General features: G+C 43.7%; 2 protein-coding genes across 2 annotated transcripts; both read left to right on the top strand.

Moving 5' to 3' along the window:
* Window positions 1-18,619: 18,619 nt before the first annotated feature.
* Window positions 18,620-21,712, top strand: LOC308174195 (phospholipid scramblase 1; the record flags this gene model as incomplete). Its single annotated transcript, XM_080549277.1, has 6 exons — window positions 18,620-18,688; window positions 18,797-18,839; window positions 18,964-19,184; window positions 19,516-19,677; window positions 21,325-21,486; window positions 21,683-21,712. 6 exons carry the CDS (start codon window positions 18,620-18,622, stop codon window positions 21,710-21,712), a joined length of 687 nt encoding a protein of 228 aa, XP_080405403.1.
* Window positions 21,713-45,456: 23,744 nt separating this feature from the next.
* plod2 (procollagen-lysine, 2-oxoglutarate 5-dioxygenase 2) lies at window positions 45,457-66,407 on the top strand (the record flags this gene model as incomplete). Its single annotated transcript, XM_080548920.1, has 20 exons — window positions 45,457-45,520; window positions 46,373-46,464; window positions 46,756-46,892; window positions 49,799-49,962; window positions 52,508-52,620; window positions 52,809-52,872; window positions 53,362-53,459; window positions 56,129-56,230; window positions 57,869-57,994; window positions 58,185-58,306; window positions 59,068-59,172; window positions 60,129-60,254; window positions 60,704-60,845; window positions 61,743-61,805; window positions 63,166-63,279; window positions 63,525-63,590; window positions 63,784-63,888; window positions 64,337-64,483; window positions 66,016-66,141; window positions 66,252-66,407. The coding sequence occupies 20 exons, from the start codon at window positions 45,457-45,459 to the stop codon at window positions 66,405-66,407; spliced, it is 2,232 nt and encodes a 743-aa protein (XP_080405046.1).
* Window positions 66,408-72,089: the final 5,682 nt, after the last annotated feature.

The following is a 72,089-nucleotide window of genomic DNA, read 5'->3' as shown; positions in this document are numbered from 1 at the left end:
AAGAAGGAGCTGAGAGCAGCCAAAGAGGAATACAGGAGGAAATTGGAGGGCGGGCTAGAGGCCCACAGCTCCAAGGAGGTGTGGAAGGGCTTCAAGAAGATCACGGGCCACAAGCAGCCACATACTGTGGTGGAGGGGACCCGAGAGCAGGCGGATGACCTGAACTGCTTCTTTAACAGGTTTGACCAACCATCCCCCTGTCACCCCCCACAGCCCCCGACCCTGTCACAGCCCCTGACCCTGTCACCCCCCCCATCCCCCTGTCACCCCCCACAGCCCCCGACCCTCTCCTCCCCTCTCCAATGTACCGCACCCCTGGCAACAGTAGCCCCCACTCCCCCTGACACCCCAGCAGCACCCCAGCAGCAACTGCCTCCCCTTACCAACACCAGGAGCCAGGGAGCATGCTTCACACCTGGAGACACCGGTACTCACAGCTTTATAACATCTGAGCAGGTGAGAAGGCAGCTCTCCAGGGTGAATGTGAACAAGTCCAGAGGTCCAGACAACATCAACCCCAGGGTTCTGAAGGTGTGTGCTGGAGAGCTGGCGGACACATTCCAACATCTCTTCAGTCTATCTCTAAGACTGAGGAGGGTGCCACAGCTCTGGAAGACCTCTTGCATCGTCCCAGTGCCAAAGAAGGGACGGCCCAGCACCCCAAACGACTACAGACCTGTCGCCCTGACACCACAGGTCATGAAGATCCTGGAGAGGCTAGTGCTGCAACACCTTAAGCCCCAGGTGAAGGACTTCCTGGACCCCCGGCAGTTTGCATACCAGGAGAGCATGGGGGTGGAGGATGCCATCATTTACATGCTGCACAGGGCCTACACACACCTGGAGAGGCCACAGAGCATGGTGAGGACCATGTTCTTCGACTTCTCCAGTGCATTTAACACTATCAAGCCATCACTGCTGGCTGACAAACTAGCAGTGATGTGTGTGGAGGACTCCCTGACGGCTTGGATCCACAACTACCTCACAGACAGGCGTCAGTATGTGAGACTGCAGGGCTGTCAGTCTGAGGTGGTGGTGTGCAACACCGGTGCCCCCCAGGGAACTGTTCTGTCACCCTTTCTCTTCACCCTCTATACCTCCGACTTCCAGTTTAGCTCCGACCAGTGCCACCTGCAGAAGTTTTCGGATGACTCCTCTATCGTCGGTTACATCACAGACGACAGGGATGAGGAGTACAGGGCCCTGGTGGAGAGCTTCGTGCAGTGGTGCGACACCAACTTCCTTTTGCTTAACACCAGCAAAACAAAGGAGTTGGTGGTGGATTTTAGGAGGAAGAGAAGGACCCCAGCCCCCATCACCATCAAGGGGGTGGAAGTCGAGAGGGTGGACTCCTACAGGTACCTGGGAGTACAAATTAATAACAAACTGGACTGGACTGACAACACCGAGGCTCTTCTCAGGAAAGGGCAGAGCAGACTGTTTTTCCTGAGAAGGCTGAGGTCTTTCGGTGTCTGCAACAAGCTGCTGCAAATGTTTTATCAGTCGGTGGTTGCCAGCGTTCTGTTCTTCGCCGTGGCCTGCTGGGGTGGAAACATCTGTGCCAGGGATGCTGCGAAGCTAAACAAACTGGTGAAGAAGGCCAGCTCTGTGGTGGGGACCGGGCTGGACAGCCTAGAGGTGGTGGCAGAACAGAGGATGGGGAAAAAACTGGCGGCCATGCTGGCCAATCCCTCCCACCCGATGTACTGCGAGCTGGCAGGGATGAGGAGCAAGTTCAGCCACAGATTTGTTCTCCCCCGTCAAAGTACAAAAAGATTTGGACAGTCCTTTGTTCCAGCTGCACTCCGACTCTACAACCAGGCCCTGCAGGGTGGGGGAGACCTGGAGCTGGAACTTTTGGAACTTTTTACTTATTGAGCCTCCACTGTTTTATGTATTTTATTGAATGTTTTTCTGTTTTCTGTATTGAATGTTTTCTGCCCTAACTGAGCTGTTTGACAACAAAATTTCCCCATTGGGGACAATAAAGGTTTTCAATCAATCAATTCAATCAAATGGAAAAGGGCCAAAGAAGCAGGCCGAAGCGGGCTGGCCCGGGCTGGCCCTGTAATGGAAAAGCGCCATAAGGCAAAACATTTTTCTCTTTCTCCTCCTTTTTTTGGCCTTTTCCATGCACATGAATGCCACTATTGCAAGTGCTCGCTTCTTGCTAGGCGCCATTGTTTATGTGGATCTCTGCTGCCTGCTGCCATGGGAGCCGGACGCACGCTGATGCGTTTAGTGATGACGCTGATGACGCTCCCTCCTAGCCGGTTCAAGTTTGTGGCTCGTCTCACAGTGTGCTGCATCAAATTGATGGTCGTACCCAATAATATTATTAGTTCCATGTCGCACAGTGTGGCTTGCAATAAACGTATACAGTCGCAAAAAGGAGGTGTGTAGGAGGCTCAAGACAGAGTCAAGCCTCTTCTCAAGAATCCAACTATTGACCCGTCTGCTGTCCATAACTACAGACGGGTATCCCTTCTCTCCTTCCTATCTAAAACCATTGAACATGCTGGTACATATCAAACCGACTGTCTCACTATCTCCTTCAGAACGACCTCCTTGACCCTCACCACCGGCTTTAAGGCTGGGCACTCTACTGAGACTGCTCTCCTTCCTGTCATGGAGGCCCTCCATTCTGCTCAAGCTTCCGCCCTCCCCTCTGCTCTTATTCTTCTGGACCTGTCTGCTGCATTCGACACAGTATACCACCAGATCCTTCTCTCCACCCTCTCTGAACTAGGCATCTCCGGCTCTGCACTCTCCTGGTTTGCATCTTACCTGGCTAGGGATGGGAACTGATAAGATATTACTGATACCAATTATATTATCGGTTAGATTTGGTATCGATTCCTGAGAAACTTTCTGTGTGGAAAACAAGTAGGCCTACAGGTTTTCAGCGTCAACGCAGCTGTTTTATTATCTTGAGTCTATGAACACAGTGTATCATATCTAAACATAGCAATGGAACATGAATAAAATAATCAAAACAAATAAAACAATGGAAAATAAATGAGGGGTGCGTTCATAAATACGCTCTGGAAATCTGCTCTGTTTCAGACTGTTCTGGTTTTAAAGTCATAGAGCACTCTGAAGTCAGTTAATTTACGAACGGTCAGTTAAAAGTCTTAAAAAACTAACTGTAAACATGGTGGACACCAACGTTAACATTACCATCATTTCTCTGGTGGTTAACAATGTGACTTTATGGTGTTAACATTAACGTTAGCTAGCTTTCAGTTGCTAACTTAAGTGATGTTCACTAATGTTCATCTTTTAAAATTAATTCAAATGAACGTTAATTCATCCCACAATTAATTCCGTATAAACATGATTATTACCTCTTTTGTTGCACGCAGATGCATGTTGAATAATACTCTCGAGAGTACCAATCAAGCTGCAACCATCCGCTTGTTAAGTCGTGACGTGTTTCCGGGTCCCAACGTTGGCTGAGGCGCTGTCTGTTACATATAGGCATATGTTAGTAGCCTGTGTTACAGGGACACCTAGGGGTGACCTGGTAATGTTACATGTACGACCCGGTTGTTGTATGTGGGGGTGAGCGGAAGGAACCGCAGTTGAATAAAAGACATACTGAAACATGGAGTCAGAAGCGGGATCTAAGTAAAAATAAAAATAAAATAAAGACGCTTAAAGAAATAAAACGCCGTGGCAAGCAACAGCATCCCCGCGCCCGATGGTATGCGCATGGCTGGTGATCTGGCGAAAAACTGGGAAGTCTTCCGTGCAGAGTTTGAGGACTTTTTGCTCGCTACCGGACTGAGCGAGAAGTCGAAGCTGATCAAGGCAGCCACGCTGAGACGGCTGATGGGAAGTGAGTGCCGTCATGTGTACACACATAGCCTCACGTTGACGGAGGATGAACAGAAGGACCCAAAAGCGATTATGGACGCTTTGGGGGTTTACTTCAAACCGGCGAGAAACGTCATTTATGAGAGGTACATGTTTGGAAGCTGCAAACAAGAGGCTGATGAGCCAATAGACAGTTTCCTGACAAGGCTTAAGGAGAGAGCATCGTCATGCGAATACCGTGCGCTGAAGGACGAGCTGGTTCGTGACAGGCTCGTGCTGGGTGTTGCGAGTGAGGGCACCAGGAGGCGTCTGCTACGCGAACGTGAGTTGACGTTACACACAGCGACTGAAATCTGCCGGCTCGCTGAGCTAACCGAGAGACAAATGAGAGTGATGGCCCCGCTAGCACAGACGGACAATGTGAATGCCGCGGACAGGCAGAGTGAGAGGCGCGCACATCAAAGGAAAACAGCGCCAGCGGAGAGAGAGCCACAGTGGAGCTGCAAATACTGTGGAGGCAGCCACAAACGGGGCAGGGAGCAGTGCCCAGCCTACGGTAAGACATGCCGGATATGTGGCATAGCAAATCACTTTGCCAAGGTATGCCAGGCTGGCAGCAAGGCTGACAAAATAAAAAAAGTGAATGTGCTTGAAAATGATGAGCAAAGAGAAGATGACTCAGATACTGATGATAGACTGTTTCTAGTAACTGAATGTGTCAATACTGCAAAGGCCCAGCAGGGGCGCAAGTGGTTCGTGAATCTACGCCTGAATGAGAAAAGGCAACAGTGTCAGCTGGATACAGGCTCCACCTGCAATGTCATGGGCCGCAAGATTAAAGAGAAGCTGTCACCCAGAGCGGCGCTAGGCCCGAGCGCAGCCAAGTTAAAGTTATACTCTGGGGAAATCATGCCATCACTGGGGAAATTCCACACTGAATGTGTCATCCGGGGAGAAAAGCACAACCTCACATTTGAAATAGTCGACACAGAGCAAAAGCCTCTTCTCGGGGGGGGCACATGCGAACGTCTGGGCCTCGTATCCTTCACCGTTCCAGATGAACTCCACACAGTTGATGCAAGCCAATCTGTGCCCCTCACCAAAGATCAGCTGCTGAGAGACTATCATGACGTCTTCAATGACCCAATCGAGTCAGTCCCGGGCGAGATACACTTCGAGCTGGATCCTGATGTGACGCCGGTGCAGTGCGCGCCGAGGAATGTTCCAGTGGTTCCAGACAGACATGTCAAGGTCGGCAACATTGAGCCGGTGACTGAGCCGACAGCATGGATAAGTAACATGGTGACTGTCGCAAAGCCAGAGAAAATAAGAATCTGTATCGATCCAAAGCCTCTCAACCGAGCGCTGCTGAGGTCTCACTACCATATGCCTACGCTGGAAGATGTGTTGTACAAGTTGCCCAAGGCTCGCCTCTTCACGTTGGCAGACGCTCGTGATGCCTTTTTACAGTGCAAGCTTGACGACGCGAGCAACCGTCTGACGACCTTCTGGACACCGTGGGGTCGGATGAGATGGCTCAAGCTCCCTTTCGGAGTCTCAGTAGCGCCTGAGATCTACCAGCGCAAGCAACACGAGCTGCTATCGGGCCTGGCCGGCATCGAACCGATCGCGGATGACATCCTGGTGGTCGGGTGTGGCGATACGGATGCCGAGGCCGAACTGGACCATGACAGAAACTTGAGTGCTCTCATGGAACGATGCAGAGCAGTGGGACTCAGGCTGAGTAAACGCAAGCTACAGTTCAAACTCAAAGCCGTACACTTCCACGGCCACATTCTGTCCTCGGAGGGACTGAAAATCGACCCAGAGAAGACACGGGCCGTGCTGGAAATGCCGACACCCACCGACGTGAAAGCAGTGCAGCGCTTTATTGGGTTCGTGACGTACCTTGCAAAGTTTCTGCCAAAGCTCTTGGAGGTCTGTGAGCCGCTCCGCAGGCTCTTGGATAAGGACGTCATGTGGCACTGGTTGCCCAAACACGAAGATGCAGTGCGCGGAGTGAAGCGTATGGTCACCTGCACGCCCGTCCTCAAGTACTATGATATCACAAAGCCTGTCACGGTCCAGAGCGACGCCAGCATGACCGGGCTGGGGGGCTGTTTGTTACAAGGGGGACAGCCGGTGGCTTTTGCATCGAGGGCACTAACGCCGACAGAGCAAAACTACGCTCAGATTGAGAAGGAGTGTTTGAGCATAGTCTTTGCCTGCCAGAGATTCCACCAGTACCTGTATGGCAGGGAGGCTATCACTGCAGAAACAGACCACAAGCCGCTTATCACAATATTCAAGAAGCCCCTCCTGAGCGCACCGAAACGTCTACAAGGCATGTTGCTGCAGCTGCAAAGCTACAATCTGGATGTTGTGTACAAGCCGGGCCCCGAGATGTATGTCAGCGACACTCTGAGCAGGGCCACGCCCCCGTGCCGTGGGTCTGACACCCCGTATGTGCAGCATGCTGTGTGCGCCGTGAACAGCACCCAGTCCGGGTATTCACAGCTGGACCAGGCGCAGCACCTGGACGTTACGGCTTTCAGATTCCACCAGATTGTGCAGCACACAGAGACGGATGATGTGCTTCAGGAGCTGGCATCTGTGATCCTCAGTGGCTGGCCAGACTTTAAAGAGGACACTCCGCTGGCAGTGCGGGAATACTGGCCCTTCAGAGACGAGCTGAATGTTCAAGACGGAGCGTTGTACAGGGGACAGTGCATCGTCATACCAAAAGCCATGAGATCTGAGCTGCTCAAACGCATACACGCTAGCCACATTGGTGGGGAGGCGTGTTACAGACGGGCCAGGGATACGCTCTTCTGGCCGAACATGAGAGCGGAGATAAAGGACTTTGTGGCGAACTGCTCCGCATGCAATGAGTACGCACGGGTCCAGCAGAAGGAACCGATGATGTCGCATGACATACCGGTGCGCCCGTGGCAGGCAGTGAGTATGGACGTCTACTCATATGCGGGCAAGGACTTTCTCATCATTGTGGACCAGTATTCGGATTTCTGGGAAATCGACCAGCTGCCAGATCTGTCTGCTGACACGCTCATCACGCGATGCAGAGCTCAGTTTGCACGTTATGGGCAGCCAGAGAGGGTGGTCTCGGACAACGGCCCACATTTTGCATGCGAACGGTTCAGGAAGTTTGCAGCGAGCTGGGGGTTTGCCCATGTCACATCCTCACCCCGACATCCTCGATCCAACGGCAAGGCTGAGTCGGCCGTTAAGATTGTCAAGTCACTCTGCAAGCGGGCGAAATTGGATGGCACGGATGCGTGGATGGCCATCCTTCACTGGCGCAACACACCCACAGAGGGGTTGGACAGCAGCCCGGCCCAGTGCTTAATGGCACGCAGGCTCAAAACTTCACTGCCCGTCGCAGACAGCCTGCTTCTACCACGTGTGGTGGACGGAGTGGCAGAGAAGCTGCGGTGGAAACGGCGGGTCGCCAAGTCATTCTATGACACGTCTGCCAGAGACCTTCCAGAGCTGGATGTTGGAGATCACATTAGGATGAGGCCTCTGCCAGGTGATCGCACAGGGCGGTGGCGACGAGGCCAGTGCCTCCAGAGAGTCGCTCCCCGCTCGTTCGTGGTGGATGTGGACGGCACACTGTACAGACGCAACCGAGTGGATCTGCGTGTTACAGAGCGCTCAGCTCAAGCGCAACAGACAGACATTCTACGGCCTGAGCGGAGCAGTCCTGACCAGACCCAGGTCGCTGGGGAGACTGCCTCAGCCGAGACACGGATTGTCTCAAGTCGGGGGGAGACAGGCGGCGAGGTACATCCTCGTACACCAAGGGCACCGGCGACGCCGGGGGGTCCTGCCACAGCAGGCCAGGGTGTCTACTCACGGAGTGGTCGCCTGTCACGGCCGCCACAACGACTGGACTTATGACTTTGAAGAAGAAAAAAAAAAAAGGGAAATAATGCAATGTTGTAATGCTATTGTTAATGTTTGGGATTGTTATTGTCAATGGAATTGCAGACGGAGATGCAAGCATGTAATTTGCAAACAGCTAAAGGAAAGGAGATGTTACATATAGGCATATGTTAGTAGCCTGTGTTACAGGGACACCTAGGGGTGACCTGGTAATGTTACATGTACGACCCGGTTGTTGTATGTGGGGGTGAGCGGAAGGAACCGCAGTTGAATAAAAAACACTGTCTTCGAAATGGAGAAATAATAATAATAATTAATTATATTTATATAGCGCTTTTCCGAGGCTCAAATACCCTGACAATATGGAGAAAACGGGAAAGTGCTGCGTCCCTTGTTGAATGAATAGATCCGAGTCTAAAAAACGATTAAACTGTCATTCTACCGCTGTAGTTCAGAGGTACTCTGGTGCGGAGAATATCTGGTTTAGACCCGGAAATAGTTAAACGTCACTTTTGACGTCAGACTTAACAAGCGGATAACATTGCAACAACTTGCTCATTTTTGCAACATTTTAAAATTGGAATGTTAAGTTGCTCGGACAAACAGTCTTTTCATTCAGATTGTACATACGTTGAAAATATAATATTGTACATACTTTCAGCAATGTAATATTTTCTTAATTCATGAAAAATATTATTCAATATTGCGCTTTTATTTTGAAGTCGCAAAAATGTATTGTCAGAACGTGCTGGTTGTTGTTCAGAGAAAACGTCTACACTTCGACCAGTGAAAACCTGACATGGAAACGGAGAGCGCCATGCTTAATTTACATAATAATAACCACAGGAGCAAAAAAAAAAGTGTTCTTGAACATTAAGCAAGAATGATTTACGCTATGGGCAGACATTATCAAATGTACTGCAATTACTTTGTTGCAGTAGCTATAGAGTGCAACACACAACTTTGACTAGCTTTGTAATAATGTTTTGATAAGCCGATAGCTTATAAATATATACAGTCATGGCCAAATATATTGGCACCCCTGCACTTCTGTCAGATAATGCACCACTTCTCCCAGAATATTGTTGCAATTACAAATGCTTTGGTATTCACATGTTTATTTATTTTGTTTGCATTGGAACAACACAACAAAGCTGAGAAAAAAGGCCAAATGTGCTTCCTGTAACCATGAATGAGTTTCTTACACCTCTCTACTGGAATTTTGGACCACTCTTATTTGGCCAGCTGCTCCAGGTCTCTCACATTTGAAGGGTGCCTTCTCCCAGCTGCTGTTTTGGGATCACGCCTCGGGTATGGGATTTAGATCTGGGGCCTCATTCATAAAAAAGTACTTGAACGTCATCTTTGACTTTCACGTAAGCACATTTTTCGAAACGGACGTAAGCATTATTTATAAAACGGGCTGCGATGGTTTAAAGTTGCGTACGTGCTTCCTTCTATAAATACCAAACATACTTGGAATTGAACACAGGTGAATGAGGTTTGTATTAACGCCCTGTGATAGAGGCTCAATTATAGCGGCTGAATGAAGCCAAGTGCTATAATATAATACAGAGTATAATATAATACCGAGATTGCAGCCACCACCCTTAGACCAGACTTGGTACTCTGGTCCCCTTCACTGAAGTCTGTTTACATCATAGAGCTCACAGTCCCGTGGGAGAATTCAGCTGAAGAGGCCTATGAGCGCAAGAAACTGCGCTACACAGAACTGGCAGCAGACGCTCAACAACGAGGATGGAAGGCAAAAGTCTATCCGGTTGAAGTGGGATGCAGAGGTTTCGTGGCTTCTTCCACCGTTAGGCTGCTGAAAGACCTTGGCATCCATGGACAGGCTCTGCGACAGACAATTAGATCACTCTCTGAAGCGGCCGAAAGAAGCAGCCAGTGGATATGGATCAAGCGGAAGGACCCTTGCTGGGCTCAAAGAACAGCAACATGACCCGCTCACTAATCCCCCCCCTACCCCCACTCCCACTTGAGAACCCAGGTCAGAACCCTCCAGGAGGAGGGTGAACAAGGTATGCGGTCTGCTCTAGGCCTGACTCAGGGAAGAGGACACCCCTGCCTTGCATAGTCCCGTGGGCTGCGCCATTTAAACAAACAGGCAATTCTCATGATTGGGCATGGGACACAAGCTCAGGCTTGATCACCCTGTAGCTGGCCGCCTTAGATGAGGGTGTCTAGTGTTGAAAAGGCCGAAACACCCCATGATTCAAAGGTACTCTACTGATGATGTGTCCCGAAATTTAACATCCTTCCCATGTCTGAGATACAGCTCCCATGCCACTCTCAACATCAAGGCAAACCTCATGTGCGTACCATCCATTGGCACAATGGACAGTATAACATCACGTCCCGTGTTTCATAATTCTGAGTATCTGGACTCGTCCAGTGACTGCTGTGAAAGGACAGCTGACAACATAGGAAAGTCTGTGAGACGGCTTGGAGAGACAGCTGACTGGAGGGAATAGACCCCACTGGGGCTGTCATGGGCTAGCTACCCATGGCGGCAGTCTCCGACGCTGTTTCAGTTTGTTGAAGACACCCGCCAAATGCTACAGAAAGTAAACAAAGAAACATACCCCTAGAGCCTGCGAGAGCGGGGGCGCAAGATGGCTCAACGATTGACAACACGGCTACAGACCCAGGAACGGACACGACTACGAGCACGAACACGGCACACGAGACAACCGCAGCAGCAGCAGGACACTCACTTCAGGTGTGCACCTGTGGTTGGGAGAAAATGACATCAGCCAGGGGGTTGAAGATCCACCAAGGAAAGAAAGGGTGCTTGAGAAAGCAGAGACAAGGGCCTCGCATTGACCAGTACTTCTTACGAAGCAACCAGTCAAATCAGTCGATTGAAGCACAGCGACGGGACAAAAACCAAAGTTCGCAGAGCATCAGCACCCCTGTCACTGAGGAGGATAATACAAGCACAGAAATGCCGGTGGAGGAACCTACCAAACCACAGAGACCTCCCAAGGAGGAAAAGATCAAAGGGCACAGACCGAGTGTGAAGTGGCCCAAAGCTGTTGAAAAGAGAGAGTGGGAAACAGTCAACAACGACCTGATAAAAATCCTGGAGCAACAAGTGGGCACAGCAGAGAAAAAGCTTGACCGGATCGGCGATATCATCTACCACTACGGAGAAGAGCGCTTTGGAGTGAACATTAGGAGAAGTGACAAAACAACACCAGCGCCAGCCAAATCCAGGAGGCAGCAAGAGATCGAAAGACTGGTCAGAGAGAGAAGGCAGCTGAGAAAGCAGTGGAAGAAGGCCTCTGATGCAGAGAGAGAAGGTCTCATGCTACTCCAGGGGGACATCAAATGCCGGTTGGCAACCTTGCGAAGAGCGGAGAACTTGAGGAAACTTCGCAAGAGGAAGGAACACACAAGAACTCGGTTCTATAAAAACCCCTTCAAGTTCGTCAAAGATCTCTTCGTTAAGGAAAAAAGCGGAATCCTGAAAACTCCAAAGCAGGAACTTGAAGAACATCTGGAAAAGGTCCACCAGGACACGAAAAGGCACGAACAGCTAGTCATCCCACATGACATCCCACCTATTCAACCTCCTGATGTCAACCTGGAGACTGGCCCTCCAAAATGGAAGGAAGTAGAGAATACAGTACGGCGCGCAAGATCAGCATCAGCCCCTGGGCCGAATGGTGTACCGTATAAGCTCTACAAGAACGCACCAGATGTTCTATGCTTTATTTGGAGGCTCATGAGGATAGTGTGGCAGAAGGGAATAATACCTAAGGCGTGGCGAAGGGCGGGAGGTGTGCTAATTCCCAAGGAGAAGGATGCGACAGACATCAGTCAATTCCGGCCAATCTGCCTTCTCAACGTTGAAGGGAAAATCTTTTTCAGCGTAATAGCACAGAGGCTGTCCACCTACCTGGTGAAGAACAAGTACGTAGATACATCCGTACAGAAGGCCGGCATTCCTGGGTTCTCTGGTTGCTTGGAGCATACCAGTATGATCTGGCACCAGATCCAAGCAGCAAAGAAGGACAAAAGAGACCTCCATGTCATCTTCCTTGACCTGGCCAATGCCTTTGGCTCAGTTCCCCATAACCTCCTCTGGGAATCCTTCGACTTTTTCCACGTTCCATCATCCATCACTACCCTAGTAAAAGCCTACTTCGAAGACCTGCAACTGTGCTTCACAACAGCCGACTTCACAACATCATGGCAGCGCATAGAAGTAGGCATCATGGCAGGCTGTACAATCTCACCCCTGGCCTTCACAATGGCCATGGAGGTCATCATCAGGGCCTCAAGATGGGTGGTCGGGGGTGAGCGAACTAAGAACGGGATCCGCCTTCCACCTATCCGAGCATACATGGATGACATGACCACTCTGACCACTACTGCAGCATGCACCAGGCGGCTACTTGGAAAACTGCAGGAGAACATCAAGTGGGCCCGGATGAAAATCAAGCCGAGCAAGTCACGAAGCATCTCTATAGTCAAGGGAGAGCTTAAAAACGTGAAGTTCTGTATTGGGGACGACCCAATACCAACAGTGGTAGAGCAACCTGTAAAAAGCCTAGGTAGATGGTACAACGCAAGCCTCAGGGACAAAGACCAAGTGCAGCAGCTAAGGCAGGACATCACCAACAGTCTGGAAAACATCAACAAGACCCTACTGCCAGGGAAGCTCAAGCTCTGGTGCCTGCAATTTGGACTTCTCCCTCGGGTAATGTGGCCACTCACTATCTATGAGGTCCCAATAACAACTGTGGAGAAGATGGAGCGAACCATTACTTCATATGTGAAGAAATGGCTCGGTGTCCCACGCTGTCTGACCAACATCGGCCTCTATGGAAAAGGGGTCCTTGAACTACCCATCACGAGCCTCACCGAAGAGTACAAGTGCTCTAAAGTAAGACTCCAGATGACGTTGAAGGATTCCAGAGACCAGACCATCAGCAATGCTGTACCACCCCTTATAACTGGACGGAAATGGACACCATCTGACGCGGTGCAGCATGCTACGTCAGCCCTGAGGCACAATGACATCGTGGGGCATGTCCAGCTGGGAAGAGGAGGCTTTGGCCTTGCAGCAAGTAAACCAACTTGGCGTAAGGCCTCAACATCAGAGAGGAGGAAAATGGTGGTCGAGGAGGTGCGCCGTCAGGAGGAGGCTGAAAGAAGCGCGAAGGCCGTCTCTCTTGCAAAGCAGGGACAATGGATGAGGTGGGAAGGTCTGGAAAGGAGAAAGCTCAGCTGGAGGGAGCTCTGGGGAATGGAGGCAAGCAACATCAGCTTCATCATCAGAGCTACCTATGATGTGCTCCCATCTCCAAAGAACCTTCACCAGTGGTATGGTGAGGACCCAACCTGTGCCCTCTGCCCAACTCCAGTGACTCTCAAACACATCTTGTCCGGTTGTAAGACCAGCCTCACACAAGGCCGCTACACCTGGAGGCACAACCAGGTCCTCAAGAGCCTGGCAGCAGCTCTTGAGAGCAAGAGGAATACCACCAACTCCTTGCCCTTGAAAGCAACCAATTCCATCACGGCACCAACATTCATCCGAGAGGGACAGAAAAAGTCCAACCATCCTCCAACCAAACCAGAAGCTGGACAGCTAGCCATGGCCCGGGATTGGAAGATGCTAGTCGATATTGGCCAGCAACTAATCTTTCCCCCCGAGATTGCAGCCACCACCCTTAGACCAGACTTGGTACTCTGGTCCCCTTCACTGAAGTCTGTTTACATCATAGAGCTCACAGTCCCGTGGGAGAATTCAGCTGAAGAGGCCTATGAGCGCAAGAAACGGCGCTACACAGAACTGGCAGCAGACGCTCAACAACGAGGATGGAAGGCAAAAGTCTATCCGGTTGAAGTGGGATGCAGAGGTTTCGTGGCTTCTTCCACCGTTAGGCTGCTGAAAGACCTTGGCATCCATGGACAGGCTCTGCGACAGACAATTAGATCACTCTCTGAAGCGGCCGAAAGAAGCAGCCAGTGGATATGGATCAAGCGGAAGGACCCTTGCTGGGCTCAAAGAACAGCAACATGACCCGCTCACTAATCCCCCCCCTACCCCCACTCCCACTTGAGAACCCAGGTCAGAACCCTCCAGGAGGAGGGTGAACAAGGTATGCGGTCTGCTCTAGGCCTGACTCAGGGAAGAGGACACCCCTGCCTTGCATAGTCCCGTGGGCTGCGCCATTTAAACAAACAGGCAATTCTCGTGATTGGGCATGGGACACAAGCTCAGGCTTGATCACCCTGTAGCTGGCCGCCTTAGATGAGGGTGTCTAGTGTTGAAAAGGCCGAAACACCCCATGATTCAAAGGTACTCTACTGATGATGTGTCCCGAAATTTAACATCCTTCCCATGTCTGAGATACAGCTCCCATGCCACTCTCAACATCAAGGCAAACCTCATGTGCGTACCATCCATTGGCACAATGGACAGTATAACATCACGTCCCGTGTTTCATAATTCAGACAGACAATACTGACAATATTATATACTGTCTGTATTATATTATATTATAGCACTTGACTTCATTCAGCCGCTATTTGAGCCGCTATCACAGGGCGTTAATACTATATTATAGGGTAGGCGTGCGTCTGGAAGCGGGAGAGGGCAGTAATACCACGTTCATTGATAAAATGACATATAACACGTGCTTAGATCAAATTTTGATCTTACCCGTGTCGTACGTAGAAAACCACGTCAACGTAGTGATTTCTAAAATGTCAACGTGAGTCGATTTGAACGTGGAAACGATCGTAGCTCGACGCCGAGTATTCAACTTGCTTACGTACATTACCTACTGGTTATGCGGAGTTATTACAGGCATGTGAGCCGCACTGGAAAAACGTTGCCTACTGTAATTCATGCGAAGTTTAAGTGGCTCGTAATAAAATTAACGATGTTGTTACCAGCCGAGAAAATGGGTTAAATTCAAGATTTAAAGGGAACTAATGTTTATGATTGTATTTCAGTCTTTCTTTATATCCCTCCGGAGCTGTCTATCTCTCTTCAACATGCCTATGCCTTGCCCGGCCACGCGCTAAATGATACTTTAGGGTTAGGGTTAGGATGATACTGTTCCAACAACATAAATAAACATGTGAATACCAAAGCATTTGTAATTGCAACAATTTTTTGGGAGAAATCAACATCAACAATCTGGCCCCCTCCTACCTTGCCGACCTCGTCCACCTCCCCTTGCCTCAGGTTTGACGACCAAACCACCCTCAAGACCACCAGGACGGGGTGATCATGGGCCTTTTCAGCCGCAGCCCCGTCCCTCTGGAACGCCCTCCCCAACGACAGGCCAACACCCTCCCAACATTTAAACAGGCCCTCAAAACCCACCTCTTCAAGCTCGCCTTCACCAGTTAACCCTCTCCCCCTCCCCTCCCCATGTGTCCCCAGCACTACCTTAATTAGGCCCCTATACTTTCTTTTATTTATTTTTGGTTTCTTTTATTATTACTACTCGATCTTTTCAGTTTGTAAAGCGTCTTTGAGTAATTCTAATGAGACCTGTCTGTTGTTGAATTGCATGTTTTCTGAAATACACAGCCCACAAAAAGACTGACGGAATTGCTTAATTTCACAGTTTCTGTGTTACAGTCATCAGAGACCCACATGAATAGCACTGAAAAGTGAGTTTTCCATAATATGGGAACTTGATTCCTTCTTCTAGCATTATGACTGCCAATGGCCCCTGGCCCTAGCATAGATAACTTTTTGTTTTGATGACTGTTACACTTAGACAAATTTAGCGTCTGTTACAGTTTTTTACACAGAGAGTCACAGTGTTCAATACTGAAGTCACAGAGTCACAACTCTTCATACAGTCAGCGAAGCAGAAGTCCATGTGGACCAGACTGTGACTCTTACTCTGTCATTTTTACATGGCTGCTTTCACACAAAATGCATCAATGACCACGTTCTCCAAAACCCATAACACTTCTCTCATTCAAACTCCCCCAACTGCAAAACACTATGTATTTGCAACACATTATTCAAGATGCTGTTATGTTGCACTTCAGTTACCCTTCAGTTCCAGCACCTCAGCAAAGTCTGATAAGGGATGAGCGGTGGTATTTTCACTATTTGCAGTAATCCTATTGACATTTCTAGAAAATATTAGCAGAATATATACAATGAAATGAAATAGACTAGATGCATTTTTAAATTTAATTTAATTTAACCTTTATTTTACCAGGCGAGACAATTAAGAACAAAATTCTTATTTACAATGCCGGCCTGCCTCATAAGGGGAAAGGGGAGGAGGGCTGAAAGATAAAACATGTTAAAAACAAAGCACTTAAAAGTTAAAACCACAATTAAATCGACAAATTAAATGAGATGCCACAAAACAACAATAAGCATTAAACACATGCATGTAACACAAACAATACAACAAAAGCACACACATTGCCTGGGAATACATTAGATGTGACCAGATGCAGACCAGAGGGTGGACCAAAACCCTCAGGAGTGAGACATTTTTGGTGTGATTGCTATTGTATTGTAGCCCTGGAATTTCTGTTTTTCTTTTTTGTTTGAACTTTGCATTTTCCACTTTATTTTCCACTTTACATTTTACAAGTAAATGTAGTGTACTTTGAAGTAAATGTACCGTAACTTACTTTCTGCAAAGATACTGAAACACTAAAGGATAGAAGCAAATTGCGGCATTTCTGATTCATTCTTGTTGCCTAATACTTGTACAGTCAACTATTCCGTCTATGATTACTATCAATCAAACCATTTTTATAATGAAATATTCATTATTGTGAAAATCACAATGACTTTTATAAGTCAGAATGTTATGAATGACTGTGTATGCTTTCCTTGTTGCCAGTGTGTGGTTGAACGAGCTTCTTTTGAGACATGAATGAAGTCATTGGCCATCATGCATGTTAGTAATGCAGACTGTATGAAGAGTTGTGACTCTGTGACTTCAATATTGAACACTGAGACTTAGCGACCATAAACAACTGAGTAAAACATTGTTGTTACACAGTACTTTTCATACTGTACATTCTTAGAAAAAGGGGGTTCTATTGCTGTCTAAAGGTTTTCTATGGCACCAACAAGGTTTCTTCAAAGGGTTTTCCTAGGGAGGGCTGAATAACCTTTTTTGTTTTGAGTTCACTTAAACTTAACAGTTTTCTTTATGGAACACTGAAAGTGTGATTTATCTTTCAATAAATGTACATGTGTTAAATAGTTGTTGACAGTCTATGTACTTACCAATTCATTCTTTAATTAGTTCTCAAATGTACAGTAGGCCTACAGGCCAAAAGTTTGGACACACCTTCTCATTCAATGCGTTTCCTTTATTTTCATGACTATTTGGTACATTGTAGATTCTCACTGAAGGCATCAAAACTATGAATGAACACATAGGAATTATGTATTTAACAATAAAGTGTGAAATAACTCTAAATATGTCTTATATTTTAGATTCCTCAAAGTAGCCACCCTTTGCTTTTTTGTTGTTAATAAAATATATTATAATAATATTTAATATAATATGTGTTAATAATAATATGTTATTATATATATATATATATTTAATATTATTATTATATATTTTATTAACAACAAAAAAGCAAAGGGTGGCTACTTTGAGGAATCTAAAATATAAGACATATTTAGAGTTATTTCACACTTTTTTGTTAAGTACATCATTCCACATGTGTTCATTCATAGTTTTGATGCCTTCAGTGAGAATCTACAATGTAAATAGTCATGAAAATAAAGGAAACACATTGAATGAGAAGGTGTGTCCAAACGTTTGGCCTGTACTGTATATTGTAGCTTTTTCTGAAGAGATTGATATAACCGCCAGGGAAGACAAAAAACATGATGATACTATAATATCATAATATTATAATACTATAATGTCAGCTAAGAAAGGCAATGGAAGTTTAGGCGTGACGGGCATGCGCAGTAAAGTCCAGAAAGCGCAACACAAACTACTTCCTGGTATTCATAGGCTCGCTTTACCACTGGCTGATACGGGTGGGAAAGACGATGACGTCTTCCAATGAGATTACAGAGTTAATACAGGGCGATTGAAGAAGTGGTCCGTTATATTTGGATATAACTGGATATTGGTAAGTTTAAAGGGGAATTCATTCACTGTTTGCTGGTAACATAATGTAAATATGCTTTTTTTAAAAGTAATTTCACTATTCTGTTATATCGATATAGTGTGTGATAGAGAAAACGATGAATTAGGACCCTACTCCTTCTTAGCGCACATGCGTAGCTTTACAATGAATATAAACATGACATTTTAAATTTGAAGTGATTCTCTCTAAATCGTGATGTGATAGCAATCACAAGAGTACCCTAGAATCTCATTTGATTAACATCAAACGAGAAAGACGAATCGTGAAGCCTTGAGATGTTAAAATCACGGGCAAACGTGTGCCAATGGACTATAGTGGCTTAAGAGGATTGCCTTTTGTTGTTTGCTTGCCGACATCAGACCCTTTCAATGCCAATACTTACCATGACTTGACTGGAAACTATATAGGCTATATTATTGGCCTAGATATTGCATAGCCGTGTTTACTATATTTTGCATGGCTTGTTTTTCCTTAGAATTTGATAAATTGCTAAATAGACAAAATAGGCACTTCAATTAACCACAGACCCCCGACTATTGATTGTAAAATCAGTAGTAGCAGAGCTTGCTTGCTACATGAAACCCTGACATCGTATCACATTCATGCGCGCCTGACTTGATGTCTCCATCTCCACCAGAAGATGGCGCCAGATCTCAGACGTATTTATCTTGGGTCAGCTCCATGTAACGACGTTATGATAATTAATCAACAGGTTATAACACTTGATTCGATCACAGGGGAAATGAATATGTATGAAGTGCCCAACCCTGGCGTCCCAGGTTGCCCACCTGGATTGGAATATCTTACACAGGTGAGCTATTCAACTGTACTACATGATTGATAATAATTACTGGGGAAAAAAGGTAGACATACTTATATTTGATGTATCTTTCTCTTCTCTTCCCAATTATGCAATAAGGTTGATCAGCTACTCATTAAACAGAAAGTTGAGCTTATTGAAGGTATGTAAAATGTGTTTATGAGCCACCATTGGATTATAATTAATTATTACTCTATTGTGTGTCAATTCACACCGTGCGTGTGTGTGAGTGTGCTTTTTTCTGTGTGTATTGTGCATCTTTGTAGCCCTGGCTGGCTTTGAGAGCAACAACAAGTATGATGTCCGGAACGCGATGGGCCAGAATGTGTTCTATGCCGTAGAGGAGAACGACTGTATGAGTCGACAGTGCTGCGGTCCGCTGCGTTCCTTTACTATCCGTGTCGTCGACAACTTTGGACAGGAAGTCATCACCGTCACCAGACCCCTCAAATGCATGTCCTGCTTCTTCCCCTGCTGTCTACAAGAGGTGACCTGACCTCTGACCTCTGTGACCTGATCCTTGTTATTACTGCAATATAGCTCCTTCTGTTACTCCTTCCATGACTTACTGTCTCTCTGTCTATATATACAGTTAATGTGGTACAAACACTTGATGTGACTTGATTCATATACAGTAGATGATCTGCGAGATGAGAGCAACATAATGAATGTTTGTTTTTTCTCACCCCTTCTTTGTTTAATACCCTTTACATCTTTCCTCTCTACTTCTCCACTGTTCAAACACCAACCTCACCCTCGTTGGACCCCCGGCCACCATGAACTAATCCCCTCTGTTTTCCCATAATCCCCCCACGCAGCTGGAGGTTCAAGCCCCCCCAGGGAACACAGTGGGCTATGTCATCCAGCAGTGGCACCCCTTCTCCCCCAAGTTCATCATCCAGAACGAACACAGGGAACCCGTCCTCAGAATCAAAGGGCCATTCTGTGGCTGGAGTTGCCTACCAGATGTTGACTTTGACGTAGGTTTATCCAAACACACGGCATAATGAAATTTGTGGAGACAAAATATGACACGAATATGTTCCGAGCCCCTGGACGTTTTTATAAGGGTTCTACTCAGAATGCGGAAATGTGTTTGTAATCAGAGCATGGCGGGTGAATGAAGCCATCCTGGAGGGCATGCGTTTGTCTGGTACAGTGTGGCCATTGTTACACGATTCATCTGTTTTTATTAGACTGAGCCATGAAGGGCAATTTGGGTAGGATCTAGAACTTTCCCCTCATTGGAGGGAAGCCAGCTGAAGCATAATATTGCCTTGGAAATTCCTCCGAAATTGCTTTCAATTAATGACAGAACAAGCACAAACATTTGCAGGAAAAGTTATCTTGCTTTGGGCAAGATTCAGTCCCCCATCGGCCACAACACAACATGGTTTGAGGAATGGTGAGGTTTCCAGTTGAGCAGCGGAGGCTGCGGGAGCGGGTGTAGGTGTTTAAGGTCACGTTGTAGGTGTAGGTGTTTAAGGTGTTTATGGTCATGTTCTCACATGAAAGTCCCAATCATGACGAGGAGCAAGTGGATGAGATTGTTGCATGAATTATTTCTCTGATTTGCGTTCTCACAGCCCTTAATGTAAACAAAGTAACATACGCAATCGAAGCAACAGACGTGGTAGTTGATTGGTCAGGAAAAAAAAATGTGCCCGCTCTTATCCAGATCAACACGCTTCAACATGCTTTTGTTTTCCTATGGACTGCCTCGAGCAGCGTTCTCACCAAAAGTGAAGCGAAGCAAAGCGTCATTTCTAACCAGAGCGAAACCACCCTTTTCAAGTGGAGCATCCGTCGGTTGTTTGCTCCGGGAGTGACTTCGAATGCGCATTCGGGTGTGTTCTCACTAGAACATCAGGGTGTGTTCTCACTAGAACATCAGGGTGTGTTCTCACTAGAACATTTGCTTCACTTGGAATCAGAGTTTAGGATAAGATTCGCTTTGCTCTGCGTTGTTTGAAGCTGTGAGAACAGGCATTCGAAGTCGCTCCCGGGGCAAACGACCAACACATGCTCCGGCGCTTGAAAAGGGTGGTTTCGCTCTGGTTAGAAACGACGCATCGAGACTGTCCATAGGAAAACAACAGCGCATGCGTGTTGATCTGGATAAGAGCGGGACGAACGTGCAATTTTCAATTTTTCTGACCAATCAACTACCACGTCTGTTGCTTTGATTGCGTATGTTACTTCGTTTACATGAAGGGCTGTGAGAACACAAATCAGAGAAATAATTTATGCAACAATGTTGCAACCTCATCCACTTGCTCCGGGTCTCGATTCAGACTTTTATGTGAGAACATGACCTAAGGGTGTAGAGAGTTATGCCAGAGCTAGGCCATGGAAGGACTGAGTAGATTGTTGTAGGAGTAGTAGTTTGAAGGTGATGCGGCATGTGATGAGGAGCCAGGAAACTTAAGTGATGCAGAGTGGGGGTGATGTGCTCCCAGGATTTAGTGTGCATTTGAGTACCCTTGCTGCACAGTTCTGGACATACTGCAGTCTCTCACAGGCTCTTGACACTCCGATCCCCCAATGTATTTACAATAAAACAATTGAACAATAGAAAAGGTAATTTACTGGGTTCCACCTTTCATGTACTGCACTATTGTCTACAGATTTGGACCATGGATGAAGTGAACAAAATTGGGAAGATCAGTAAGCAATGGACGGGGCTTCTCCGGGAGGCGTTCACAGATGCAGACAACTTTGGAATCCAGTTCCCCATGGACCTGGATGTGAAGATGAAGGCTGTGATGATTGGAGCCTGCTTCCTCATTGTAAGTTTGGGATTCACCAGTACTGGAGATAGCCTCATTGCCATTATGACCTTAATGAATGGGTAACTTTAGTTAAGAGTACTGAGGATGCACAACATACACTATAACTGCTCGCAAAAGCATTCTTAGTAAGTCAGCAAATTACTCTCTTAGAAAACGTGATGATCATTGAATGTTTCCCTCTTTTCATTTTCAGGATTTCATGTTCTTTGAGACTAACAACTAGGAGCTGTGGAGAGATCTACAGCAAGTGTATGAAAACCCTAGGAGAAAGGCAACCCAGTCCAGGTGGGCATGGCCAAGTTCTCAGACTTACAGTACTACAGTAGTATTTGTGACATGTCTTGATGTGGTTTAAGTACCAATAAGTACCTAAAGCTGAGGATTTGGTAGAACAAGGGATACAGGTGAATGTTACAGTTGAAGTTAGAAGTTTACATACACTTAGGTTGAAGGAATTAAAACACATTTTTAACCACTCCACAGATTTCATGTTAACAAACTATAGTTTTGGCAAGTCGGTTAGGACAGGATTCCAGAAAATTCCAGAAAATGATGTCATGGCTTTAGAAGCTTCTGATAGGCTAATTGACATCATTTGAGTCAACTGGAGGTGTACCTGTGGATGTATTTTAAGGCCTACCATCAAACTCTGTGCCTCTTTGCTTGACATCATGAGAAAATCAAAAGAAATCAGCCAAGACCTCACTTGACCTCCACAGGTCTCGTTCACAAACATACTTTGGTGTGAAAAGTACGAATCAATCATAGAACAACAGCAAAGGACATTGTGGCGATGCTGGAGGAAACAGGTACAAAAGTGTCTATATCCACAGTAAAATGAGTCCTATATCGACATATCGCTCAGCAAGGAAGAAGCCACTGCTCCAAAACCGCCATAAAAAAGCCAGACTACGGTTTGCAACTGTGCATGGGGACGAATCTTACTTTTTGAAGAAATGTCCTCTGGTCTGATGAAACAAAAATGTTACTGTTTGGCCATAATTACCATTATTATGTTTGGAGGAAAAAGGGGGAGGCTTGCAAGCCATCCCAACCATGAAGCACAGGGGTGACCGCATCATGTTGTGGGGGTGCTTTGCTACATGAGGGACTGGTCCACTTCACAAAATAGATGGCATCATGACGAAGGAAAATGATGTGGATATAGCAACATCTCAAGACATCAGCCGGGAAGTTACAATGACCCCAAGCATACTTCCAAAGTTGTGGTAAAATGGCTTAAGAACAACAAAGTCAAGCTATTGGAGTGGCCATCACAAAACCCTGAAGTCAATCCTATAAGAAATGTGTGGGCAGAACTGAAAAAGCATGTGCGAGCAAGCTGGCCTACAAACCTGACTGAGTTACTCCAGTTCTGTCAGGAGGAATGGGCCAAACCTGACTGAGTTACTCCAGTTCTGTCAGGAGGAATGGGCCAAACCTGACTGAGTTACTCCAGTTCTGTCAGGAGGAATGGGCCAAACCTGACTGAGTTACTCCAGTTCTGTCAGGAGGAATGGGACAAAATTCTTACAAAAAAAACTTATTGTGGGACGCTTGTGGAAGGCTACCGAAACGTTTGACCCAAGTTAAACAATTACACTTTTTTCTCTCTATTATTATTCTGACATTTCACCTTTTTTAAAATACAGTAGTGATCCTAAATGACCTAAGGGCATGTGTAGGTTTAACTAAATGACCTAAGGGCATGTGTAGGTTTAACTAAATGACCTAAGGGCATGTGTAGGTTTAACTAAATGACCTAAGGGCATGTGTACTAGGTTTAAATGACCTAAGGGCATGTGTACTAGGTTTAAATGACCTAAGGGCATGTGTACTATGTGTACTACTAGGTTTAAATGTATCTGGCTAAGGTGTATGTAAACTTCCAACTTCAACTGTATGTGTAGATAGTCTAGTGTTTGTCTCAGCCCCTCGGTGGTTTACACATTGCTGCTAAATAAGGCTGGCCAGGATTGTGTGTGTAAAGTGTTTTCACTTTATTTAGATAAAGTATGAGGTCTTTATTTGTGTGTTTACAGTGTGGTTATGTTGCTCATCAGGGCCTAGAACACTCAGTTCTATGACAGGGTGACTAGTACCACCCACTGCAACATAACACATACATACACTGAACAATTATGCAAGATATCGAAGTGAGGATGTGGTAATGGTCTATTTTTTGGTCAATCATCAGTTCATCATGTGTTGAATATAAACAAATAGCTGTTGTTAATTTTCCTATGTCAATGAATGCATATCAATTAGTATTATTTGTTTCTATTAGCTATGAACCTACAGAAGTGACTTTTATACATATTGTTTGCAGATGTTTGATGTTTACTTTGTTGATCTATTTATTTATGTATGTATGTGTTGACATATTCATTGTTTGTGTAGGTTTTGTTCTGTGTTTTCTTTTTTTTAATGCAGGTTGTACTACTGAGACCAAGGTTTATTTTTCAAGAGAACCCTGCTTACAAAATGAATCAAAAGTGCATTCAAAATTACAACAAGTACCCACATCATTTTTCATATAATGAGTTATTTGATAAATGACAGATATACTTACATCCTGACATTGCATTATTATGAATCTGCTTACCATCAATAGGCACATTTGGACAAATGCCTTTTTCTTCTTCTTCCCATTCCCCTCCACCGGAGGGAGGTATATATTCATTTAAAAAGTGTTTTCCACTCCAAGAAGATGCCATTATTTGGACCTTTCTCCTCACAGTATAGAATATATATTATATATGAATCACATCAGGGTCTTGAGATGGTGTATTTACTTATTGGTTGCTGAATGCATGCTACTGAAATACTAAACAAGTAAAGGTTAGAAATAACATCCCACTGTTTATTTTCTACACACCTGCTTTAAGTGGTGATGCACTGAATGTAAAAAAGCTCTGTTTATTTATGTTTTTGTTGTTTATTAAAAACAAATTTTTACCTGAGTAGAGTATACTATATTGACACTTTGCATGTTTACTTTGGGTACTGAATTAGTGAATAAACATACTGTACTGTAGGGGAATTTCCCCATTGGGGACAATAAAGGTTTTCAATCAATTTTCAATCAATAGCATTGCTCAGGTGGATGATGTATTGTACAAGTGTGTGGTTTTCATGACTGCTTCATATGGTCAGATATTTGTACAAATTACAATCAAAACGGTTTGGAACATCAATAACATCCATTCCAACAGTACAATGACTAAGGCATAACATTTAATATGCTGGATTCCCATAACTACAGCTGAAGATGTCCTATGGCTGCTCCTTTGAGGCACACAGGTGTCCTGGAAGCCTGTTTCAGTGGCGTCCCTCAGAAGTGGCTACGGAGTTCAGCTGGTCCAGTGCACAGTGCCAGTGTGTTGCACAGTGCCAGTGTGTTCCACAGTGCCAGTGTGTTGCACAGTGCCAGTGTGTTCCACAGTGCCAGTGTGTTCCACAGTGTGAAGAAGCAATTAAATGTTCCCCCTGTAGAACACAGCCTTCTGTCGAGTAATGAAAAGTGGTTAGTCACACGATGATGCAAACACGCCCTGTGAACTACAAAGCTATGATTACAAAATGGAGACAAAATGGAGCTATGATTACCAAATGGAGAGGCAGATGTTAATAAACACTTATGAGTAATAATATGGTAAGAGTTGTTTAATTTTATTTCTTCTCCCCTCACTGGGCACAACTGAATTTGATTACTGAGGGATTATTTCACCCTTGCCTCATCTCTTTACCCATCTTCCTTACCAGTGCTATGTCTGATGCGAAGGCTACTTATAGAAGTGTGAACTACTATACAATGCAAAGACGTGCATATCTATTTGTATTATTACTTAGGGACTTCATACCATGTTCATAGGCAATTAATAACAGCTTCATGAATAATACATACTATGCCAATCTACTTATATCAATCACAGCAACAGGTTGACACGCATACACATGTTGACAAGAGGTATACAGTGATATATCAATATCATCATTCATACATTTTTATGCACTGAATTGCTTATGTAGTCCTTATGGAAATAGTTTTGACAGGTGTTTTACCAAATTCCATAACAGTTGTCCAAACAGTCGTTTGTTTATGTTTGACATTTCAGTTTTGTCAAAGGGCTGAGGTGCAATGTAATGGTAATGTAAAGAGCTGAACATGTCAAACCAAAGGGTATCAAAGGGTAAATATGTCTATAGAAAAAGAAAGCACGTGGCCTTATGTAGGTTCACTTGGAATTGTTGTTGGAATCGTTCTGGAAGGAGATTTCAGTTTCTCTCCTTTGAAGTAAGCCAGTGTGGATGTAACCAAAATAGGTCTTTTTTGACACTGCCACTGACATTGAGTAGTTTTAACTATGTATTTCTCATCATAATTCAAGGCAGAGTCTTGTTGGCACTAATCAAGGAGCAGGCACAGCAGGACACTGCTCAAAATGTTCTCTTGGCTCCCCGACACTTTGGACAAAGCTTGGTCTATTTGCAGGCCATTAGTCTGTTGTTTTCTGTCTGTATTTCCATATCTGGCAGGTGTGATTTGTAATAATTTGAGACAGTGGGTGATGTAATTGTTGATGAGGCTGGCTATTGAGAAATGTATGTCTGTGTACAGTCCACATTGAGTGAAACACAGGAATGTCACAGGAAAATGAGGTAACATTTCACTTATTAGCTCTCTGCCAGGATTCAACTACATGAATACAGAAGCCCTGCTCCATGGGCTGTGGTGGGGGGTTGGCTGTTATCCATTGGGCTGGCATCCTGGTTAAAGAGCTCCCAGTACCTGGCATCACCTCGTTTGAGTGTATTGTCTTCAAGCTGGCTGGGTCTGCTCCGCTCCAGGTTATCCTCATTTACCGCCCCCCTAAAGCCTCCACCACCTTCCTACCTGAGCTATCTGAGTTGCTCACCTCTCTCTCCTCTGCTCCATGTCTCTATCCACACTCCTGCTCAGGGACTTCAACATCCATGTGGACTATAGCAGCTGCCGGTTTGCTGCTGAATTCCTGTCGCTGCTGGACTGCTTCAACATCACGCAGCACGTCCAAGACCCCAGCCATGCCAAAGGCCACACGCTGGATCTGGTGTGCTCCACTGGCCCACCTCCCTCCTGCCTACAGTGTCTGGACCTAGCTTTATCCGACCATCATGCAATTCTGTTCAGTGTTCCTGTCTCCCTGCCCAGGGTGCATCCTAAATGCACCATCACGTTCAGGAACACCAAGTCTGTGAGTGCACCGGCCCTATCCAAACTGTTAGTGACCCACATCGCCTCGGTTCCCCCCGGACACCAGTGGATGGCCTGGTAGCCCACTACAACAATGCCCTATCCCTCAGCCTCAACTCTCTTGCCCCCCTCAAAACCCGGACTGTCTCCTTCAGCCGCCCTGCCCCCTGGTACACCACTACTCTCCACAGCATGAAAGCCACTGGTCGTCAGCTGGAGAGGCTCTATAGAAGAACTGGCCTCACAGTCCACCACCTGGCCTATAGGGACCATGTAAAGTCCTATAAGGAAGCCCTCTCCCGCCCCATTGGCACCCAGCAAAACAACCCCAGACCGTTGTTCTCCACCATTAACCCCATACCTCGCCCCCTGGATGCCCCCCACCCCTCAGGAGCTCCTGACCTCTGCTCTAAGTTTCTTGACTTTCTCCAGGCAAAGGTGGAGTCCATCTACCAGCTCCTGGGGCCTGCCCCTACTCCCCCACCCGCTCCCCCAACAACTCGCCTGCCCCAATTCTGCCTCTCCTCATTCTGCCCCTTTGGATGCTACCCAGGTTGCAAAGTTGGTCAAAAGGGCCAAGACCTCCACCTGCTCCCTGGACCCCATGCCCACAGCACTAGTCAAGGCCTGCCTACCCACACTCTGCCCCCTCATGGTGGACATCATTAACTTCTCACTGCAATCCGGCACAGTCCCCACCAGCTTCAAAACCGCTTCAGTCATCCCCATCCTCAAGAAGCCTGGTTTGGACCCTGATGACCCCCACAACTATCGACCAGTCTCCAACCTTACCTTCCTGAGCAAAATCCTGGAAAAAGCAGCTGCTGCCCAACTCCACCAACACATGTCTGACCATGAGCTCTACGAAGCCCTCCAATCCGGTTTCAGAACTCACCACAGCACAGAGACCGCCCTCATTAAGATCACCAATGATCTTTTCATCGCTGCTGACTGTGGCCACATCATCATCCTCCTCAACCTCTCCGCAGCCTTCGACACAGTCTCCCATATCACCCTCCTCAAACGCCTAGCTGATCACCTAGGCCTCACTGGTACTGCGCTCTCCTGGTTCATTCCTACCTCTCAAACAATTCATCACCATAAACGGCTCCAGTTCCTCCCCAGCCCCAGTTAGCCACAGCGTGCCTCAAGGCTCTGTGCTTGGACCCCTCTTCTTCACCATATACATGCTTACCTTCGGTCAGATCATCCGTCACCATGGCCTAAACTTCACTCCTATGCTGATGACTTTGACTTAGGTCCTTTTTCTTCGGGTGTGAAGAGTAGGGCCTCCAACGAGTTTACGCCACCGGTCTCTGTCCCTCGCCACAGCAGCCGCCGCCTCCCAGGATCTTAGCCCAGCATGTCACGCTCCCTCTCGACGGTTCGTCTCCAGGTTTCTTTGGGGCGTCCCCTTTTTCTTCGTCCATCAGGGGTCCATATGGACCTATACTGATGACACCCAACTATATCTCAGCACTACACCATCCTCCCTGCTCCCCTCTCAATCTCTGGTCAAGTGCATCCTCGAAATAAAATCATGGATGTCAGTTAACCTTCTGAAACTCAACACCTAAAAGATTGAGCTCATGGTCGTGGCACCCAAGGCACTGCTTAGGAAGGTTGGCGACTTTCTCCTCCAGGTCGACGGTTGCATCATCTCCCCATCCCCCCAAGTCCGCAACCTTGGTGTCATCATTGACTCCACGATTTCATTCCAGTCAAATCCATCACCAAAATTGCCTTCTTCCACCTAAAAAACATATCAAGACTCCGACCATCCCTCACTGACTCTGTGGCCGAAACCCTCATACATCGCTTTAGCACCTCCCGTCTAGATTACTGCAACGGAGTCCTATTCGGGGTACCCAGCAATGCCCTAGACAGGCTCCAGTATGTGCAGAACTCAGCTGCCAGGGTTCTCACACACACCAAGCCCTGGCAGCACATTACCCCCACCCTCATTCACCTCCACTGGCTTCCGGTCAAGTTCCGCATCACATAAAATCCTTTTGCTCACTTACAAATCCCTCCATGTCTGCGTACATAACTGACCTCCTCTCCCAACACACCCCTTCCCGGAACCTGCGGTCCTCAGACATGGGCCTGCTGTCCACCCCCACGTACCAACCTATGGACCTTCGTGGGCAGAGCCTTCAGCGTTGCTGCACCTACCCTCTGGAACTCTCTTCCCATAGTGATCTCCAATACCCTCACCCTGGACTCCTTCAAATCAGCCCTCAAAATCTATCTGTTCACCAAGGCCTTTGGCCCCTAATCACTGTTTTCTGTTTTGTCGGTCTGACCATCTGTTTTTGTTGGTCTGACCATTTCCTGCAGAATTGTAAAGCGCTTTTATCAAAGGCGCTATATAAATCCAAGTTATTATTACTTCAGGCTGTTTTCTTGGAAGAGGCCTTTATGATGCATATGTGTTTATCACACCCGTTAGAGGCCTTTATGATGCATATGTGTTGATCACACCCGTTAGAGGTCATTCAATGAGTATATGCCTCACTCTTGGCAAAGTAGTGAGTGGTTAACACTTCATTCCTAAACTGTAGTTTCATCTTTCTGTTTCCCATGATCAATGCTTTATTCCTCTTTTTGTGAGTACTTGATTGCTATACCCTCATTCTATGGCACATTGGTAAGTCAAGTCCTTGATAAAGCTGTGAAAGGAAAGGTTTATCGCAGTGCAGCTGTTAAACTAACAGTTACAGCCCTCGGCCAGTCTCAGTGGGGAGATGATGGATTGGTAATGACACCAGGAATTTGTAAACAAGTGGTACATATTCTGATCAGCTTTCCTTGATTTTACCATAACACAGTAACTATTACCAACCTATGTTTTGTATCTGTAGGGTTATATTGTTGTATGTATAGGAGAGGACAATTTTCCCTAAGACCATTTACTTACTGAGCTGAAATCTGTGTCCTTTCGACCCATTAGTGACATTGCAATTTCAATTAACCTTTACAGCTGCACTAATCATTTTCTCCCCTAAAGAAGTAATTTCTGGTCAGTAAAGAAAAGTGGTTAGTCAGGGTTAATCTTTCTTAGCCTCAGGCCCTCTGCATTTATATTTGAGGTTCACATTTTAACTGGCTTGTTCCCAATTTGCCAAGCCATTATTGTTTACCAGCACTCACACATTAATAGTTCGAAAACAGACTTTGTTTCTCATTTTCCTCTCAGTCTTGGGATTTTTGGTATCCTACTTAATGTTCTGAGGAAATCCAATGCATGAGCTGTGGAGTTAGTGCAGCTGGCAGCTGTGTATAATATGCTGTTCTCTACTCCCACACCACCATTCCAATCACAACGTTGATTTACAGTGAAATCCCAGAGCAGAATATGCTTTGTGCCTGTTTAAATAGTCTGAATGTGAGATTTTTTTGTGTAAAACAACCACACATCTGTGGGCTATTCTCAGCCTTATAATCTAAGCTTTATAAAACCCTTTATAACCCGTAAAACTTTAGAGATATTTTTGTTGCACCTCTTTGACCTACAATTAGAGACAAGTGACTTCAGGGTCAGGAGGTCATCACGAGCACGCAAAACACAAACAATGGCTTTTATTTGTTTTGCCTCACAGACTTTCTAAAACAGCAATTTAAGTAGAGACAACCAAGGGCCCTATGATGTGGTGTGTTTACACTACTGACGCTTTGCATGCTGGGGCGTAGGCTTTCTCATTGTGTATATTTCGTAAGATTGATGGGTTGAAAGAAAGTACACACTTCAAGCCGTGAATTGAGTCAGAACACATGCTGTGAGTTCAGTGAGACAGAGTAACAAACTAACTAACACTGACTGTGAGTTGTGCAAGAGTGAAAACCAACAATGTAATTAATTAATTAAAGGAATGATTGCATTGGTTCCCTGGAAACAGCATGGGTGGAATTTCCTGTATCTATTTGTTAAGTCCATTGCTTTAAACAAAGGGTCCACCAACATCTGTGCAAACGCAAGCCTAAGAAAACACTGTATCGAAGTTACACAATCAGAGGGGTCATGGAGGACAGACTCTTGTAGAGAAAAGGGGGTTGCAGCGTAGGTATTTCTCTGTGTTTATAGTATAGGTTGTCCTGCACTCAAGTACTCAAGTTGTAAAAGAAAATCAGAGGGGATGGTGGATTTTATCATATGGGGACAATTTTAGCATCCCCACAGCGTCAGTGACTTCAGTGTCAGTGACTTGGTAAAAATGTCATTGCATGTGTGTGTGCAAGACCAAGGCCAAGCGAATCCTGAAGGACCCAAGCCACCCTGATAATGGACTGTTCTCTCTGCTGCGGTCAGGGAAAAGGTACCGCTCTCACATGGCGAACACGGAGAGACTCAAGAACAGCTTCTTCCCCCAGGCCATCCGTGACCTGAATGACACCACCTAGGCCACAGCCAGGCAACTGCCCCTGCCCTCAGCAGGATGCCCCCCCCCTCCCCCCCCCCGCAATATGGACTAACTACAGCACCTTATATTTATTTTAATTTATATTAATAGTATATTAGATATATTTATAAAACTGTATATATTGATTTGTAATTTGTAAATTGAATTTTTGTATTCCACCTTCTTACTCTTGTAGCACTTCTTAGGAGCCGGCAGTAACATTTCACTGTACATTGTACCTGTACGATATGCACGTGACAAATAAAATTTACTTTGACTTTGACTTTGTGCCCCCTCGCCCACAGTATTTGACTCAATATGCGCAAACCTAATTGTTGAAATAGCAGTAATACCACGTTCATTGATATAATGACATAAGGGATGGAACGTTTTAGAAGGGGGATGATTTTGAGCGTTTTTATTTCAGGGGGGATGCCATCCCTCATCCCCCCTCATCTCGAGTGCTGCCTGCACTGGTAAGAACTTTCAGAATCAGAGACTTTTCAAACTTCATGAGACCGATGAGACATGTTGTTTTTTCCTTTCATTTGACATCTTTCTATCTCTCGACCGCACATACCACTAACAGAGTATGCAACTAGATATTATCATGATCCTACTTACAATGCACATTCCACGTAGGCATGATGGGCAATAGAAAATGGTAGCGTGAGTATAAATAGATACTTTTTATGTGCCTCTGATTCTAGCCTGGCCTCCCTAATGATGACATTGGGTATTACGCTGATGAGAGGCCGGTCATAGAGCTCATCCTGTGTAATTTGACGGGCTAAGGGAGACTCCCATGAGGCCATCTCAAACTGTCCAGTATAAATCTACCTTTAAGCTCCTAAAATTGTCTGGCCAAGAGCAACCATAAATCGTACTGGATTGGGCTTGGTTTATCCCCTAGCCTAGCCTTTACAAAAGATGAATCCATCCAATTTGCTGCTCCAAGAGGTGATCTGTAAACCAACGGTGTCATGCTCCATGTTTTCAATCATCATTGGTGATTACAGTACGTATAGCAATTCCTATGATGCATTTGGATACGTTTTCCCGAGTGTTTCCCCTCTTGGAAGATTACAAAAATGGCCTTAGGAAACAATTGAGTTGTCATGATGACATAACCATTGGCCAGTGGCAAAGGCATGGATTATACCACAGTACCAGAGTGTGATATTTTTGTCCACTCATGGTGACTCTTGATGGTAGCATGAACTTACTGTGAAAAGTATACTTCCTGTGGCAATTAAGAGTGCTGTGGTCTCACCTTAAACACAACCCTAGTCTGTCAGGAGAGCCCCTTCAATTACCTCTCTTCTCCACTCCCAATGTGATTTAGGACCACACCCTAGACCAATGGATGGCCTGTGGCCTCAGAAGGGGCAGCCATCTTGACAAACATTGGTTAGAGATGTCGGAAAGATGAATTGTCAGGAAGGCAAGCTGGCAAAGATAAAGGAGTGCGTTGCTTTCCATTGATCTGAACTAGTAGTTAAACTAGCAGTAGGCTGACCAAAGGAGACCATTTCAAATAAAAATAAAGCTATGAGGCAATTATGGCCAAGGCTCAATCAGGGTTGAGGGAACTGAATGTCTAGGAAAGATGACTCACTATTGTAATTGAAAAACCAGTCACGTCTGCGTATTTTACCAGAGGCACCACGTCTCATATAGAGTTTGCAGAGAGCACCAGCACACGCCTAGGTGTGCCATTATACCTCGAGATCTTGTATTGTTATTTGACTTGGTACCATTCGGATCCTCTGTATTTCTGGTACATGTATTTGTATTTGTACATGAATAATTTTAATGTATTTTTGCCCATCTCTTGCTGTAGGTAGATATATGATAGATACAGTATGTATATAAGTTACATGGAATGCAAGACAATAAGGCTATGGATAATCTGTAATATACGCAATACAAAATCCCTTCTATTTTATTTGATTATATTCTATACTGTGTATACTGTTCTATTACAGTACAGTAAGGATATCACAGCCCGCAACTTTGCTGTCAAACTCAGACTGAAACGTTTATTTGGGGGTGAAATGTCTGGTATTATAATTTATGTTGGGCAATTGTTTTGTTTAATGTTAAATGTCTTACTAATGAACATTCTGTCATGGAGAATGTATTATCGTGTGCCCATTATGACAGCCAAGCCCAAAGCTTCATAAAATTTCAATAGACAACTTTCTTTTAAAAGCCCTATAAAACCTCTGTGTTCAAACAATACAAACCAGACTGCAGCCTGTTACTTGTGCTAACTGTAACACCATTCATAATGTCAGTTCAAAGCAAGGGGTGACATGAGTCACTCACAGACAATGAGTCCAATGTGCTCAATATGGGATATGCCAATATTACATTACTTAATATACTACTCTGGGACTACTCTTAAGGCATTACACAAAGCATTGTCTTTATAGTTTGCAAGACCAACACAAATTCAGAGAATTATGTGCAGAAGCCTTCAGAGCGCGTCCACAGACCTCAGGACGTGTGTGCTGGGCAGAGAATTGTACTTGTGAGTTTAAAAACCCCAGAGGGGTTAGAGGGGTTTGTGTCTCATTGTCTTATTCAGCCTTGATGCCAGACGCAGCATGACAGCTTGACCACAATCACTTTTATACTGCAGCTGCAGACTGTGCTGAGCAGCCACTGGGTGACACAAACTCACTGTTGCAGGACATTCCAATGACATGTTTCTCTATTTGTATTCTTGTCAATCCCTTATCATTGACCTGTGTAGGGTATCTACATATCGATAAATAATGTATCTAGGGCTCTAAATATGTAAAGCCTACATAACATGACTGTGTTTGTGTCTGTGTGTTTGAGTAATGTAATTGAGCATGCATGGGTTTCATTAAATCATACAATTGTCACACTGAGAAAACAATATCTACTCAATGCTTAGGTAGGATTTTCAGACGCTTATATAAAATGCATAAAATGGTATGGTCATAGTCCAAGTCAAACATATGGTTTTCATGGCATTGCATTCTTTGGTTTTTGTAAGCACCTCTGTAACTAAATCATTACACTCATAAAAGGCTCATACTCCCCTCTGTCTACTGTACTTTTAGAGAGGGGGATAGTGATGTCATAAAGGAAAGCCTGAAAAATCCCTAAAAGTCATGTTCAATCATTCAAGTTAGTGATACCCAGACATGCATGGTGTCAAGCCTCACTACACTACTAATATGAAAAAGCGGGAAATTCATGCTTATGGGGATAATAATAACACTACTACTAAAAAACAACACTACTACTACTACTACTACTACTACTACTACTACTACTACTACTACTACTACTACTACTACTACTACTACTACTACTACTACTACTACTACTACTACTACTACTAATAATAATAATAATAATAATAATAATAATTACTACTACCTTTTCACAGTTACTATAGTGATTAAGGACAATACAAAGGTGATCGAGCATCCCAAACTTTGGAATGCTCTTCCCTTGGATCTTAGATCAGCCGTCTCGATTGAAGTTTAAAAAAAAAAAACTGAAGACTGTCCTGTATATAGACCCCAAAAGCCTGTAACCCCAAAAGCCTGTCTTTTTGTGTCCTGTTATTATTTGTTGTACACTTGTTATTTGTTTCTTGTTCTTATTTTCACTTGCTTACCTATTTCGTTTATCTGCTATGACTTTTGCTCTTTTATTATGTTTTTATATACTATGTAAAGCACTTTGTGACCCCTGGTCTGGGGTAGGTGCTATAGAAATAAACTTTACTTACTTACTTACATCAGGTGATAAGGGTTATCTGGAACCATCAATAATTACAGTTCTGTATGTCTAGACTTAAATGATGTGCTACCAAATTAGGTAAATTGTGTCCTACAGTACCTTCAGACATCTCGTTTTCAAAGTAATTTAGCCTACAATACTTCCCAAGCTTATTGTAAGCAAAAAGGTTTCGTGTAGTACATTGTTAATATCTGGATAAACCACTATTTTGTTATGTTCCTCCATCAGCAAATGGCCAATTGAGATAGCAACTCTAAATCTGATATTTCAATTGAGCAACTTAATTACTACGTATTAAAACACATTTTCAAGGAGGTGAACACTATGCTCTTTGTAGAACGTTATTGGTTGATGGAATGGACCTAATAAAAGTACCTGTTAAACTTAGACAAATCAATCAATGAATCGGCTGATTTGTATATCTGCGTAAATAAAGTATGAACGTTTGGGTGAGATTAATTACTTTCGAAAGTCGAATTTCTCCAACAAAGTATCAGAATAAATGAGGAGGGAAGAGAGAGAAAGCGCTGCTGAACACAAAGGCATGTAAGTCCCATTTAGGGGAGGGGAACAGGGTGGGGTACTCCGGGCGTAGGGGGTTCGTCAAACACAGCTGTACTTGTTCAATCACACGGTCGCTTCGGGCTTCGCCACCCGGTGAAGAGAAAACACCGTTATCTTATTCGCTCTTTCAGTTACTATGTTGGAAGCAGTAAATGGCTACAGTTGCAATTAAGGAACCACGCCTTTTACTCTCTGTTCTCCCTAAAGCACAGTATTTATACCATTCCCTCAGGCAACTAACTGGCTGAAGTTGTCTCACTTCAGCAGACTCAGACTGAAAGTTGCTGGCCGATTTTTTATTCAATTATTTGATCATCGCGAGAGCGACCCAAAGCAGGGGTCTTGACCACTAGCGCAACCCAGAAACGCTACGGTCCAGTCACGTCTCTCTGCCCTAAAACACGGGACTTCTCTCACCCAACGCAGAAATGGAGTATCTGAAGTTGTTTTATTTCTTATTTTTTTCCTGGACACAGTTTGTTCAGGATGCCCATTCTTCCGACATAAATCGAGAACATATTCCAACAGGTAAGCTTATTCTAACCCTTCACCAGTTTACATGACACAGAAGTGTAGCTTTTTATTTTTCCCATGGGTGGCAACTGTAGGCTACGCAACATGTTTATATAAAACACATTTTAAAAAATGTTTTTGAGCAACATGTTTATATAAAAAAATAAAAATAAATGTTTTTGAACATGATTTTGAAGTTATTTTAACATAATTATTTGGCACTGTCTGCTCTGTTGTTGTGAATGACCTGTCAACTTCTGAGAATGGTCCTCTGGAATGATCTATGTTCTGTATTCGGCAACTACATGACGTTACGTGAGGCAGCGCAGGTTCATCCTGTGTGTGGGAATATTACAGATGGATTCTGCGTGCTGATGGCAAAATTACACTATAGCGCTAAAACCTTTTCTCATTGAAGAAAAAGAACGTCTGCGGTTTCGCACAATTCAGTCTCATTTACTGCTCAGTGTGGGGTGACGCACTTACTGAATTTATATGTCTATGCCCTTTTCTCCCACATGGAAATGTTATATTGGATCAAACTCATGAGAATTATATGACGCATTAAATGTCTACAGGGTATAAAGTGTGATTTGAATTAAGTGGTCTCTGTTTAGGTTACAACAATGCCTACATGTTTAACTTTAGTTTTTTAAATTACTTCTTTTTTCATTGTACACTATAAATGAACTGTATTCAATTAAGCCTATGGTTTGGAACGAATAGTCGTGTTTAGAGCCTCGAATTTGCAGTATATCGCAATGCACTTAACCAATCATTTTATTCAATACAGTAGCGTCATAGCAGTGTGTGCTAAAGGCTCCCACAGTAAACCAGCCAACCTGTTAATTGGGACGTTGGACCCAGGCCAAGTAGAACCTGGTAGCAGCTGGAAGCGCAGCCATACAGGGCAAACAGGGGTATATTTATAGGAGGAGGGTAAATCTCTCCAGAATCTTAAAGGAGGGTTAGAACTTTATGGACTTGTCTGAAAAATACTTCCACAGTAAACATGCAAGTGTCACTAAATTGTTTTCTTAATTACTCTAGAATAATTTCAGTAAAACACAGCTTCTTAGGGCTTCTAGTGAAACCTGTAGCCAAAACCGTTAAATGCAGCCATATGTGTCTTTGCATCATGACTCATGACTCATGTATGTTTTGGTGGGGACCTGCAACTGTGTGTAAATGTATGCAATTGTACCTAAATGTAGGTAGGCAACTCATGGAATTGCTGCTCTGACAGCTACTACAGTATATATTGAGGAACTACAACGCTCAGAAGCCAATTTACCACCCCTCCCTCCCTCCCTCCCTCACTGACTCCACCACCATCACTCCTAAGCTTATCCCCAATGTCAGCAGCTCCACCTAGATTCCTAAACGTATCACCTATGTGGGCAGCTCCACCTAGACTTCTCAACTTATCACCTATGTGGGCAGCTCCACCTAGACTCCTAAACGTATCACCTATGTGGGCAGCTCCACCTAGACTCCTAAACGTATCACCTATGTGGGCAGCTCCACCTAGACTCCTAAACGTATCACCTATGTGGGCAGCTCCACCTAGACTCCTAAACTTATCACCTATGTGGGCAGCTGAACATTCTTCCTCAGTAAACATAGGCTAAACACTCTTTTGTGGCAGGCTGAAGACATCCAGGATTGAGAGGGCTCGGTGGTGATGTTTGGTTAGGTTGAGAGGACTAGGTGGTGATGTTTGGTTAGGTTGATCTGATGTGGAATAGAACATATATTTTGTGCCATTTCTAAGTGAGTGAAGTTTATTTTTTGTTTAATTTCACCATTTTGATTAGCCCTATGTTGTTGAGAATTCATTGTCTTCATTTTTGGTAGGCACTTTTCCCCTCAAGCTTTTCATCCTGCCTTTTCTCTGGGCTCCACCTTTGCCAATCCCGCAATTCCGTTCCCTCATGGCAATGCATTAAACATATGCATTATGTTTTGAATTCCTCTGTGATAGCTGTAGTTTGGTTACATGTCTATGAAAGAATACATATTTTCGAAAATTATTACTGAAATATATTATTATTACTCTAGACATGAAATAACCATAATGTTTAGTCAAAAACGTGGCCTTGGGCTTGAACTGAAAGGGATATGACTATACCTTTATCTCAAGTTTAATCTGGCAATGAATGGATTAAAACTGCATATAACAGTGATTCCTTATTCAATTGTATGCAAGTAGACACTTAAAAACAGTAGTAGTAGACACTTATAAACATAAACAGCTCTTCAAACTGTAGATTATGAGTTAATTAAAGATTGCTACTGAAAATGCAAAAACATGATGAAATGAAACTACTGCATGCCAGAGACACTTATTAATGTCTTCATGCCAGAGACACTTATTAATGTCTTCCCTTCCCTAAGTTTGGCTTAGATCGCCACATCATACCACTGTGACTATTTAAAGATTGGTTTACGATGGAATGAAAACTTTATGGGGCTCTATTAACACTTGGCATTCATTTGATGACAAAGCTGAATGGTTCAATTTGCAAATGTTCACCACAAACACAAAGGGCCTTTTCTATTTATTGTTTTGTATTTCAAGGAAATACTGCGGGGCAAAACCTAACGTCACCTTAACGTCATGTTACACTTTTATTGGGTGTGGAGGCAAATGATGTGATGGAATGAACTATTGATGAACATTTGATGTGAAATGCACATCATAGATGTATCAGTAATACCTCAAGTAAGGAGCATTTCTGCTGACAATGATTTGTTATTGAAAATTGATTTCCTTTCTTTAAACGGGTGGAGTGGGTGGTTCACAGACGGAGGGGGGTTGACAGACGGAGGGGGGTTGGGGAAGGGGGTTGGTTTGATTCAGAAACCAACCAGCTTCATTCCATCTCGTGATTGCTACTGGAAACGCAAAACAATGAGGAAATGCAACTAGTGCATCATGCCAGGCTGGCTCTCTAGCCTTGTGTGTTCAACACAACCACAGAGTAGATGATTGCATTTGCTTTCCTTTAAAAACGCTCATTAACACTGGTTGGTTATAAAGTTTGATATAGTGTATTTACTTCAATGGTTGGACAACGCAGAAATGCTATTGGTGAGCTTCTTTTAGATACAATGGATGTGGAATCCTCATTATGTTCACTTTTAAAGAAAAAAGGATGTCGCAGACATTGTTACCAAGATTGCTTGAATACAATTTTAGTCAATGACTGGAACACATCTCTCAGTGGATGCATGTCTCCTCAACAGTCACATAGGGAGGCAGCTAGTCAGACTCAGTGTCACCATTAAAATGATCCTGGGAACATTTCACACACAGAGCAAAGGAAACTCCACCTTCAATCTCCCATGCATTCTAAACTGTATAATGACTCTAACCCGTAACCCTGTCTATAGGGCTAACAAACCTACAGTAGTTGGCAGGCCAAACCTTCAATTGGTCTTTTGGAACATTGTCACATATCACCGCAACCTTAATTCAATTGCTCCTTCTCTGTAAACATGTGTGTTGGGCTTCTGTTTTTGTTTCGGTGTTTAGTGTGTTTGTGGTGTTTTCTGTCAGCAGTCAGATATGAATGGCACATTAACGAGCTGGTCATTCCCATGTCACCAAAACCAGAAGTCACAAACTAAGCTGACCAAATCGACAGATGGCAATTCCGTGGTGTTGTCAAGGCCATGTGTTTTCCCGCTGAAAATGTTCCATCTCGATCTCTCCTGCTCATGACTCTAGTCCCCTCGTCTCTGAGAGGGACGAGTCTGCGCAAGGGCAGAGCAGCTGTTGAGCTTTGGCAGTAAGGATCATTAATAGTTGGCTGGCTTTTTTATTTGATGTGGCTAACAGCCTCAGAAGGTAATGTCTACATGTGTGTTCCTCTTAACAGAAATGACCCAGGGTAGCACCTCTGCATGGCTTCCTTCACAGTATTCAGGATAGAATGGATCTACCAATTATGACATGTCTAGGAGCAAAGACACTATATTTTGCTCGTGGGAGGCTCTGGATAGCTAGTCATTGATAAAGCCAGTGAAGTCTTTTATCATGAGTTGATGGAAATAATGATGTACACTTTAGGCAAGGATGCCAATTGCAATGTGCTGTCCATCCCTCACTGATACATCTCTGTGGACTTGTTGAGGTGGAGACCAAATAATCTATTTTGGTTATGTGAGTTGATTACTAGCCATAGTTGGGTTCCATCACTAATTAAATAACATACTTCACAACTTTATTTATGTTCCCTATAATTAGAAGCTCAGCAGCATTATAATTATTACACAAAGAATTGCATGTTTTATGAAGAATTTGAACCACCAAATTGTTATTTTATTCTTGTCTTACCAAGGAATTTCCGTCAACTGTTAACAGCGTTTAGCACTATGGTAACATACGTCTTTGACCAACACAGGAAATGACTACCATAATTGCTGTCATTACAAGAATACTGCATGACATAGAGCAGTTTTTTTTTTCACCTCGTAATTGTTTTTCCGCTATTGGAAAAATAAATAACAGAGGCTACTTTGCTCTTGGTCTAGCCTGACTGTTGTGGAGGGACTAAAAGTTATAGGCTGGGCAGATGCCGATGATGTCATTCTGCATTTGGAGGTTGAGGTCTTTATGGCTTGAGTTGGATGTGTAATCGAAAACGCAGCCCTGGCCATGGATGCACTACAAGGCCGCTGAATTATGGTACTGTTTTGTTTTACTAATCATGGAAGTTTCTATTTTAGTTGCCGACAGCTGAAATAATGTCTGACTAACGATCTCCCAGCAACCAGTTTCCCCGGTCTGTTCCGTGCCCAGCCCTCAAATTAGGTTACTGGGGCTTAGTAAAAACACATGGAGCACACACCTAGGTAGAGACTGGGGTGTTTGTTAGGTGAAAAGGAATGTCTGCACGTCTACTGGCTTCCAGGTATCATTACTGTTACTTGTGAACCAAAGCTGCCTGTGGTTACATTAAAATTCCTCCAATTTAAAGCTATGAAACTTTTTCTGAAGGTAATGGTAGGTTGGGCAGAGGTCTGGAGTGTGTCTTTGTGTGTGTCTGTGTGAGAGCTCTAAGGTTGGGTTGTGTGTGTGGATGAGTAAGCAAATTGAGCAAGTGAATTAAGACCACCTTGAGGACCTTGGTGAGCTGCAATGAATACAGGTATTTTGTAGCCAAACAGACAATAACTTAAAAGTAAGTGAGTACTATTTGTTAGTTTAATAATACATTTAAAAAGAACAGAACAGACACCAACTAATTGCTGTAATGAGGGAATTGAAGTTGAAGTTGGCATTTGTCATGGAAATCTATTACTTATCAGTAAAGATAGTACTAACAAATTACTTAAAACTTCTATAAGCCTTATTTTAATGCTGCAGCAGAGAGCACAGTTAAAACACGCTAAGTAAGGATGCCCCAAATTACCCCCCCCAACATCAGTGGCAGGCCTCTTTAGTATAGTTAGTTCTGCTCATACAGAGATACAACAGGACAGTAAGCACTTCAAAGACCATCTTTTGCACACAACTCCGCAGACCTCCGCATATAATGGAAAATTACAGCAGTTCAACAGTTCAGTGAAAAGACAGTAGAGTATTCTAAGTTAACCTTTCCTACAATCTGTTAGGTACAAATCATTCAACATAAATTGTTCATGTTCAATCACATTCCTACGAGAAACTGAAACGAGAGCATCTTCTCTCTGTGCTAGTCGACATGCTTATATCTCCTTGTATCATGCTGCAAGAACAGATGCAAATCAGACCGTTAGTTCACCTGTCTTATCTCAGCCTAACAGATGGATGGCATGAGACAGGTTATGTTGATTCGATAGCAGCTGCGTTTTTCTTGGCCAACACACTCTCTTTTGGGGAATTTGGTAAGCCTATTGGGACAAAGTGTGTTGACTCTGCTGACACCAAAATGCCTCATGTAACAGGACTCTGTGTCAGTTTGCCAAGAATACATTATCAAAGACTGAGGATCCTAATGTCATTTTGATTTCCAAGGCCAGTGCACATTCTCTGAGCAAGAGACGACTTCTTTTTTCTCTACAGCAAGAAGTGCTTACATAAGCAGGAGACTAGCCAGTGAGTCAAAGCCTCACTCATCGAAGTGTGAAAGTTTACCTAGACATCCCTGGTCCATGTGGTACAGAAAAAAATTGGCTTCCGAGCCCTTCTTAGGGGAAGAGTTACAGCACTGCTGGGCCGCATTCCTCTCCTTCTGTGGGCTGAAGAGAACTGTCAAACCAACTGTCCTGTATTTGCTCTGACTAGACACTCATCCTCCAAAATTGCTGCTGTCTAAGATCCTCCCTCTCTAGAGGGTTGCCATCTGCTTTAATGTGGCTAGTCCTTTCCACTAACCTGATTATGGTTTTTCAGCACCTGTGCGAAAGTGAAGAACATTGTTAAAGATTGTAAAATTCAACTAATCCTGTTAAAATGGCAGTTGTAGAGATAAAGATGATTCTGAATATGTGACAGTAGCTGGTGACAGCGATAACAAGTCTGCAACCAATAAACATTTTCAAACTTCTATTCTAAAAAATGGAAATAAATGTCAACGTTGTTGAAAATCAATGACATACTCGCTAGTAAAGCCAAAACGTTGCAGTGCAATGGATTCAATGAGTAATCCCCACTACTCTGCACTAACTAGGTAGTAGGGGGGATTACTCACAGATCCATTGCATTGCAAGAGTTTGGCTTGACTAGCGAGTGTGTCATTGATTTTCAACAAAGTTGAAATGTATTTACATTCACATTTGAGTAAAAGTCTGAACATTTGTTCAGTTGCCGACTTGTTCCTGTTTTTACCAGCTGCTGTCACATATGTCTGGTAGGATACTGAATTAATAACCCAGTCTGTGGATTCCATTAATACATAGCAGGCAATTCCTATGGGAAACATGGCCTTGTAATGAGCAGACAACTTGCAGGCTCCTATGTTAGAGATGTATTTGCATACTGCGCACAGTGTGTGGAACATGGCCATCATATACCACTGAAGTGAGTCATTCATATTTAATTAAAGGAACATTCATTTTGATGCTTTTTTGAGTTTGAGTTTTTTGAGTTTGAGTCCTTTGAAAATCTCCATGAATCTTATGTATAGTGATCGACTGGCAGTAAGACTGTTCTGTCTGCATGGTGGACACTACGACCAATGTATTAATACCATACAATCACAATTACATTAGGAGGGAGCAGAGACACACATCTGCAGAATTCCCCGATTTATCCTAACATGGCAAAGCTACTGTCTATATGGCACATTAACTGCAATCTATCCTAGAGGCTTGTTAATGCTTCTCTCCTCCGCCAGCCCAGTCCTGTCATAGAGGCTTGTTAATGCTTCTCTCCCCCGCCAGCCCAGTCCTGTCACCAGGCACTGCTTCCCTCACTCCCCCTCACTCCCAGTGTTATGCAGGGTACCGCTGCTTATCAAGATGTTCCAGCTGTGATTCATGTGAGGTTGGTGTGTGTTTACTTGGAAGGCTGGGAAACCTGGCAGTGACATCATCTAACAACCTCACCAGAACCTGTCAATCACACTGGAGTGTCTCTCTAATCTCAATTTGAATAGAGGTGGTTTGTACGATTGGGTTATACTTACCCAGCTGCTTGCTTGTCAGGATGCACTCTGTGGCTTGCTTGTTTATGGCGAAGGAAAGGGTAGGTTAGGGGAGGTCAGCCAAAGGTCATAGCAATTTGTGTTGTGCCTGTGGAGGGTGGGGCCACCACCACCCCAGCAGACTCACCAGATCATTGTTTAACTGGGCTGGAATGTCTAGACTGTTATTGTCCAGGGATTCCTTCACAGAGAGGATGATATCATCTTACTACTTTAACAGTAAGCAGGGGATTTAGAAGTGCCTCTGCAGCCATGATGGGCAGTGGGATACCTCCACCCACACGGCTCATAAGGAAACAGGAAGTAGTGAAGAAAGGAGTTCTCTTCGTCAGGCTTCATTCACAAGACACGCCAGTCTGGATCAGGGGTTCTGTGTTCATTATTTGTTGAGTGAATGTTCCTACAGCTTGCTTGTTTGCTTTTCCCCCAACTTCTCAAAGGATAGTGTGTAGACACAGTGTAACACATGGGTGGTAGTCGAGAAAGAACAATAGGGGTCTTGAAAGAGGTGATATTGAGTGTGATTCCCATGGCTTTACCTCCAGATGTACTACTGGGCCAAAAAAAGGAAAGCTCATTTGTGTGATTTATTGCTCTTCCTCTGAAAAGAGGAAGTGGCTGTAGTGTATTACCATGTTGGATATAGAGTAAATAACAGCCATAGCATGACCTGGGTTTAAACCTTTATGATAATGTTGAAAAAAAGCAAGTACAGTAAGACTTCTCCTGTTCCAGTGAAAGCAGCTGTTCTGTAGCCCTGATTACAAAATGAGATTTCCAGATGTGGGAGACCCACATCCCTCCCTTCACTCTCTCCCTCCTTACTCCTAGCCAAAGCATGACCAGGCACAGGAACAGGGACAACTCTTGCTTTTTCGGAGGCGCCCCCTTTCTCCTGAGCTCGGTGTGACTCAGGGCGGCTGTAGTGAAGTCTGTCCAGCTCTCTGCTGGCTGTCATCTGACGCCCCGGGGTTCTGGGCAGACCAGCGATCCATTTACACCCCATTATAGACCTGCGTGTCACAGGAGCGCTGGAATAGCCATCGGAACGATGACAGCCCCACAGGCTAGACTGGGGTGAGAGAATGGCTAAGTAAGTCAGACAGGAAATGGGTGGAAATGAATGGCAATGAGGCTCATACTGTGATGGAGATGTGGGTGTGTGTGGGGGTTAGATTGTCATGACATATTTGAAAGCATCCAAAAGTAGACTTTGAGTCTGAAAAACACTTGTATTCAATACAATTTGACTTCCCATGAATTCTAACACTAACTGAATTGAACTAACTGTGCACTGTTGAAACATTTAATATAAGGTTAATGTGTACAGGCTAGGAAAGCTAACACTACAGTAGGAGATGATGCTTGAGTTGGCAGGGGGACTTGCTAACAAGTTTCAAGGGAACATATTATTTCCTCATTAACGTAAATCGACATGACAACATTTTTAAGTGAAGCAGACTTGCTTTGCAAAATTGCTCCATTGTTTCCTTTATAATCAGTGATTATTAGTTACCCATTACATTGTGTTGTAGCAAGTTTTGTAACATACTTGCCTTAAGAGGATTCAATTTAGTAGGTTGGATTTGGTATTTCCCCCTTTTTATTCTAGAAGTGCAATGTATTGATAGTATCACAGTATCTGTGATGATAAATGTCCCCTCGCTACACCCAGGTTATGTTTTCCTAAGATTTCTCTGGGGCTGTTCTCCAAACCCCAAAGATGATTGACGATCAGCAGACTAACCTCTCTCCCCCAGTTTCACATTAGTTTTTATGAGGCTGCGGCTCTGACTTCTCTTTGGTCTCGACCTTCCTCGCCTCAGCCCTCATGGCCAGCGGAGATGTAGTGGAGGTCGACCTTCCTCGCCTCAGCCCTCATGGCCAGTGGAGATGTAGTGGAGGTCGACCTTCCTCGCCTCAGCCCTCATGGCCAGCGGAAATGTAGTGGAGGTCGAAGAACTCGAAGAAGAGTTCCTTTCCCTCCAAAACGAAACACTACAGTTAATTTTACAGTCTTTAAATCCTTCACTAGAAATGTGCTCTTATATTCAAATGTATCATCTATGTTTAGTTGTTCCTTACATTAAGATGTTTTCTTGCACTGCTAAATCAAGCAGTCATTGGTGTGTTGACATAGGTTTGAGGTTTAGTGGGGATTTGGTTTGTAGAAATGGGATACCCACTACTTTACAGGGATAAAACAACATACACATTTTGATGGAGCTGTTCTTTAAATGGAAGCCAGGATTTGGGCAATAAAATTCCTCTACAGTACATTCACAAATTCAAACATGTCACCATGGTGAGAGCACAGGACCTCTCTACAATTGGCTCAACCATCAATACACTGTGAATGAAACACTGAAACTGGTGAATGTCTATCAGTAGCCTCCCTGTCAGCAGAGTAATGATGGCCCAGATCTGGCCCATGTCTGTTGTCTAGCTGCATCCGGATGTGGCCAAGGTACAACTTTGTTCCCCGATCCAAAAGTGGCCCAGGTCCCAACCACACTCAGACAAAAGATGGCTCAGTAGGTACAGGAACATACCAGGGAGACATTCCTAATACCAGAGCTGGATTACAGCAAATTGCCAACTCTCAGCCAGGGCTGGCCCCCCAGGTTTGCCGTTTCCGTCACTCAGCCATATGTGCCACCACAAGACCAGATCTGGCCCACAATTGTCTGCTGACTGAGGTATCTTGAGTTATTTGTAGACTATATGTAATATCCTTTTTATTTCAGACAAATTGCTTGTCCTGACTGTTGCCACGCAAGAGACAGATGGCTTCCTCCGCTTCATGCAGTCTGCAAACTATTTTAACTACACTGTAAAGGTAAGGACATGCTTTGTGTTTTGTTTTAGTCTATAAGGCAAAGGTATGTAAGAAAATTGTTCAATGTTTTAAACGGACTGACACTGGGAGCCATCATTTAACAAACAAATAATAATAAATAACAAGCACATTTTCCATATTGATGTTTCTTTATATTTTACTGTACCTTTAATTAATTTACAACTGTGGAACTCAGTAAATCTGCCTCTGTGTTCCTGCCTTGTGGTAATGGCTCTGTGCTTGTATCATTGGTGGCTCTGACCTCTCATATGCATGTCCCCTGTCACACAGGTGCTGGGGATGGGGGAGGATTGGAAGGGCGGGGATGTGGGCCGTTCCATTGGTGGAGGGCAGAAAGTGAGACTTCTGAAGGAGGCCATGGAGGGTCTGACTGACCAGGAAGATCTAGTGGTTCTGTCTGTGGACAGGTAGGCTGGCCTGAGATAGTACACCACAGAGGCAGTTGTGTTATATAGCTACTACTAAAGTTACATTGAAACAGATTGAAATTAATCTAATGCTGTGGGATATTCTATACTGTATGTCTTGTTCTCGCTTATGCACTAATTTAACGTACCTGTTTTACCTACCTGAGTTAGAGCATTACTATGAGTTAGATCATCACTATGAGTTAGAGCATTACTATGAGTTAGAGCATCACTATGATTTAGAGCATTACTATGAGTTAGAGCATTACTATGAGTTAGAGCATTACTATGAGTTAGAGCATTACTATGAGTTAGAGCATTACTATGAGTTAGAGCATTACTATGAGTTAGAGCATTACTATGAGTTAGAGCATTACTATGAGTGTCATTTAGGGATTTCCATTTCAGTCCGACTTAAGGTTTCTCATTTCTCCATATTGGACCCAGACGTCCCTTAAACAAACCCTACTGCAATTGGCCAAAAAACGTAACTAAGATTCAGTTCATTGAAAATTGTTACTGTTGATGACTCTAGACCTCATTAAATGGGAACAAAGGTCTTCTGTATGTTTTCTAATAAAGATAATAAACATTAGCAATGTGCTAATACACATCATTTGCATCAGCATCACATGGATGAGAGTTTGCACATTTTACGGTATGGTAAGTATGCTCAAGTAATGTAATGATATTAAACATTTTTCATAGATGCCCACCCCGATAGATATGGCTGCTTTTTCTTTTGCCTTTCATCGAAATGTTAGTGTTTTAAATGTTAGTGTTTTAAATGTTAGTGTTTTATATGTTAGTGTTTTGGTCGATTTAGTTAATAGACCATAATAAAGGGCATTTAGGGCAGTTACTCAGAATAAAATTGCGGTATGTCTATTATAATCAAAGTGTAATTCAAAACACCTCCTTTAGCTGAGCAGATCTGTGAAATACAAACTAATGTTCATTCCCATAATTACAGTACAGAACCTAATAAGTGTTTTCAGAGCTAGGCGCCATGCCTGCTGAATGAAAGTTGTTTCTGTTTACGTAGCATTGAAACACCTTCCCTTCATTTTTGGAAAATCCTTATTAAAGAGCTCTCTGAAGCCATGAGAATATTTCAAAGGCAGGTACAGTACCTGAATTTTGAGTTCCTGGGGCCAATGGAAAGGTTCAGTGAGTTTAGTGAGTGGTTTAGAATAATAACAGTATATTATTAGAAATGTTGCAACGGGCGTGTGCATACCAAAGGGGAAATACAAACTCTTTTCCCTGTTTTGAGAATACAATCACAGCACACACTGATCATGAATATGCGGAAACAACTTTTCCCCTTTCACCTTTGAGGTGGAGCAGTTACTTACGAACAGGCGGGTGCAGTGTATGACTGTGCAGTCTGAGGTTTGGCAGTTAAGTGCAATTCTGACTGCATAGCTTGAGACCTTTTTACTTGGCAAATTAAGAGATTCTAATCTTCCTATAATATTCCTCTAACCAGTTTGTCATGCATTTCTTAATCCAACAACATGTTTTTGTTTTATCCCCCCCCCCCAAAATACAAGTAAATACTAGTATTTTAAACTTGTGATTAATCATAATTAATCACAGCCTATTATTGTGATTAACTTGATTACGTTTTTTTTAATCAATTGACAGCACTAATATATATATATATATATATATATATACAACAGATGACTTAGACGAGACGTAGACTCCAGAGCGTAATTATCACTAACATATTCATCACAGTATTTTGATTATGGATATCTATGGAACAATAATGTCTTACCAGAAAACGAGACAAACATTATTTTCAGCAATTGCCGTTCTTGTTGATCTCTCCAACAAAACATACTGATAGTACTGCTATAGTTAGATATGTATATAGTAATGATATAGTTATATACTTATAGTACTGCTATAGTTATATACTTATGAGACCCCAGTTTACATAGTCGGGGGAAGCCAATCGGTATGGCTTGTTGAATCGCATGTTCCAAAATAGACCCACAAAAAACTGACTGGGTTCTTTTATTTCACAGTTTGTGTGTTAGTAGGCCCATCAGAGACTGCACTGAAAAAGTGAGTTTTTCATAATATGGGACCTTTCACATAATGTTGCAGACATGTTAGTGTCCAGATCATTGTCACAAGCACATTATTACAATAAACCCCAACGTGTGAATTTAGCTCAGTAAATTCGTTGCCATTGTCCACTATTCCCTAGTGCCTACACATCCTTCAGCCTTAAACAGGACCAGTATATCACCATGACGTCTGTGGTTATTAATCACTTCTCTGGGGTGGCACATCCCTGTATAGTAGCATCAGCCATGATGGATGAGTTGTGAGGCATGGACAGAGGTTGACTTGTGTGTACTTTACATGTGTTGGCCAGATGGGAATATAAATAGTGAAGCATGACATTTCCAGTGGTGGCCGAGCAGAGGGATATTAAAAATGCCTGTAATGTTAGCCTTAAACACCTGCAAGCTGTCGAGGAGTTGAGACAGGAAGAGACAGGAGATTCTCGTGTTTTTGTTGCTCTGGTTTTGGTTCAGAAGTGATGGTACCGAGTGTGTAAACATGATGTGTGTGTGTGTGTGTGTGGGGGGGGGGGGGGCTGTCTGTGGGAGAATGTGTCTCAAGCTACATTCTTTCCGAACCCCCATTGTATTTATGAATACCCCCATACAATTTATGAATGTGTTGAAAGTGCTTTTAGTGTAAAGAATGTCTGATGTTTACATTTCCATCTACCTTGAGCAAGTAAGGGCTTGATGTGGCCATCAGATGCTAGATAACACGTGTACATTAGGGGGAGAGGGCTACTCTCTAAGGCTACTCAGAGGTTAGAAAAAGAGGTCTGAAAATGCTCTGTTGTTGTTTTTTCTTCTCTCTTCTGTCAGCTATGATCTTATCTTCGCCGGGGGACCTGAGGAGACTCTCAGGAAGTTCCAGCAGGCCAATCACAAAGTGCTTTTTGCTGCTGAGGGGCTGGTCTGGCCTGATAAGCGCTTAGCAGACAAGTATCCCCTGGTCCGCAGTGGGAAGCGCTTCCTCAACTCAGGAGGTGGGTAACACTGTCACACTACTGCGGCATCATGGGAGATGGTGTTTATATGTTTGGCTTTAATTGAACCTTCTGTCATAACGCCTGCATGATATTGTTATACACATGACATAGTTGATATTGACATTAACATTGTAGATTATGCTATTTGATGGAAACTCATAATATGGTGTTTTAAGCTAGTTTGCAATGCTAAATAAAGGTGGAGATCAAGCTTAACTAACTTTTGGGATGTGTCGTAAGTCATAAGCTGCCATTGCTTTGATGCCTTCAATGTCATGTGCATAACATTTCTATGTTGGACTTATGGCAGAGGGTTCAAGTGTTACCATTGTCCAAAAGCGATGGTATGACCAACATGTGGTTTGTCCCTCCAAGAAAAGTATAAATAAGAGTGACATTTCACCATACACCAGAGCTTTTGGGAACTCAGAGGTCAAAGCTGCGGGAACTCGACATGACCCTTAAATCATTGGTTTGGGATGCCACTGCGTAAATAATGTTGGTCATGGGGGAATGGAAATATGTAGGCTTTGTGTTTATATCAAGAGTGCAAAAACAGAGGAATTTTTAGAGAAAGATAGAGAAAGTGTTTTCTCTGTAAACTGGCTGGCATTGAACACCACCGTGGTATTTCCTGGTGGGCACTGGACAATAATGGCCCATTCATGTTCCAAGCAATGAGCATTAGGTGAATGGTGCATTCATTTTCGAACTCCCTCTGCCCAAACTGCATTTCTCCTGCTTTCCCTCATAGATCAACAAGGGGCCAATCACTCCAGGGCCTGCAGCGTACATCAAACTGCAGTTTGATCGGTATTTGGTTCTCAAACGGCACAGTCATTATCCCGTCAGCTATTTTGAATGGTTGAATTACTGCCTCCCCTGCGGTCATCAGTCTGGCCTCCCATATCGGACCTCAAGTCTAGCTAACTCCTAACTTCTGTTCAGCAGTCGGTCATCATTAACATGACATGTTTATTTGTCTTGGTTCCTGGTGTCCCGTACTTTGCATAAAATTGCAGGTTTTGTTTGGGACCCTGAAACGACCGCCCGAATCGCCAAGGGAACTGTTTCATTTGGACACACGTTGGTATGTCACAGAGAGGACAGATGACATCAGTGTTTGGGGAGTGGAGTCAGGAGAGGGGTGAAAGAGATGCGTTTGTGTGTGTTGACCTCACAAAAAAAAACTCAGAGATGACATCCAGGGAAAAGTGGCTGAGAAAAAAGTAATAAATGAAAGCCTCTGAATTACAAAAAACAACTAGTTATTGAAAAACCAAGAAAATGTGAACAGACGCTTGGCAAAGCTAGAGAACAGTGTGTCGTCCTTCACTGCTTTGTCACCTTACTCATGTCAATCATTATTGCTTTCCGTTCCATGATTAAAGAAAACCTCCCCAGTAAGTACATCACAGTCACATTATTGTGTGATTGCGAGCTCATGCAATTAGAACAATTAACATCATCTGAGTGTGCTTTTCAATGTCATGTCATCTACTTTGATACTGTCAACAATATTTTTTGGTGAAAATGTGTTTTCTTAACTATGGTGATCAGATGAACTGCACAAAGTTAAATATACTTTTTGGATATATTAAACCAAACTCAAAGATTCCAGCAGAGCCAGATTTTCCACACATTCAAACAAACACACAACACAGACAAACACACCTCCCCACACCACACCCTGTAATACACTTAACTGTATGAGAGCAATACAGATATCTTTTGGTGGTTTTTATAATGGTGTCTTTTATTTGGTAGCTTTTATAATGGCAATCTTTTTGCCATGATGGATGATAATGCGATCAACTATTCACCATGCAAAGCTTACCCTAATCTCTCTATTGACATATTAATCTCTCTATTGACATATTAATCTCTCTATTGACATATTGCTTGGGTCAATGTTGTACCTTTTTACTTGCTTGAACCACTTTTTTTGATATATCATCCTTTCCGCTTCATGCCGTCATTCCATTTGTCTTTGTCATATTTGTCCTTCAGCTTGTGTTTATAGTGTCTGAGGGTTGCTTAATGATGGGACCCAAAATCTGCTCAGACCAACGACATAGCCAAACCCTGCAATTTTCAGCTGTGGTCAATGCGTTTGAGGAAGAGAAGGAAAAGAGGAGACAGGAAAAAAAGGGACAGAGGTCGCCATGGCTACATGAAAAGCTAGCATATACATTGAGGCCTAATAGTAGCTAGCTCTCTCACCCACTTTTATAGCCGGGGGTTACAGCTCCCCACTGGCACCCACTGTTCCTCTCCCCTCTGTCTGTGGTCTCTGGTCTAGAGAGCTTCCCTGCCTTGTGCTTGTTTATCTGAGATTTCTGCCAGAAGTCTCACTTTGTAAACGGTCCTTGGACCATTGCCAGGGTGAGACCTTAGACTGGAGACTCAAACGTTTTCCCATGCAGACATAATTGACACATAGGGTCCACCATGGTTGTATACCCCAGTAAAACCACCTCACTGCACCCTATACTTTCTTTTATATGCCAAATGTGTTAAGCCGATCTGATATGACTTGCAGGCATAATTGGCTACGCCCCGAATGTGAACAAGATTGTCAAGCAATGGAACCTCCACGATAATGACGACGATCAACTTTTCTATACGAAAATATACCTGGATCCCTTACAAAGAGTAAGTGCTTATGCTTAAAATGTTTAAGGATAGGTCAATGCAGAATGACAGTTAAAACAAACTTGTTATGCAACCACATGTAGGTTACTCATAAAAAGGTTGAAGACACATTACACCCTAGAAAACAAACAAACCGAAATACCCAGCCTGGTCAAAATCTGATTTTTCTGTTTTCTTCTGTTTCTCAGGCTACTTTGAACATGTCTTTGGATCACAAGTGTCAGATCTTTCAGAACCTAAATGGAGCCGTTGGTGAGTGAACACAGAAAAGAGATTTCCATTGCCTTTATCTTTCTTCATCATGTTACCTACTCTTGAATCATTCAACTGAAATATTGGTTCTGACAAACTCTGGAGAAAATGTGACTGAGAACATTTATTTTATTTTGAAGTGAAATGTGATAACTAAAACAACTTTTGCATCTATACACAGAAATATTACTTTTTATTTACAGATTCTGGGGTTTGGTACGGTGTAATAGTCAATTTAAAAGAAGGAAGGGTCAGATAAATCATAAACCTTGGAACTAATGCTGCACTGGGAGAGAGATTTGAAATGGAATTTCATTTAAACTGGCTCCCAGTGTAGCATTAGTTCCAGGTTTATGACACATCTTGACTCTTCCATCTGTTTAGATTCCTTGAAAGTAGTGTAATCATCGAATCAGAGATTTATGACAGCATATCGATAGTCTGTACAGTAGCTCTGGCCTGAAACGTGCCATGTTGCTGTTTTGGCAGACGAGGTTCTCCTCAAGTTTGGAACCGACAGAGTACGAGTGAGGAACACAGTCTATGACACTCTGCCAGTTGTTGTGCATGGCAACGGAAACACCAAAGTAAGTAAGGAATCCTCGCCTCAAACACCCTGCATACAAACATTCCTGGGCTGGCAGCAAACCTGGTTGAATGGATTCATGTTTCTTTCTGTTTCAGTGATTAAACCGTTCCAAAGCTACATTCCTTTAGCTCTTGAGGAGTGTTGTTTTGGCCTAACTGAGATTCATCATCCAGAAAATTACGTCTCTAAAACCTTTTTCAACAGTCTGTAAATCATCACAGTGTCGTCTCCCATGCATGCCTTCCCTATTAAGGAAGTTGTGTCACAGATCTAGGGGGATTTAAGGATGTAAAGTGTCGAATTTCTGTGGGTGGGGAAGGGAAGAGACCCAGCTAGACATTTAGTGGAGAACGTTGGTCTGGCCAACATTGGGCTGCATTGCCTCAGCCTCCCACCATCCATCCCTCCATCCATCTTTTGCTGGAGCGAGGGGTTCAGTGAGTCCAAACCAGGATGTCTGTATGATACAGTAATCCTTCTCCAGGGGGTCTAGTCTGGTTTTCCTCTGTATCAGCAGCACCCGTTTCTGTTCTCCAGCCACGGGTAATGAACCAAAGTAGTTGACTCATTCTTCCCAGAACCCTCAGCATCTGAACCCAGAGCCCAGAATGACCAATCACTACTCACCGTGGCTTCCTTCCCTAAAGGCATGCTGGATCTCGTTAAAGCTTGTGGACGTGCAACCCATTACAGGCGAACCTCCAGCCTCCCTTTCCAGGATTCTTTAGGAGTCTGGTGTTTTATCAGCCTGTAAACCCACATTCGCACAACGCCTTGTAAATGTACAAGTGACCATGAAGAAGCGTCGGGGAATTATTACCGACGAATACACGGAACCAGCCATCTGGCTTGTCTGCTTTCTCTCTATGGGGGAGGATGGGGAGGAGCAGGGATGTCATGCGTTGTCAATGTTTTACTCCCTATACCTTTTACATACCTCAGCTGCGAGTGACTGTGAAAATGGGTAAACACCAGGATTACTTTATGGGGCCGCTTTAAATCTGGGATTATGACAACAGTTTAATAGGCTTACCTGGATATACACTATCCACTTTATTAGGAACACCTGTACCCCTTCTCATTCATTTAGGTGGTGTAATGGTGTGGAGAATGTTTTCTTGGCACACTTCGGACCTGTTAATACCAATCAATCACTTGAATGCCGCCGCCTATTTGAGTATTGTTACTGACCATGTGCATCCCTTCATGGCAACATTGTACCCATCTTCTAATGGCTACTTCCAGCATGATAATGTTGTCATCATCATGTCACAAACCAAATGTCGTTGCAATATAGAATCATGTCATCATGGACCAGAATCTCAAAGGAATGTCTCCAACATCTCGTGGAATCGATACCACGAACAATTGAGGCTGTTTTGAGAGCAAAGGGAGGCCCTACCCAGTATTAGTATATGATCCTAACAAAGTGTTGGGTGAGTGTACATGTTTGGTGTGTTGCATCTGGATACCATTTGTAATGTGGTGAATGTCATCCGACTGGATGAGGATTCCCCCCTACAGTTAACATCCAGTAATCAGGAGAAGCTTGGTTCAGTGTGCTCGGTCGTTTAGCCTGGATGCACATCCAAGAACTCTGTCACAAGAGCTCTGCCAGAACCACTGCTGTTCATCCAAGAAATGGAACCAAATGCTAGTAGTTAAATACTAGAAAGTGTGTTTGTGTGTGTGTATTTGCTGTGGAGCTTTCAGCAGCTCAGCTATGGCTACTCTTACTGAAATGGTACTGGAATCTGGGCTTCCTTTTGTATTATATTTAATATCTACTAATAAGAAGGACAATACATAGTACTCCCATACTTAGGGAGTATACTGTATTTTATACAACAAATAAATCCGGTCCATTGTCTCTATTGGTCAGTTTGCGTTCAGCACGGCTAAATGGAATGTTGACACATCTTTTCATATTACTCTGCATTTGTATATAATTACCATTATCGAAGTTACATTATTACCGTTACTGAGCAACCGATAAACAACTGTTCAGTGGATGAATACACTTACAATAAAACATAGTTCCATAGAAATATATTAATTAAAAGTTTCTTCTGTGAAATATTGATAGATAAATGTGGTAACCATTGTATAAAAGCGTTATGGAACTCGAAGCTGTGGTATATCGTGGATATCGTGCCTAACCACCCCGCTAGCTGTGCCGATATCCACGATATTCCCACGGCTTATCGTTCCATAACGCTTAAATGAATTATAGAAGGACATTTGGATCTTGCTTCCTGAATACAGTGCAGCTGTGCTTGCCCTACTCATGATTCATCTGTGCAATATGTTGACATTTATGTTAGGAGACTTCTGAAAAAGAGAATAATTACAGTCTAATTAGTCAGTGTATATTTGACAGAGAGAAACGTTTATGGTGTGTTGGCCTTCAGTCTGACCTGTATATGGTCTCTAACTTAAAACTGGCCACCCCACATGCCTACTGTAAATCACAACTCTCTAACTCTATAACTAAGGCCAAAAGCCAACATGGAATAGTTCACGTGTAATGTCATCCTTTTATATGAACCATTATTGCATACAATGATAATTCAAAATCATGATTCCAAAATAATGACTTGTGGTTTCTTTGTTCTCTGTGTGATGAATGCCTCCCATCTAAATATTTAATTTTCTTCTTTTTTTCAGATTTACTTGAACTACATGGCCAACTACGTCCCCAATGCCTGGAACTATGAGCAAGGTTGTGGCATCTGCGACCATAACATGGTGGACTTGTCACAGCTCAAAGTGAGTGAGCCACACCACACCATGTTTCCTCCACTCCACTTCCCTTTTCTTCCCCTGAAATTGATGATTGGTTTGACGATGTTCTCCAAACCCTTTCTCTGTAGACACTTCCTAACAAACACAGGACACTTTCCAACATGTCCTATCTTCTGTATCAACCAGTGGATGTCCCAAACAGTAGTGTAGAGTACAGCTTGTGCTTTTTTAACTGATGAGATAAGCCAGCTCCCTCGTGCTCTGAATACTCCTTATCCAACAATAACAGGCCATGTGCCCTTGGTCCCTCCAGACTCTTATTAAAAGAGTATAAGTGCTCGGAGAGACACTGTAGGAAGAGGAAGCAGTGTACTGCTGTGGTGCAGGATATGGCTTTGGGGTTTTTACAAGGGTTCACTTAAAGGGGTGTCACTGTCGACCAGCCTGCTTTTTAGTGGGCTTCTCAGAATGGGTTCTATCCACTAGGGTAAGTTACCGTGGTGACGGTCGCCCTGGAAATTTGTCACAAAGTTCAGCCAAGGCTGGCGACCTATAGACACTGCAGTAGGAACCATCTCTGGTCGTATCTGTCAGAATATTTTTTCCTGTCTCTCTCTCCCTCGTTATCTGTCACCTCATGACAGAACTGGAACAATCCCACGGGACATGGCTGGAAGCTGAATGTATTTTGACTGAATTCCTCAGTTGGTAATTGTGTGGAATAAAGGATCAATCTTCTATTTATCTCACAGACAATGTGCACCAGACATCAAACATATATTTTTCTTCTTCTCTCTTGACATAAAATGTTTAGAGGGGCGCTATTCCCACAAATTAATCATCAAAAGCATCTGCATCTCTGCTCCTTATTATGGGCAAGGCAGTGAAAGTTGTCTTATTCAGAGGCAGACTCTCTGGACCAGGGGTTAGAAGGCTCCTGCGGAGTGGATTGTTCTAGAACACTGAGCCTGCTGTGTCCAAGCCTAGTGAGAGGGAGAGGGGGTAAGACCGGGTCACTGGCTGCCCTGCCCGTTGCTGTGTACACTCTGTGGTTTTGGGAGTGGGCCTAGGTCTTAGCACAGGCACATGTTGTTAGCGTCCCTCTGTGTTTGAAGGGCTAGGCGGCGGTCCTGCCTGTCTCTGGGACTCAATGACATCCTTATTCTCTCTCTGTCATTCTCGCTCTTTTTCCTTTCTTTCTGCTCCCTTGTAGTAACAATGTACGGGCCATCTGGCTAGATCCCTAGGTGCCCCCTCCATCCCAGGAACGCAGTCGTTTGCGGAACTTGCAAATTAGATGGTTTCACTCGGGTCCTTTTTCATCCCTGGCCCAGACCTTTGCTGTGGACTGGTCAGGATGACAGGATGAGGAAGAGGCGGCCTGAGTGAGCGATGTGGACTAGCGCGAGTGTCACGGGAAAATCCTGTCTCTTCAGGGAGAGACGAGCTCTTCTAGCCCTCCATTTTGTCCAGACAGTGTGTTTGGCGTTTGTCTGTACACGTGGCCAGGAATGATTAACTTTTAGAATCATAATATTATGTACTGTTTATTGCTGATGATGTAACGTGTTTACAATGAAGACATAAACAACTTTCCTTGACTGAAACTGGTGGTTTGATTTTTAGTTCAGTCAAACTAAATGAACGTTTTTTCCTAAACAGAATTACCCACATGTGACGGTTGGAGTGTTCATCGAGCAACCGATTCCTTTCCTATCCGAATTCTTCCATCGTCTTCTGACCCTGGATTACCCTAAAGATAAACTCAACATTTTTGTTCATAACAATGTGAGTACATGCAGCTGCACCCTTATGGGCTTCTTTTCTCTCTCCGTCTCTCTCTCGCTCTCCCTCCCTCCCTCTCTCTCTCTCTCTCTCTCTCTCTCTCTCTCTCTCTATCTCTCTCTATCTCTCTCTCTATCTCTCTCTCTCTCAGCTCTTAATTCATCATTCCTGGTTTCTTCTCCTGTCTGTTCAGGAAGTTTACCATGAGAGGCACATCCAGAAGTTTTGGGAGGAGAACAAAAACGTTTTCAACAGCTTCAAGGTCGTGGGACCGGAGGAGAACTTGAGCCAAGGAGAGGCGAGGAACATGGGAATGTACGCTTCTCTTCTCCATTACTCCACCGTATCGATATTCTATTCTAAGGCTTGTGATTTGATCAACATTTGAATGTCTTTTAAACATGAGACAAACATAAAGGTAAACAATTCACGTCTGGACAAAAACCTGCTATACTGTATAGCTAGCATATTGTTGTTCTTAAGACACCTAGATCCACAGCTTGTAGCATGCAGACATTCTGTATGTAGCACATATCTTCTCTGGGTTATGCCATGCATAATCACATGTCTTCTCTGGGTTATGCCATGCATAATCAAGCCTCTAGTGTATACACTGGTCAGGTTCAGTGCCCAGGGCTCCAGGTGCAACCCTCTCCTAGGAGATGAGGGCCCATATCCTGAGATCCCCAGTGTTGAGGAATGGTCTGTTGTCATGGTAATAGGCAGACATGCTAGGCCTCATGACTGAGATCCTATCAAAGAGAAAGCATGGCTAGGATCCTTGGCCAGGGCAGCCCCATAATGATGTGCTCCTAGGTTTATCATCAGTCTGTAATCTTCATGTGAATATATTATCCTGGTGCCTCAGACCTAGTCATTGTGAATTCAACCCCTGTAGTAGAGAATGGCAGCATATACTTAGGATCTAATAAATAGCAACATGCACTGTTGTGAAATGTGAACAAAGAATGCATTTCAAAGAATGCATTTGATTACCCATTAACCCGTAATGAGCAAAGGTCAAAGGTTGATTATGTTAATCCAATTCCTTTCGCTGTGGATGTTCCATGGCCCAGGGACCTATGTCGTACGGACGCAGGCTGTGACTTCTACCTCAGTATGGACCCGGACGTAATGCTGACCAACAGACAGACCCTGAAGATCCTCATTGAGCAGAACAGGTAAGCTTCTGGTACCTCCGGTGCAGGCAGGCACTGTGTAATCTCTCACACTAGTTGTTTTGTCCAAAGAGACCGACGACTGGTATTTCTCAAGTGGCAAAACCGCAGGAACATTACAGTCGAGTGAAAGAAAATCCCTCACAGTTTAAAAATAAGCACGGGTGGCTTCCTGTTTTGCCTGGACGCATGGAAACAGTGCAAGGCTCTATGGCCTGAGCATGAAATGCCACTTTGCATTATACGAAAAACAAACACGTACACATTTTTCTTTTCCTCCCCAATTTTTTAAGTGTCCTATAAACCAGATGTCTTTGTGGCCTTGGCACAAGCCATGTGACATTGTCGAGCACTTGAGACCCAGGAGAAAGTCCTGTGGGGATATTTAAAGACTCCATGGGAATTCTCTCCTGGCCTAGAGGTTGTGGGGAAAATTATGTCCATCTTAACCATGAAAATGTTTTGAATTTCATTATTGTGTATCCATATTCCTGCCTTGAACTATAGTTGAACACTGTAATTCCTGGTAATGTATTTTCAATGCCCTGTTTTCCTCACGATTCAAGTTACATTTTTAAATGATATTTGTGGTCTATAAATGTAGAGCTGGAGGTTCTGTAGTGGATATGAGACTAGAGCATGTCACACACAAATTCACATGCCTTGAGGCCTTTTGTGTGGGCCACTGTGTATCCGGCAGAATGTCTGTGTGATTCCAGCCTAGTATCTTTGACTGTATGTGGCTGGGTTAGGTAATAATATGATGCTTCAAGATCTGGCCTAGCATTACCCACTTGGCAGCACTCGTCTCAGCGCTCTGTGGGGTTGAGTTTTTCGATGCAGGATGTTTGTTTGACCACAAAGACACCCTGTATATGTGGTGGATGGCTGCCTGTGAAATGTCACTTCATTTTATCCACTTTGACATAATCATACTCCTTCGACTCTTTTCCCTACAGAAAAATAATTGCTCCCCTGGTCACTCGTCATGGTAAACTGTGGTCCAACTTCTGGGGAGCCTTGAGTCTGGATGGTTACTACGCCCGCTCCGAAGACTACATTGACATTGTGCAGGGGAAACGTGTGTAAGTCACCAGTCATCAACCCCTGAGGTTGGACTCGGCATATGTCATATGTATCTCTCAGCCTACCGTATAGTATTTTGCTTATTTTAAAGTTTATGAGTATTACTCACTTACTGATCAATGTTACACAAAGCCACAGTGTCTAAGTAATAAGCCATTTAACCATAAAACCTCCTATTTGGCACAAACTGTGACATTTACTGTTGGTGCGTGAATACTTGCGCGTAAAAAGAAACCAGGAAGAGGATAATTGGTGATTATCTCATTGAGTATCACCGCAGACAAAGCAGTCTCAATGGATAACATGTGTTTCCTGCTTCCCTCTATCTTCTAACACCAGTCCGCTATGGTCATGGATGACATGTTTGAATATAATGAAGTAGTCGTACAAAACAAAATGAATTATAGCATAAAACTGCCTCTTACTCTTTCTCTTGTCTCTCTCTCAGGGGTGTGTGGAACATTCCTTATATGGCACATATATATCTTATAAAGGGTGAGGCCTTGAGAAATGAACTGAAGGAGAGGAACTATTTTGTCTTGGAGAGACTGGACCCTGATATGGCTCTCTGCAGAAATGCCAGAGAACTGGTAAGACTCCTTAGGCAGAACTTGGGCTCTTCCATGTCTCAGAGACGTCTATATGAACCAGCATGGCCTACTATAAAGCATGTATGTCTGTTTGACTTTAGAAAGAGTATGAAGACATTTTGAGATGGTTAGAGGGCCTACTGCCTTGGTCTCTTCTTTTGAAGAGTCAACTGCCTATAGACGAATAACCCAGACTGTTATATGTAGTTTATGAATGATATATATTTAATGCCTAAAAAAGCAGCTCCACTGAGACCAAAGAGGAGAGACTGGCAAGTACACAGTATATACACAGTCTCCATGTGCTGTCTGTCCTGAAGGCATGATCTCCCTCTGTTTACCGCAGCCTCTGTGAAGGCATGATCTCCCTCTGTTCACCACAGCCTCTGTGGTGTGTTCCACTCATGTCTCATCATCCTCCACCTTCCTCTTGTCCTCGCTGTCCTGTGACCATTTCCAACCAATGAGAATGGGAATGTCTTGCTGGCTTCCAATTGTTGTTTTGTTTTCTCCTGCTCCTTTAAAACGTTTGACCTGTGAACTATACTGTATTATCCAGCAATGCTCTATGCAATTCATGTCTCACACATGTCTCACACAACTCTACAAATACTACTCTTCTTCCAAGCTCCATTTATATCTTTGCATTGCTTCGCCCCCCCCCCCCCCCCCCCCCCCCGCCCCCCACCCCCACCCCCCCCATCCAAGCATGTTCTATTTCCAAGATCATATCAACAGAAAACATCAACCTTAGAGGGAATCTCTTTTTCATGCAGGCACATTTTCTCTTCTTCATAGTTTCTATGTGCTATGTGATATACGCACATTTTACCTATCGCTCTCTCTCTGCAAAACGTAATGTTACAGTGTTTACATGGTGCTTTTCCTTCATTTTAGACCAATCAAAGAGAAAAAGACTCCCCTTCTCCGGAAAAATTCCATATGCTCAGACCCCCAAAGGTTTATTTTGTTTTGATTATTCTATATTGTATCAATATCAATTTCCAACGGGTTAGCAATGTAGAGCCAAACTCTTGTCCTTGTGATTGTGCATTTACATACATATAGATACAAATCACTGTGCCTTTCTAACAATTTGATATCACCATATCAGCCAACCCCGACAAAACTTTGGAATGATTAGCCAACCTACTTCGGGAAACGTAGTACATAACGTAGTACACATCCCATGGCATGTTTTGTCCTGGAACAGCACTACCATGGTAAAGCTATCATAGCAGTAAACTTTTATAGCATCACCAGGGAAAACATCATAAGAAAACCATGACCGGCGATCTGGAGCATGACTTTCTCATAATAGAGTCATTCATGAAGTCTGCCAAACCCTTTGGAAATTGATGTTCACCTGCTGCCTGTGATGAGTTAAGATATGAGGGTAGATCTTAAAGTTAGACAGGAAGCACCTGTTTTGGGTTTTTTGTTTTGGTCGTCAATTCCCTAAAATGCTTTAATAGTCACTCCCACAAGGAGAAGGAAGAAGGATAATGATTAGTCTGTGATAATGTCCATCTGCAAGTTCCCTGCAGCAATCCTGATGCTTTACCCCCAAGAGCCAAACCTCCCAGCACACATGTAACCAGCTTCCTCCCCCAAACGCACTGACCGATCTCAGACTAGGCTCCATGAATACCTTCACTGACCACATCAGTCCCATCCGGTCCAGCTCCTTCCAAAAACACATGATTATATTTCTAAATTGTCAGTTGAATACATAATTCAGTTTTTTAGAAATGAAACATATGTGGAAATTGCAAAACAATAAAAGTGTCCCAGCTACAGTTTGTCATGGAAAAAGGCCTAGTCTGAAAATGAGTCCACCCTCCCACACCTAAACCGGCTATACCTGCTTATAAAAGGAATACATAATTCCTGGAGTTGCTCTGTCCCAAGCTTCCCAACACTTCCCTGGCCCTGTTCCCACTCCCCTCCCCTTCCCTGTCCGACTCCCCACAACAACCAAGTCTCTCCCTTCCGTAAATAATCTCTCTGATTATTTAGTTATCTGTGGTTTTCACTGTTCAGTCTCCAGCTCACTCACAGCTCACACTTCATCTGAATGATAGTGTTCAAGTGAGCTTTCATTTTTTGTATTGTTTTCTTTATTGTTTTTTATAGATTATTTTTGTTTTGTTTCCTTGTGTAAAACTGTTGTAAATTACATGTGACATTCTGATTATATTATGTTGTTATGACAAAATGCAAATGTGTCATAGGTCTACAGCACAGTTGTTGATATACTATGCAGTACATTGTGTTTATGCTAGGAGTAACCTAACTTGACTTTCTTTCTCTGGTGTAGGGAATGTCTATGTACATTACAAATCGACATGAGTTTGGAAGACTCATTTCCACAGCAAACTTTAACACATCGCATTATAACAGCGATTTGTGGCAAATATTTGACAACCCTGTGGTAAGTGATCAGAATCTTGTCTACTTTGTTTCAGTTTCAGGATATTTTTTTAATAGTGAGAGTCATGAATCATGACAGCCATCTGTCATTCAGTAATGAAGATGTTGTAGGTTGTGTCAGGGCTTGTATGTTGTAATGAAGATGTTGTAGGTTGTGTCAAGGCTTGTGTGTTGACAACAAAGAGGATTATATAATGTTTGGTATGCAGGTCAGAGAACTAACTAATCCTATGCTCACTCTGCCAGGACTGGAAGGAGAAGTACATCCACCCCAACTACTCACGCATCTTTACAGAAAACTTCCTGGAAGAGGTGTGTGTTCACCGCTCTGTTGTCACTAAGGGAATACAGTTTACCACAGCTGTTTAGAAAATTAATTGTCCATTGTTTACAGTTTGTACAGTAGCATCAGAAGTTCATGAGTATTGTGCTACATTCCTGAATATTATTCAATCAAAGCTGTGCAGTGACTCAGTGTGTCTGTCTGTCCGTCTGTGTCTTGTAGCCGTGTACAGATGTGTTCTGGTTCCCCGTGTTCACAGACACGGCCTGTGATGAGATCGTGGAAGAGATGGAACACTTTGGCTCGTGGTCTGGAGGAAGACATGAGGTCAGTCCAACTCCTACAAGTCAAACTCTTTCACCCGCATAATATTATTAACATGGCCCACTCAGATCTTCAAAATAGTTTGAAATTAAAGAGCTGTGATCTCTGTTTGATTCATTTGGCTTCTTTTATGCAGTAAAAGCTACATTGGTAACTAATGTTTGGGAAATGATGTGTTCTAGACCTATGGCTCATCCATAGCCTCTGAGTAACAGAGTTTGAGCTTGGCCGAAAGGCTCATTAATCTTCAAACAGGACAGTGCTGTGGTTTAAACAGGCACAGACACACACACACATACATACACACACACACACACACACACACACACACACACACACACGCACCCACACACATCATCATCATGCATCACCACAGAGACAGTATGCTCACACAGAGGGAGCTTCTGCGTAATTTGTTCCATCACTTTTTTTCTCCTGTTCTTGCCCTCAGGACAAGCGCATCACCGGAGGTTATGAGACAGTGCCTACAGATGACATCCACATGAAGCAGATAGGCTATGATAAGGAGTGGCTACACTTCATTAGAGAGTTCATATCACCTGTCACTCTAAAAGTCTATTCTGGCTACTACACTAAGGTTAGTACCAAGCCAAGAAACAGGAGTACTGTAGTGGTACTAAAACCAAAAACCGAAAGCTTGAAGAAATGGGATCCTTTGTACAGTTGCAAGAAAAAGTATGTGAACCCTTTGGAATGACCTGGATTTCTGCATACATTGGTCATAACATGTGTTCTGATCTTCATCTAAGTCACAACAACAAACACAGTCTGCTTAAAGTAATACCACACAAACAATTATATGTTTTCATGTTTTTATTGAACACACCATGTAAACATTCAGGGTGGGGAGTGGAAAAAGTATATGAACCCCTAGGCTAATGACTTCTCCAAGAGCTAATTGGAGTCAGGCATCAGACAACTTGGAGTCCAATCAACGAGACAAGATTGGAGGTGATGGTTAAAGCTGCCCTGCTCTATAAAAAATACACACCAGTTTTGAGTTTGCTATTCTCAAGAAGCATTGCCTGATGTGAACCATGCCTAGCACAAAAAGAGCTCTCAAAAGATCTACGATTAAGAATTGTTGACTTGCATGAAGCTGGAAAGGGTTACAAAAGTATCTCTAAAAGCCTTGTTGTTCATCAGTCCACGGTAAGACAAATTGTCTATAAATGGAGAAAGTTCATCACTTCAGTTCAGCTACTCTCCCTAGGAGTGGCCGTCCTGCAAAGATGACTGAAGAGCACAGCGCAGAATGCTCAATGAGGTGAAGGAGAATCCTAGAGTGTCAGCTAAAGACTCACAGTCTGTAAAGACTTACAGAAATCTCTGGCACATGCTAACATCTCTGTTGATGAATTAAGCAATCACACGAGAGGGAGTGTGTTATACTGAATATCAGCACGGCTGTGATTCAGTCATAGGTACGAGGCCACAGGCCGAGTACCGAAGCATGGTGGAGGGGGCCTCATCCCAACTGTGAAGTATGGTGGAGGGGGCCTCAGGGCCTGGACGGATTGTTATCATCGACGGAAAAATGAATTCCCAAGTTTATCAAGACATTTTGCAGGAGAACTTAAGGCCATCTGTCCACCAATTGAAGTTCAACAGAAGACGGGTGATGCAACAGGACAACGACCCAAAGCACAGAATGGCTTCTACAGAAGAAAATACACTGATTCACACCAGACACCCCAAGAATATTGCTGAACTGAAACAGTTTTGTAAAGAGGAACGGTCCAAAAGTCCTCCTGACCGTTGTGCAGCTCTGATCTGCAACTACAGGAAACGTTTGGTTGAGGTTACTGCAGCCAAAGGAGGGTCAACCAGTTATTAAATCCAAGGGTTCACATACTTTTTCCATCCCCCACCCTGAAAGTTTACATGGTGTGTTCAATAGAAACATGAAAACATATCATTGTTTGTGTGGTATTAGTTTAAGCAGACTGTGTTTGGGGTTCCAAAGGGTTCACATACTTTTTCTTGCAACTGTATAATAGTTAATTGATTGCGAATGAACACATTGTGAAAAACATACAGTATCATGTAACATCAACCAGCCACACTGTCAAAGACACATGTTTTTTCCTTTGTTTTTTCCCCCCATAGGGATATGCTGTTATGAATTTTGTGGTGAAATACACACCTGGAAGACAGTCATTCCTCAGGCCTCACCATGACTCCTCTACGTTCACCATCAATGTCGCACTCAATAGCAAAGGCACTGACTATCTGGTAAGCCATCATTACTGTCAATGCAACTTACCAATCTCATGACAATACTGTACATGGATTTGATCAAATAAAAATGACAAAGATATACTTACATTCTCTCTCTCTGTCAGGGGGGAGGTTGTCGGTTCCACAGGTATAACTGTAGTTTAGAATCTCCCAGGAAAGGGTGGACCTTCATGCACCCAGGCAGACTCACCCATCTCCACGAAGGACTACCCACAACCAATGGCACCCGCTACATTGCAGTGTCCTTCATTGACCCTTGAACTTTCTACTCTAGGATTTTATCAGGTTTTGTGCGTTCCATGTGTTTTGTTTTTGTTTGGTTGTTTTGTTCATTTGTTCCATGTTTGGTGTTTTGGTGCTGTGCCTTTTTTGTGTCTTAGACATTTCACTGATGCTTTTTACTGTCCATTGAATTGTGGGAATTGTGTCATTCCCATGTCACTGTGCTTCACAGATGCCCTCCTTGATTTTAAAACTCTCTGTCAAACAGAGTGTAGTGGCTTTAAAGGAAATGACTTATATTCCCAGTCATTTACAACAAGTGTTTCAGGTAAAACTTTATAGAATCTTCATTCTTCATTTTACTGTTCAAGTTTACTGTATCATATTCATGAATAAGTCAGTAATCCCACCCATAATGAAAAGGATTGCTGATGGATTGACCTACTAGTGAACATTCCCGATTCTAAGCGCAAGGTATCAATGATTATTTTGTACGGCTTACGTTTCGGTAGGCATTGTAAAATCATAGTTTTTTCCCCTGATGATGTCACAAAGAACCAGCGTCACTGCATTCTCATGAAAAGAGAGATCTATTTTTGTAACTTTGCACACCAGAAATTGATCGTTGAATGAAGTGTGATATTGTCAAATGTTTTACTTTAAATCTTTTTTTATCACAGGAAAATATGCCACAGACGGCATTTAGTTTATGAACTGAAAACATTTGTTTACTTTCTCTGAAAGTTGTTGTTTGTGAATCTTTAAACCTCAGTCAGTTCAAATGCTTAACTTATTGTGAAATTGATGGAAATGTAATAAAAAAGATAGTAAAAAAATGGGAACAAAGGTTTTTCAACCACCATTTAACTGCATTTGCTTTTGAGACCTGATCATCGTTTCAGATTGGTACCCAACAGGAGAGTACAGACTTTAAAGTAATGGCTTTCAGCAATTTTCTCCATTGCAAGCACAACTTATATTTGCTCGAAGTTGTCCGTCATCACCATGAAATTATATATTTTTTCTGCATTGCAAGGGAACGATTGCACTCTCGGGAATGGATTTTTTAAGTCACTCATCTGTAATATTCACCACCACAACAAACTGTCCAGTCTATTAGCTCTTCAGTGATTAATCTCCCCCACACAGCCACACCTGCTGAATCAATCACTGGCACTCCAGAAATGACCCAAGTTTGTCTGGGGGGGTGTGGGGAGGTGAGCTCTACTTCTACTACTACTCTGATCGGAGGGCTTCTCCGTGTTGATGGACTGTACATGCATGTGAGTGTAGTTCAGTTGACCCAGGATATTATTGTGCACACACACATGTTAACCACATGCTACACACTAGGGGAAAATAAGATAAATCTAAGAGTGGGAGGAGGAGTTGGGGAGTGTGTGTGGCAGCAGAGGGTTAGAGACAGACCGTCACTGCAGGGGGTGGACGTCCATTTGTATTTATCTCACCCAACTACCATTTTATGACTAACATGGATGAGATCATCCTCCTCATGAATCAAACTGACCCCTGGCTGAACCCTCAGCACAATGAAGCACATTAATCTCTGACATGACTAAACATATTTAGTAAAACCATCCATTCAGACTGGCAGACTAGACTAATCCTACTCTAGTCCCAAAGCTACAGTAACCATTTAGAAATCAAATGCAATCTTAACCTCACAGCATTTAGTTGGACGTTCAACCTACACCAAACCATATGATCAGATTCAGCTCACAGTGCCTCTGGAGACCTGTGTTCCCCTTCTGGGGGACGTGTTCTTTCTCCAGTGGGCTGGAGAGGAGTCGTCCCTGACTGGGCTCATGTTGTCCTGCTTCCCTGCTTCCTATAGAGGCTGAATGTTTGAGAAGGCTCTGTGAAGCGGCAGAGGAGGGGGGATTTAGGTCAGCCCTGGGTGTGCAGCTCCCTCCTGGTGAAAGAGTCCTTTGTGGGAGGCGTTCCCCCTGGTCTGCCCAGGGTCCAGACCCGCTGAAAGGTGACATTGATCCTGGCCAGCAGAGGCTTTCCCCCTGGTCTGCCCAGGGTCCAGACCCTCTGAAAGGTGACATTGATCCTGGCCAGGAGCGCAGGAAACCTGCATGCCTAATAAACTCACAGATTCTTACAGGACAACTTATCAAAAGGAGAGTGAAAGAAAAACTATATTTCCAAGTCTGCTCAGTCATTGAATGGGCAAAAGTTAGGGAAGGTTCACTCCAGTTGGGCATATAAACTCAGACCTGGCCATTAAGCTACCTCCCCCCCCCCCCCCCCCCCCGGCTTTAAATTAGAAGAGGATGCTGTGCATAATTACACGTTTGTAGAGCTTAAGATGGACACAGCAGGAGGCCACTAGCTCCTTGTACATTTAACACACCAAGTACTAACATTTAGGGTCAAAGGCTCAAAGTGTCGTTAGCCAAGGCAAGGAAAGATGTGAAACGTAATCCCATGGTTAAGTAAACCTAAGTGTACCCCTAAGTGCAGGGTGCCCAATGACAGATAGTGATTACACTGAATGTGGCATACACTCTTGTCCTGACCACACAATGGATTATGCCTCCCGGGTGTTTACATCGCCGTAAGCATGAGGCTTGAGGCCCGACTAGAGTGTGGGCACATGTGGGCCCCAGAGATGGAAGGAGACACGGGCACGGAGCAGCAGCCATTGGGCGGTGCCCCCCCCTGTTTACTGTGCCACCGAGGCACAGTATTCCTGTTTACCACTGGGGAGGATGAAAGAGGAGGAGGGCACATCCGTGGTGCCAGACTGCCAGCTCTCTGACCTGGCATCTGCCACAAGCTTGGCACACACATGGGGCGCGCAGACTGCTGAGGTTGTGACAGTGCTCATCTCTGATTCCAGAAATAAAAATGGATGGGCAAATAGACATTCATTCACTAACCAACCAGACATGTGCTGGTTTGGGATGCTATTTGTTGAATGTTGTTTTGTGAATGTCAAAATAGATCTTCCATAGATCATATCCATTGTTCCTGCTTTGCTCTAGACATGCAATGAAGACATTTCATTGAGATGGTTTGGCATTCACTGTCTCTGGTTTGACTTAAATCATTGAAAGAAATGTGGATGAATTCCATCCTGTAGTATGGAATGTTTCCCTGTGGACATGGTGAAGTCAGAGTCAGATGTAGGAGATTAACAGTACAGTAAACAGGCCTTCCGTGACATCTCTGAGATGGAATTCTAGTGTGGGCTGTACTGTCCTCGATTTGTGTGAAATATGGATGAAAGAGTAATTTTAATTAGAAATCATAGTGAATTGTTAATGTTTCTCACCATAGACAGATGGGGAGATAGTCATAGGTCTAGCAGAGTGAGTCAATGAGTCAGCCCTTTTTTCTAGCCAGTGGAAAAGTACTGGAGTGAACGAATGAGGACAAGAAGACTGACGAGACATTCAATGTATGTCCTTCAATTAATGTAAGAATATACTGTATGATATACTGTATGTGTAAGTGCATGTACAGTTGTCTCTGTGTGTGTGTGTGTGTGTGTGTGTGTGTGTGTGTGTGTGTGTGTGTGTGTGTGTGTGTGTGTGTGTGTGCGTGCGTGTGTGCGTGCGTGCATGTGTGTGTGTGTGTGTGTGTGTGTGTGTGTGTGCCTGTGTGTGCCTGTGTTTACTGTTTGTATGAATATGCGTGTGTGCGTTTACTGTATGTGAGAATATGTTTCTGTGGAGACATGAATGCAATATCAAGGCTCTTCAAAATGTGTTTCTTTGGCCCATAAGATGTCTGCTCTGTTGTTTATCAAACCACTACCTCATGAGTAGAAATAAGTTAAATTCAATGTATTGGGCACTTGCAGTAAGTCTCAGTCGAGGTTTTAAGCTGTGATGCTGAGATTTTAATTAAGGAATGTTTGACTCAAGAGGAGACCTCTTGCGAGTGTATGAAACTATGAGAGCTTTGTCTTGAGTCTTGAGAGCCCACATTCTCAGAATGACTAGGATGCTATGGCATGACGCACTGCGTGGCCATCCCCTTTCAGGTAAGAGATATGACAGATGATCTTACATGGTGGAGTGCCCTAGCAATAGAGTGTCTTAGCACTCTTACATATGGTGTGTGCTAAATAGAGTGTTTGACTCTTGTAGATGTTTTAATAGCTTGTGACACCTGGGTGACTGTAGCTAGAAGCAGAAGCTAACACCTCGTAAAAGACTTGAATTTAGGTTTATAGGGTCTGTAGGAGGGAACTGCAGAGTGCATCAAGACATCAATAGTTCTCGATAAGCACACCTCTGAAAACCTGTAGAACAGAAAACCCGCTATTAGAGACACGCGCAGCGGAAATAGCAAACACGCGTCTGGTGAGGACGACGCACCTAAAAGTCCAGCAAAAGTTCGGCCACGCACAAGTAACGTAAGGTAAGGTCGCTGGTGGGTTTTCGGCCTTAGCACTCTTACATATGGTGTGTGCTAAATAGAGTGTTTGACTCTTGTAGATGTTTTAATAGCTTGTGACACCTGGGTTACCGTAGCTAAGCTAACACCTCATAAAATACTTTAATTTAGGTTTATAGGGTGGTCTGTAGGAGGGAACTGCAGAGTGAGCTGTGGTGTACATATACATCTACAGTGTACATACAGTCTTGGTAGAAACAGCTCTTTATCCAAAATGGGTCAGCCACAATAATGCATATAATCACGAACCCTCAGTCATAACTATTTTCCAGGTAAGAAATGTTCTGTATCCACAGCCCCAAACAGCAATTACAGCTGATTGTACGCTTTGTTGCCCTATTCATCACCAGCAAGTCTCACCTCACTGTTAACTTGGTGAAAGCACCATTTAGCCAAATTACACAGCAACTCTTCTGTAAAAACAATCGGCAGCCCCACACTCCCAGACAGACATTATTGAATTATTGAAAAGACAAAAAATGAGGGAGAAGAGAAGGAGGAGGATGAGGTTCTTTCAAAAGCCACAATGGGCCCCGTTCACAGCGCTTGTGAAAGTACAGAGATATGATCTATTCGCTTCTTTCAGACTATTCAATATGCTTCCTCACTCAGCACTGGTCCGGCCATGCGAGTGAGAGATTGAGAGTGGGTGGTTTATGATGTTGACATTGGGCTGGGCATAGGGGTATGTGGTGTGTGTGTGTGATCAGTAAGGCATGAGACACACTAGGGTGGGTACTATGAGAGGAGCAGCAGGAGCTCTCTGTGAGGGTTCCCAGGGGCTCGTGGTGTGGGTTCAGGCTCATGGTGTGGGTTCAGGATGTCTCTGCCATGTTTATATGCCAAACAGTCTGCTCCAGCGACATTTGGAGGCTAGTACTGGAACTGACGCTATGGTCAGTGGGGGGTCTGCTTGCTAGATATATTACACACACACACACACACACACACACACACACACACACACACACACCCTGTGTGGTTTCATAACAAAAATGTGGACAAACAACCATTTTGACATAATGGGAAACGTACTGAACCATCAAATATATCCCATATAAAACAATGTTGTTTCAGTTGAAGGTTAGCATGTGTAAATAAAGGCTATCAAGCCAGCCATGTTGTAATACAGCACAGGGGGACAATGGTCCTCTGTTCTAATACAACTCATCAACTGGACTAAACTCCAAACACCATGTTACTGGAGGATGATGAAGCTGGAAGAAGACACGTCTATGTGAGACACCCAGCTCGCCCATTACCCATCAGCCCATCTGCTCTCATTT

This window comes from Nansenia antarctica, assembly GCF_963989245.1.
Source record: "Nansenia antarctica genome assembly, chromosome: 19".
Classification (NCBI taxonomy): Eukaryota; Metazoa; Chordata; class Actinopteri; order Argentiniformes; family Microstomatidae; genus Nansenia; species Nansenia antarctica.
Note: the sequence above shows the minus strand (reverse complement) of the source record. Positions and strands in the feature narration are given on the sequence as shown.